General features: G+C 36.1%; 1 protein-coding gene and 1 non-coding gene across 3 annotated transcripts; one reads left to right on the top strand and one right to left on the bottom strand.

Moving 5' to 3' along the window:
* Positions 1 to 11122: 11122 nt before the first annotated feature.
* LOC141615625 (small nucleolar RNA R71) lies at positions 11123 to 11229 on the top strand. Its single transcript, XR_012530037.1, has one exon. It is a non-coding gene; the product is annotated as a small nucleolar RNA R71 (small nucleolar RNA).
* Positions 11230 to 19078: 7849 nt separating this feature from the next.
* On the bottom strand, positions 19079 to 58090 carry LOC141611922 (phospholipid-transporting ATPase 2). Of its 2 annotated transcripts, XM_074430577.1 has the most exons (26): positions 57566 to 57830; positions 57072 to 57203; positions 56756 to 56969; positions 56506 to 56622; positions 55974 to 56104; positions 55629 to 55721; positions 55357 to 55531; positions 54515 to 54681; positions 53669 to 53773; positions 52933 to 53030; positions 52710 to 52852; positions 51395 to 51491; positions 51168 to 51277; positions 50901 to 51065; positions 46346 to 46500; positions 46179 to 46259; positions 44592 to 44712; positions 43186 to 43292; positions 38807 to 38938; positions 38154 to 38307; positions 33126 to 33243; positions 32869 to 33042; positions 32419 to 32470; positions 20458 to 20585; positions 19858 to 20008; positions 19079 to 19647 (listed from the first exon to the last, which is right to left on the bottom strand). In XM_074430577.1, the coding sequence occupies exons 6-26, from the start codon at positions 55662 to 55664 to the stop codon at positions 19327 to 19329; spliced, it is 2790 nt and encodes a 929-aa protein (XP_074286678.1). In that variant the 5' UTR covers positions 55665 to 55721; positions 55974 to 56104; positions 56506 to 56622; positions 56756 to 56969; positions 57072 to 57203; positions 57566 to 57830; the 3' UTR covers positions 19079 to 19326. The 2 variants fall into 2 exon arrangements, with proteins under 2 accessions (XP_074286678.1, XP_074286677.1); XM_074430576.1 differs by lacking the exon at positions 55974 to 56104 and having other exon boundaries at positions 57566 to 58090.
* Positions 58091 to 72089: the final 13999 nt, after the last annotated feature.

The raw sequence follows: 72089 nt of genomic DNA, 5'->3' as shown, positions 1-72089 counted from the left end.
AAAAAGTAAAAATTACAGGGCATGCATTAGTCAAATCACAAACACTGGAAAATCACAAATAATTAAATTGATAATAAGATGATATTGTTTGATAATTTAGTTTAAAACGGGTTTTGTCCAACCGTTGTGTTTTTACTCATTAGAAAACGGTTTTGTGGATAACCGTTGTTAGATTATATGTTTAACACGGTACAGTGAATCGATTCTTATTTAACTTGTACCGTTTCCAGTTTCCAATTCTTACCTTGTTAAGTTTCCAATTCTTATCTTATTATTATTATTATTATTATTATTATTATTATTATTATTATTATTATTATTATTATTATTATTATTATTATTATTATTATTATTATTATTATTATTATTATTATTATTATTATTATACCGGTTCCAATTCTTATTTTCTTATTATACCGTTTCCAATATAACTCAAACTCATATATATAATATATATATATATATATAGATAGATAGATAGATAGAATTAGGTTCAAATGAGTCCACCTTCCTTAGGTGAGTCCATGAGTCCTAATCTTAGCCATTAGATTATAACAAAATCAATGGCTAAGATTAATTCTGAAAATAAAAGTCCATATAAAACCCCAACAAACCCTAATTTCATTCATTCTCATTTGCCTCCCTCACTCTCACTTCTCTCTCTAAATCTCTAAATCCCTCCTCCCTTCTTTCTCCACCCAACCCGCCGCCAACCCTACTGCCGCACCCAACCCGCCGCCTCCACCGCCTCTCCTCCCGCCACCCTCTGCATGTTCTCTTCTGCGTCGCCTCTCTCCCTTGCGTGGCTGTCCCTCCTCCTCTTCTCAACCGCCGCCGCCTCTCTCGTTTTTCAGATTACTCTTTTTTTTTTTTTTGAAATCAGGGTTTTTGGTGGCGGTTTGGCAGGGTTGTGGTGGCGTCGGGTGGTTCTGCCGCCTCTATCCTTTCTCTCTCTCTTTTTTTTTTTTTTATTCTTCAGATCTGGCCGCGGGGAGGGTCATTGTGGTGATGGTAGTGGTGGTTGTGGTGGGATATTTTTTCACATTACTCATTTTTTTTTTTTTTGAAATCAGGGATTTAGGTGGTGGTTTGGCAGGGTTGTGGTGGCAGCGGGTTCTACTGCCTCTCTCATTTCTCTCCTTTTTTTTTTAATATTCAGATCTGGCCGGTGATGGTGGTGGTTGTTGTGGTGCGTGGTGGCGGTGGCGGTTGTAGGGGGACGTCATGGTGGTTGGTGAAGGTAGTGGTGGTTGTGGATGGTTATTAATAAAAAATTTCAGTGGCATGGGTTAAAGTTACAATGCATATGGACTAAAGTTACAACTTCAACTATGTGGACTAAAGTTACGCTCTAATATGGAATAATTATACAAAAAATAAAGTTTCAGAAATAGTGACTAAAGTTACAATCGTAAAACATTAAACTTACATTCATAAAATTACAATATTTGCATAGAATTTATAAATTAGAAAAATTCAATAAATACAAATTTATATATTAGAAATTGTTTAAAAATAATAAAGTTTTAATTTTTAGCATTAAAATTTCACTCGTAAAAAATAAAAGTTTTATTTATAAATCAGTAAAAATAAATAAATTCAAAGTTTAATATTAAAAATTAGCTAAAAAAAATAAAGTTTCAATTTTTAGCATTAAAGTTTCATTCGTAAAACATTAAAGTTATATTTATAAATCTGTAAAAATAAATAAATTCAAAGTTGAATATTAAAAATTAGCTAAAAAAATTAAAGTTTCAATTTTTAGCATTAAAGTTTCATTCGTAAAACATTAAAGTTATATTTATAAATATGTAAAAATAAATAAATTCAAAGTTTAATATTAAAAATTAGCTAAAAAAATTAAAGTTTCAATTTTTAGCATTAAAGTTTCATTCGTAAAACATTAAAGTTATATTTATAAATCTGTAAAATTAAATAAATTCAAATTTTAATATTAGAAATTGGCCAAAAAAAATTAAAGTTTTAATTTTTAGCATTAAAATTTCATTCATAAAAGTTAAACTTATAATTGTAAAGAATTAAAGTTAAACTAATAAATTAAAGTTTCAATTATAAAACATTAAAGTTTTCATCTTAAAATTATAAAATCTCAACCATCAATTTTAGAGATCAATGGCTAGGATTAGGACTTAGTGGACTCACCATTTTAGATATATATATATATATATATATATATATATATATATATATATATATATATATATATATATATATATATATATATATATATATACATGTTTTCCATTCTTTTTTATTATTATAAGTAGAAAGTTAGTCATTATAATATTTTATTTGGTGGATAGCCTTTGAGTGTTGGGAGTACCGTACTCCCGGAGGACACACGAATTTTTATGGTGATATTGTCTCTGAATTCCAGAGGATGGGGTAACAAAAAACATAAATAATTTGACTTTAATTCAAAGAACCACCATAATCCAAATATAACTTATAATGCTAGGTAATAATTAAAGACTTAATTATTAGAATCTGATGAAGTATTAGGATACTCTTCATGAATTTTGGTATAGATCAAGTCGTAGATCGACACTTCATCATCAGCGGGCAGCGCAGGTGGAATGGCCTCTTTCTCCCATGACATAGACATGGTGGCAAGAATGTGATGCCTCCTGTAATGTCCCAATAGATGATGATCAAGATAGGTCGCAACCCATAGATAAGGGTCCTTTTGTCTAGCATCCGAATAGAATTCCTCTTTCCCCGCATCTTCCTCTTTAAATCTAGCCCCTAATTTTCTTACCAGATGAAAACTATCATGGCAGTTGGCTTCGCCAAACTCGATAAAAGTGAAGCCTACAAAACATTACTTGTTTGTAGACACAGGGTACAGTTTTTTAACCGGAGTCATGAAGCATTGTCATCAACCGCCCAAAATCAAGGTTTAAACCCTTTCCATTCTCATCATAATGAACCGGGAGATTATGGAGAATGCAAGTAAAAGGCTGGGCGTAACGAGAACGTGATTGTAGCTCCAATACACCAGCCATATTTTATTTAGAGAAAAATTTAGAAAGAAATTAAAGAGTAATTGTTTGATAATTTAGATTTTTACCTAAAACATTATGAAGACATATTTATAGAATTATTTTGAACAAATTGAATATTATTGGTCAAATTAAATATTTATTAAAGTTCTGATAAAGTTTTGCATGCAGTGGTCAAACTGAGAAATCTAATCAAATAGTGACAACGGTTGAATTGAAAAATCGTTCTTTCATAATAGAAAATGATAACGATTGCAAGAAACCTGTAGCTATAGCATAACAACGGGTACAACAAACCGTTGCTGGTGTTAATTTAGTAACGGTTTTCGAAATGTCGTTTTCTTAAACTGGTAACGGTTGTCTAACAACTGTTGATAACAGTGATTCTATAACGAGTTTTTGGAAACCGTTAAAATGTTTTTTATAACGGTTTGTTAAGCATCCGTTGTCACATTATGTTTATTCATGGGATATCTTTTCCCCGTTTTCTAGACTTGGGCTGTAATAACCTAAATTTGTCTATTGTTGTATTTGTTTCATTTCTTTAGTGGCACCCGCGTGCTATTCTTTAACCTATAATAAAAAGTTTTTAAAAAATTCACAAATTTACGCTTTAATTTAGTAGTTATATTTTCCGCTTTATCGCGGGGTGTCACAGTTGGTATCAGAGCATATGTTACTCCCGACGCACACACGTGTACCCCAAATTTAACCTGAACTTGACCTGGAATAATGAATGAGAGATGGGTAGACTTAAGGACCTAAGGTGGTAGTTTGTAGTGTGTTTGCTCCTTGTTAGGTTCTAACATGTTTGTTGACTGTCATTTAATAATTGTTGTGCCCGTGGATCAACAACCGTAAACTTACCAATGTGGTGATCAAGATTTGGTGCCTATTGCTGAGGATTGGAGATTTGTTCAACCTTTGAATAATGCTTCTACTTCCGCGAAGATATTTCTCATTCTTTGTGTACCTTGCCTTATTCTTTATCTCTTGGTGCTTATCCTCCCTTAACGCCTTTTTGTTAGTACTCTTTCTTTTAGGGAATGTTGACCTTGATTGGAAAATTTGACTTTTGTGGAGTTTGTCTGTGGTTAACCCATAACCCTGATTTTGAGAGGTTGTGATGTTGAAAAGTCTTAGGTAGTGTGATAAGACATACTTGATGGTTCTTATACCTAGTCCCTTGATAAGTGAGTATGGTTGTTTAGTGGAATTAATTGTGTTGTCAAGTGTGAGCTGCATTTGTTACTAAGGTTATAGAGCTTGGCCTTGTTGTTTATGTTTGGGATTTGAAAGCCTTGGGAAGTGTAGTGAGACGTGTCTTGGGATGCTAGTGCTTAGTTCTTGACTTAAAATGGATGAATTTGAATGGTGGATTTGAGGTATGGTATGAGTGTGAGACTAAGCTACATTATTGGAAGTCTTAGCGCTTGTTTTAGTAACTAGAAAGGATAATGGTATGATTGACGCAAAATGTTAAGTTAAAGGACATAGTTTCAATTTATGGTATTAGGATGAGAATATATGAGGTGGTAAAGTGTTGTTACAACTGAGATCTTGTTTCTTGGGGAACTCGATAGTGAGTAAAGCTCTAGGACATTAGATTGGAAAGAGTATACCTTGGGATGTTGATGACCGTAAGGGATTGGTGATTCGATTGGTATTAGTTGGCTCGTGAGAGTTCTTCAGTTGAGAGAGAATTAGTATTGAGAAGAATTTGTTAACCCTATAGTTTTATAAACCTTTAGGTTGTATTGAGTACTTGAGATGATGGGATGATGTTGTAGATGAGTGTAGTTCTACTTTTGGGAGTCCGTAATAAGTAAAAGGATAGATGGACTCGAGATCCTATTGATTTTTCAGACTTTGGGTTGGCATGTTACTACCTTGTTTTAAAATGAGAACTTTGTGGAATAATTGAGGAACCCTTTCTAGGAATTTAGAGTTTGGAATTAGGACCCTTGATTGAGGATTTTACCATTTTGGGAAGCCCATGGTTGACACTAGTTGGATATGAGTACAACCTTAATTGGAAACCTTGACCTTGATCTTGTGGAAGTTGTTTGTGGATATTTGAGGATTTAGAGTGATGAGATTACACTTATAGTGGAGTACCCTTTTTCATGGAATAGATTAGGATGAAGTAACATCAGTGTTTTGTGGAAATCTTTGGGAGTGTTGTGATTATAAGTTTTGTTGTTAGGAAGTTTTCGGAACCGCTTAAGATGATGTTGTTGTTTGAGGTTTGAGTACCTGGCGTTTCCCTTGTTGTCTAACTCCCCTTCTTCTTTGGCCATAAGCGTTATCGTTCATACCTCTCTTCCTCGCTTCATCTTGCTCCTCCCTTAAGTTTGATACTCGTAATCTATTAAGCTCTATCTCTGACATCCTTGTTGTTTTGACTTCAATCCTTACCCCTATGAAATTCATCATAGCTCTTTTGATAAGTTAAGTATGAATCCTCTTAGCATACTTGCATCTGTGATGCCTAAGCTACTTTTCTTTCGTTCAATTTCTAAACTTTCAAACTACCAGCTTTGAATCGTTGTTAAAAGTTGTAGTTACTTTTGCAAACTTTACCTATTTTAGAAAATTTGGAAATGAAAGTTTGATTTAATTCCCTACTTGTTCTTTGGATATAAACTTATTTATCATGATTTTAATTGCTAAACCCGAGATTTCTTTAAACTTTATCCATTTTCTATTAACTTTGATCTATTTACGATTTCTTTGTCAAAGTTTAATGATATATTTCAGGAATTTGACTCCCTTTTGAGTTTAAAAGTGAAACCTTTATTTCTATTTTGGTTTTTAAAAGAAAATTTGAGTAAATTACCTTTTTCTTTTGATTTTAACGTTGATCAGATGTTAGAACTCGTTATTAGAGACGTTTAATAACTTGCTCTACGCTTGTCGGCGGATGATTTTTGTTTTAAATCTGTCTTTGACTTAGAAAGTTAGCGTTCTTGTGTGCACGACAAGAGCAATTTCGTTCCATGAATGAGACTTATACTTCTGAAAACTCTCCGTTAAGGTTTTTGAGAGCATTTTGATTTTTGATTTATACCAATGATTTACCTTTCAATCTGGTTCTGTCGGAAAATTTTATTTGAAGCTTTTGAAAGAATTTTAATTCTTACGATAAGTAACCTTTTAAATGTTTTGGTTACCGATTCCAATTCCAGTTTTAGTTTATTTAGCCTTTCATTTCTACTTTCAAGTTTCGAGGACGAAACTTTTTAAAAGGTGTGGTGATTGTAACACACGCGAATTTCCCATTTTGACATTCAAATTTATTAAAACCGTTTGATTACATTATTTTATATTTTTGAATTATTCAATTTAATTAATTTTATCTCAAACGCGATTTTTATAAAAGTAATATATAAAAGCTCATTTATATAAAAATACGTATTATTAAATTATATTTTTGAGGTGTAAATTATATAAGAATATATGTATACATATTTTTGGTCGAATAATAATAGTGACAATAATAATGACCGTAATAATAATAATATTAGTTTCCGTCTTAAGTTAATATAAACTCGAGACATTTTTCCGTCTAGCTATAGACCGTCACATTTCACTTTGTACCTGCTTTAATCCGGACCAACCAGAAATCGACAACATGGTTACCTACCCTCTTACACCCTACCTTTAAATATATCTTTTATATATATTTATATATTATTATTATTATTATTATTATTATTATACATTATTGTATATATATTATCATTATTAATATAAATGTATTATGTATGGTTGTTGTTGTCCACTCACTACCCCACATACATACTCCCCTCCTCCCTCTTTTCTTTTTGAAAGAACAACAACAACAGCAAAAGAAAACAGAGGCCGTACAACTCCATTCCCGTCAACCTCCCAATCCCGATCCCGCCTCCGTTTCTCAACCAAATTCCATTATTTTTGTACCATTAGCTTCCCCTCCTCATTCTCCTTCTTTCTATATAAAAAAGAGCCAAGCTTTCGTCTGTGTCTTTTCGGTCGTCTTTCAAAGGATGCGGTTTCTAAACTAATCTCTTCCATTTTGAGTTTAGAATCACCCTTGGACGGTTCTTTGGACGTTTAAGAGATCAAAGACAGGTAACGGTGATAGGTTACTCGACAAAACGTCGAAATACTGCTTTATGTGTCGTTTTATATGTCTTTGGGTGATAAAGTGCAGTTCTTTATATCTGTCCTCATTCGTATGCTCGATTTCATCGTTCCATTACCGTCTTTATGCTTGGACCACTGATTGTTATGTGCGAACGGGTTGTGTCATATGCCCATCTCAAAATGAACCTTGAAATGGACCGTTTTACTTGGATAGTCGAGCTTGGTTAAGACGAATTTGTATAAGGGTGTTTTTCCTGTAGAATTGCATTTTATTTCCGTCTCAAATTGTTGTTAGTGATAGCTGTTTTGGGGTGGATAATTTGGGTTTTGTTTGAGCGAAATTTTGGTAACCTTCATGAATGGTTGTTCTAGTTTCGTCTGTCCATGTCTTAAATGGCTCGCTTTTGAAGCTGTTGGGGCTTCGATTTCAGCTTGAAACTGTGACAAGGGGAGGGAGTCCATGAGCCTGTTTCAGGACGGGTGTGTGGGTGACCATTTGCAGATAATTTTTGGACTGAGTTGGTCGTAATGGTGGCCTGTTTCGGGTCCATTTTTGGGTCTGATTTGGGACGAGATATAGAGTAGTAAAGGTTGAATAGTTAGTATGGGAAATGAGCATGTGAATGCGTGTGTGTATGTATCCGTCTTAAGCTTGACTCGTTTGATTGTTGCTACACGATTTTGTTGATGGCTATTTGTATAGGTTTTGGTAGTTGGTTGTGGGTTGAATGGTGGTTGTTTTGGGGCTGACCGAGGTGGCTGGCCGCGAGTGGCAGCAGGGTCACGGCCTGGCCGTGCTAGGGTGGTCACGGGTTGAGTAGTGAGTAGCCATCTTGTTTCCCCTTCTTTCCACTTAGTGATTTATATGGTTTTGGTAATTGGGCTTGTCATGCTCAATGTTTTGGACTTGTCATGTTTCATCAATGGGGCTTGTTACGTTTTATTAGTTGGGTTTGAAATGCTTATTTGATTGGGTTGTTTACATTTTATGTTTTTGGGCCACACTTGTTATGGGTGTTTTGGTGCCAATTCCGAGTCATTTGAAATGTTTAAATGTCGTCTCGTGTTTTATATAACTTAATTCGTTAAATATCGTTCATTCATTTATTTTTCTCACATTAATCATAAATGTGGAATTTATTATTTATTCAAGTCAAAATTTGATGAAATGTCTCATTTACCTACAATATGAATTTTTGATCCGTTCATTCTCATTTATTTATCGTATCTCAAATATGAGTGAATTATTCTACTTGTTTAATTAAATTGAGTCATTTATAATTTAATGCTTGTTTTGCTTATTATAAATGGTTCATTTCCGTTTGTTTATATTTTTATTCTAGTGACAAATATTGAAGAATTGGGTTACTCATTCATGTTCATGAATATAATTTGGCATGAAATGTCTCACTTGGATTATCATCGGTTCATTACATGCAGTAGTCTCTTTCCAAGTTGATTCGTATCGCTTGGTTGAGTCGTATTCTCTTGATAATGCCTCTATGCTATACCGTATTGCTTGACTTATCTTTACGCCTCTTTCGGACTGTCCTGCCGATTGTGGGTTTAGCTCATATCTTCCGCCTCTTTCGGACTGTCCTGCCGATTGTGGGTTCTTGATTTTCGATTTAGGGTTCGGGTCTTGGATGCAGACTGTCCTGCCGCATGTCGAATCGGAAACTGTGCTGTCCCGAGAGTCTGGCCAGATTTAGACTAGGACTGAGTCTTGGGAGTACCATTGTCGTCCTACCAGGGGAATTATATTTTGATATATGAGTAGTAATGGTCTTGCTTGGTTATAGATATTGGTATTTATCTTTCAAGGCAAGAGTTATGCCTTGTGTTGTTTGCCTTGGTCCTATCAGATACTAGAGGTGAGATGCAAACCTTCTAGTTGCGATATGATCGTCGGGGTTGATGCTCCCATCCGTTCTTATGGTGAGATGCAAGCCATAAGTATGAATGTGACATTAGTAGCCACGTCCCGTGCAATGTTTGTTAAGAGGTTTTAAAAGTAATGGCTACAGTTTTTACTTGATCTCTTACTTAACTGCTCCACATGATTCGGATTACAATCTCACATCTATGTTTTATTTCCTTGAAATACGTGCTTTGGTGTAGATTACCGTATTCTCGTGTTTCATATTATTTAATTGTCTCACATGAATAGTTTAATCGTTATCAGGCTAAGGTTGATCTATCTTGTTCCATCTCATTTAATTGTCGTGTTCAAATATAAACTTGATATTCTTATCTTTTGTAAGTATCCTATATGACTTACCTATTTTAGTTCTTTGTTATGTTCGTTTCGACATTTTATGGCTGGGAGAACCTTGAGTTACTCCCCACTGACTGTGGCGTTCATGTTTACATGAATGACAGGTGGTGAAGATGCTTACGTGGGGAAGACGTGTGGGCTAGCGAGAACTAAACCCTTGGACCTTAGTTGCTAGTTTAGAAACCCCTCATATGTTTATTCGTGGGATATCTTTTCCCCGTTTTCTAGACTTGGGCTGTAATAACCTAAATTTGTCTATTGTTGTATTTGTTTCATTTCTTTAGTGGCACCCGCGTGCTCTTCTTTAACCTATAATAAAAAGTTTTTAAAAATATCACAAATTTCCGCTTTAATTCAGTAGTTATATTTTCCGCTTTATCGCGGGGTGTCACACATGGAATAGAGAAGCTTCCCGGATCCTTTAGTTTTGGAGGCGAACTTCCTTGTAGGATGGCACTACTCACCTTAGTGAAAGCAATAGTCTCAAGTTTCCGGATGGATTTCTTCTTTGTAAGAATATATTTCATGTATTTCGCATAGGCCGGAACGTGATTGATTAATTCCGTAAACGGAATTGAGACTTTCAAGTTCTTGACAATCTCCATAAACTTCCCAAGTTGTTCATCAAACTTAGGCTTAGCTTGACGACTTGGAAATGGAAGCCGACCCACAATAGGCTCTTTCTCTTTAGTCTTCTCTTCATTCTCCTTTGAAACTTCTTGAATGGTGGGTTCTTCTTCTTTAGAGTTTTCAACAACTCTTTCCTTGTCACTAGCATTCACAACATCTTCATCAACGGGCCTCTTCGGCCCTTCATACCTTGTACCACTCCTCAAATGGATGGCACTCACTGATTCTTGTCTTGGGGGATTACCTTGAGGTGGTAATTGCCCCTTTTGTCTTTGTGAACTTGAAGATGCCAATTGAGACATTTGGGTTTTCAACATTTTTGTGTGAGCAAGTATGTTGTTAATGGTGATGTCTTTTGCTTGGCTATCCTTTTGCATTTGAGTGAAAAATTCTTGTTGGTTATTTTGCATTTGGAGGACCGCTTTTTGAACATCAAAACCTTGGTCATTTGTTTGATTGTATGGAGTCTGGTTTTGATAACCTTGGTTTTGATTGAAAAATGGTCTTTGTGCTTGGTTTCTCATTGGAGGTGGGGTGTATGTTGTTTGAGGGTTTTGAACATTTTGGCTTTTGTATGAGAGGTTGGGATAGAATTTGGTGTTTTCATTGTAATAGTTGGAATAAGGGGTACCGCTCTTGTATGCTTGGAAAGCATTCACTTGTTCCCCTACATTCACTTTGGTCATGTCCCAAAGTTCCAGAACTCTCACATACTCCACTTGGAATTGATGAAGATGCCACCATGGCATTAACATGTTGCTTAGGTGATTTGGAGGCTTCTTCAAGCTTAGCCATAGCCTTCTCAAACTTCAAATTAATGGTATCAATATGAGCACTAAGTTGAGCACCCAATTGAGTAATAGAGTCCACTTCATGCTTTCCTCCTCTAGTAGCCTTACGAGGTCTACTATATTGTGAGTTATGGACCGCCATTTCCTCAATCTTGTTCCATGTTTGATTATCATCAACTTCGGTAAACATACCATTTGCTCCCATATTGAGAATGTTTCGGGAGTCTTCATATAGACCATTCCAAAATTGTTGTACAAGGAACCACTCGCTAAGTCCATGATGTGGACAAGATCGGCAAGTATCCTTGAATCTCTCCCATGCTTCATACAAAGATTCTTCATCCCTTTGTTTGAACCCGGTGATTTGGGCTCTCAACATGTTAATCTTCTCCGGAGGATAGAATTTCTTGTAGAAAGCAAGTGTCAATTTCTTCCAAGAGTCAATACCAAGAGTAGCCTTATCAAGGCTCTTTAACCATTGTTTCGCGGAACCAATCAAATAAAAAGGAAATAAGACCCATCGAATTTGGTCGTGAGTCACTCCGGTTTGAGAAATCGCATCACAATAGTCACAAAAAGTCTCCATATGAGAATGAGGGTCTTCACTGGGCATCCCCCCAAATTGACTTCTCTCAACTAATTGTATAAATGCGGATTTTGCAATGAAATTACCGGTTAAGTGTTGTGGGGTAGGAGTACCATTTGGTAAGTTCTTCGCGGTTGGTACGGAATGTGATGAAAATTTAGGCATTTTGGGTTGATTTTGTGGTTGGTTATGTGTTGGGTTATCCTCTCATTCTCTTGTAAAAGGGTTGATGAACTCAATGTTATTTGGTTGAATGTCCACAATCTCACTAATACCTCTCAAAGTATTTCTAGCAAGTCTTCTATTGTTGGTCAAAGTTCTTTCAATTTCAAGATCAATGGGTAACAAGTTACCTTGTGATCTTTTAGACGTGCAAAATATCAAACAACTTGAAAAAAATTAGAACAAACCTTGAGGAGTTTGACTTCCCCAATGTAAATAAAGACACAACTAAAAACAATCAAAGAAAATCAAATCAAGTTAACACCGTCCCCGGCAATGGCGCCATTTTTGGTCGGTGTATGGATTTCGGTTACTTGTCGTTAAGAGTTACCTAGACCAAAACAATATTTATAACTTCACAAAATACTCTACTTTTAGTAAAGAGGTAAGTAAAGGTCGGATCCCAAGGGATGGGTATTGATGTAGGATTTTCGATTGCAAATGGTTGTGTCTAAGGGTGTCACAAGTTGGGTTGAGGTAGGAGATCAACTAAACTAAATAACAATGTAAACAAAATAATGAAAGCAAGCAAGATGATTAAAATGAGATGTAAACAATTGATTAAAAGCATTAGGGTGCCATGGGTTCATAGGGGATTCATGGGATTTGATCATGCAAACATATTTTCTACTAGATGCAAGCAATGATTGTTGTAATGGGATCGAGTTAGTGTATATCTTACAATCCCTAGGAAGGTTTGGGTCCCGGAGCCGAACCGATTAGATTGTACAACACCTACAAGTCGACTTAATCCTCCCTATCCAACTATATTCATGGTCTAATGAGACTCGAGTTGGTTTATGTCTTACAAGTCTCATTGAAAAGGTAAGTGATGGGTAAAAAATGCAAGGATTCATAGGCTCGCATTTCATCAAACATAAAATGTGCATAAGTTGAAATCACAACAAACAAGCAAATTAATTATGAAAACATATTAGATTAAGCATGAATCAATCCCCATGGTTTCCCCTAATTCCCCATTAACCCTAGTTAAGGAAACTACTCGCTCATTATCAAGTTTAACATGCTAACAAGGTTGTCAATCATACTAGCAAGGCAAAACATGATGAACAAATGAAGATGATTAACAATAATTAAAAAGGATTAAGAGAGAATTATACCTATAAAGATGATTCCAAATAATAAAGCAAAGAATAATAGAAGTACTTGATGATTGATGGAAGGTTGTCAATCCTCCAAATAAACCCAAATAATCTTCTAATTACCCAAAATAAATGATGAACAATAGAGAAATTAAGAAATGATTAAGAAATGAGATTTGTATTAATGCTAATTTAGGAATTGATTACAAGATTAAGAGAGTATTAAGACTTGATTAAGATAAGATTAAGATTTATTAAGATGACATGGTAATCTAGGTAGTACATTAGGGTATTTATACTAGAGATTAGCAGGTACAAAGATTAGGGTTACTAAGGGTTTAAATGACTATTAATACCCTTAAGAAAAGTTGAGGAAGTGCTCCTCTCCAAGGAGATGCTCATCTCCGTTTTGGTGGACTCCAAGGAATATGATCGTCCCGAGCGTCTAGGCAGCAGGGACGGTTGTTCTGCATGGGGAACCGAGCGGATTGTGAGAGGGACGCTTGGATCATTTGGCCTCAAGACGAGCGTCTTGGCATCGGGACGCTCGGATTGTAACAGGGAGACGCTCGTCCTGGGCAGGGAGACGCTCGGATTCCTTGTCAGTTACTTCTCTTCTTTTTTTTCCACAACAATCCTCGGGGATCTTGTTGGAGATGCAAGGACCATTTCATCATTGCCCAAGCTACTTTCTTTCCTACCTAGGCCTTCTAGAATTTTCTTCCCTTTGATGCTTTGTCATTGAATTTGATCAATTTAGCTCCATTTTGCCATGAAAATGCAAGGTTTGCACTCATTTACTACCAAGGGGACAAAACCTCAAAGAATATGCAAAACGGGAAACTAAAGGTAGTAAATGACCTAATTATGTACTAAAAAGCATAGAAACAAGCTTAATTCGGGGACTAAATATGCTCAAATATGAGTCACATCAACATGACGATTCAGGCTCACCAGATCTACCACTCTCTTCAACAACAGGACGGATACCAGACAAGTCATCGTTCTCAGGGGACTTAAGAATACATAGAAAACCATAATCGAACTCTGTTTCTTAAACCTGAGACCTTAAATCATCCGGATCTAGGGAGCCAGGCACTATGATGTTTGGATGAGGTGATTCAGGAGTAGATCCATCAACTAAATCATCCGGATCTTTGGAGTCAGCCTCTATCGTCTTTGGAGGAGGTGAGTCAGGCCAGATTCATCATGTTCATCTTCTTCTTCGTCTTCAGATGAACCAAGCCGGTACCAATTAAGAACACATTGAAGACACTCCTTGGAACAGTTTACATGTGAAGGTGCCATATGGATCTAAGAACGAAGATGAAAGCTTTGAGTGATGGAAGATGAAGAATAAGGACGATTATTGAATTAGGATGAAGAATAAAGACGATTATTGAAGCAGAATGAATAATAAGGATGAGATCTTGCAAGTGACAGAGGAAATAGAAAGGGAGAATACTGATGGAGGCGGCGTTAGAGAGAGGGAGAGAATGGAGGATTAGGGTTTCATAATAATCTAGAGAAGGATTAGAGGAGTAAATGGGAGGGGAGTAGTTGGTGGTTGGTATTTTGAGTACGGAATTTTCTAGAGAAAATTTGAACGGGTTTGGGGGAGTATATTAGGTTGGGTTAGGGAAATTTGGAGGGAAGGCTTAGTTTAGTGGGTTGGGTTAGGGGTTACTAATTGGCCCAGATTAGTGTTAGGGTGAGTTTTGAGTGTTTAATTTAGTGGGCCAAGTAGTGGCAATGGGTGTAAATAAGAGATTGTCATCATTATCATTATATATATTAATCTTCTAAGATCTACCGCCACATGGCATGCTAATATTTCAACCTTACCTACATGGCATTCTGTAATTATTATGAGTATTTTGCGTAATTTGAAAATGCACATATCACGGAAAAAAAAAAGTTTAATATAACACTTAAATAAATTAAAGAAGCAATGTAAAACATATCATTAATTACCAACATTAAATTATGATTATCAATCAATCCCTAAATTCACGAATATTTCATGTTCAGATAATCAATTGAAAAAATAGATTATAAACTAATTTACTATAGGTCTATAACTATATGATATTCTTTCAAACAAAATTAAGCAATATATTTATATAAGCAAAATTACAGAATATATGATTCTAACTAATTTATAACCGAAATTACGGAATATATTTTAAATTCCTATATTGATGGTACTCTTCCCAAAAACAAACGTACTCTTAACCATGTTAAATTTACAAACTACAGTGATGGTAAAAAAAATAAAAAAATACTCCATCAGCTATTGTGGTTGTCAGTAATTATTAAGTTAAGACGGTCTTATACTGTGAGACGGTTCTATAATGTGGAAAGACAAATTATTTTTTAGCATTAAATGAACGATTTTTTTATTTATAAAAATGGACCGTCTCATGGCGTGAGACCCTCTTATTTTATAATTTTTAACTCATTAAATAAAAAGACAATATTTTTATTAATTTAATAATAAAACTGAACGTTTTTTTTATTAAAAAAAATGGACAGTTTCATAGTTGAGATTGTCTTAACCTATAATTTAAGAATACATTTTACAAGCATTATTATTATTTTTTTCCGATGACTTTTTAATGTGTATACGAGGGTAGAAGGGCGGGCTTCATTTGAGATTATTTTCCCAATAAGCTTCTACACCATTTAAGTGGGGTTATATATCTTTTATGATGTCTATATATCTCAAATGGGTTGGGCGGATAGGATCATACAGGTTGGGTACGGTGGGTTCAAATACGGGTCGAGTCATATGGGTTATGGGTCGGGTTATTAGGAGCAAAGTGTGGGTCAACAATTAGTATCTATCGCCTTTTATAGATCGAAAATATTTTTAAAAAACTAATGTATATTTAATATTAATATTTTAATCATATTCGGTGTTTAGTTTTTTAATTAGTTCTTCAAATACATTATATAATAAATATTAATATTTTAATAAAAAATTATTTTAATTTATTTTTAACTCAACGGGTCGACGTGTTCGTGTAACACCCGCGAATTTCCCATTTTGACATTTAAAATTTATTAAACCCGTTTAATCACTTTATTATATATTTTTGAAGTACTCGATTTAATTAATTTTATGTCAAACACGATTTTTATAAACGTATTATGTAAAAGCTCATTTTTATAAAAATACGTACGATTAAATTATATCTTAAAGGCATGATTTATATAATAATATATGTATACATATTTTTGGTCGGATAATAATAGCGACAGTAATAATATTAGTTTCCGTCTCAAGTTAAAATAAACTCGAGACCTTATTCCGTCTAGCTATAGACCGTCACATTTCACTTTACACCCACTTTAATCTGGACCAATCAAAAACAAACAACACATTCACCCACCTTCAAAATATCTCCTATTAATATTATATATTACTATTATTATTATTATTATTCTTATTATATATTATTATATATATATTATCATTATTATTTGTTGTGGTCTTGAGGAAACCGTGACCCACCTCCCTCACTCTTACTCCCTCTCCCGTCTTCTTCTTCTTCTTTTTCAAAACACAACAGCAGCCACACAGCAACAGCCGCACACCCTCATTTCCGTCTCCTTTAACCTCCATTCCCTCCTTCATTTCTCAACCAAACTCCATTATTTTCACACCATTGGCTTCCCCTCCTCATTCTCCTTCTTTACATGTAAGAAAGACGCCATCTTGTCCTCTGTTTCTGTTCGGTCGTCCTACATTGGGCTCGAATTTCCTGCCTTTTTCCTTCGTTCCTGCGTTTGGAGGTTAGTTGGGACAACTCAGAGTAGCTGTGGACCGGGAGCATGCGGTTTTGAGAAGCAATGAGGTAACGGTGATAGGTTACTCGACAAAATGTCGAACTTTCGTCTTACTGGTCGTTTTATGTGCTTTTATTCGGTAAAGTTTGGTTCTTGCGTCTTTTCTCCTTCATTTGTAAAGTTCCGTCTCATATTGTTGTTGGTAAAGGCGGTTTTGGGATGGTGGTCCTCTGTTTTGGGACCGTCGTAATAGTGGTCAATTAGATGGAGTAATGGTGGCTGTTTTGGGCGGTTTCATGCTCTGTTTTGGGATGGTCGATATGGTGGTTGTAGGGTAGTCTTTCGGAATGTTTTGGGTTACATTATATTTGTGAACTTCCGTTTTAAAACCGTTTTAAATGCCGATTTAGTTAGCTCAACCTAGGACTGTTTTTAAGCGCGAGAATGGAGTCATAAGGGGACGATTGGTACTCGGTTTTGGGCAGGGACAAGAGCTGCCATCGTGGGTTTTCACGTTGCACTTGAGGACTGGGTTTGGGCTCGGATTTACACATCTTTTGGTTCTGTTTTGGACTGATTTTTGGGTCAGGTTATGAAGTGGTGTTTAGGGTCTGTTCTGGGCAGGATTTGGTGGTGGTGTCACACGGTGGTGGTGGCTGACTTGGCTATTTATAGGGGCTGATTTGGGTGGTCAATTAGGTGGAGTAGTGGCAGGTTGTTTGGTGATGAGCGTGGGGCTGTGCAACGGCCATTTGGGTCGTGGGTCGGGTTGGCCTTTGGCGCAACTTGGGTTTATTGAATTCATTTATTAATATAATACGAGTATGAGATATTATTTATAAGTACTTGTAAGAGTCAGATTCTTGATAATGCCTTGTATTGTTTTATTGTGAGAGTCTTGGTCCTATCGGATACTAGGGGTGAGCTATAAGCCCTCTAGTTGCGATATGATCGTCGGGATTGATGTTCCCATCCGTACTCATGGTGAGATGCAAGACATGAGTATGAATGTGACATTAAAGATCCCATGTCATATGATGTTTGCATGATCATTCTTACCCCTATTGTGACTCAAGTGTGACGTTTTACATTGTGTGACTACTTGACATTCCTTATTTACCCCTTTCGGACCTTTGGTTACGAGTGTGTGCCATGTTTCCGGATTGGGTTATCTTTCCTCTTTCGGACCTTTGGTTACGGGTGTGTGCCATGTTTCCGAATTAGGATATCCTTCCGCCTTTCTTCGGACCTTTGGTTACGGGTGTGTGCCATGTTTCCGATTAGAGGTTACTCGACCTTTGGTTACGAGTGTGTGCCATGTTTCGAGTCTTGGATACGATTGGTATATCGTTTGTCGAATCGGGTGACGTCCATCCCGAGAGTCTGGATCCAGGTTTAGAATAGGACCGTATTATGATCGTCGTCCTACCAAGAGGTTGGAGTCTAGATGGTTTGTCTTGAGTTCATACTAAGTATATGTCTTACACTTGTTGAGTCGTGTCAATCTGAGTTGGTTAACTTGGTTGTTCTACACCCTTGATTGCATATTCATTCTAACCTACCATGCCTATTCCATTAAGAAAGTACTATGCCTATCTCATCTTGATTATTCATTATATCTCCTTGTTCTTTATTGTTCATATATGATGCATGATTAATATGTTTAATTAAGTGTTTGTTACTTGCATTTCGACATATTGTGGCTGGGAGAACCTTGAGTTACTCCCCACGTTGTGGCGTTCATGTTTACATGAATGACAGGTGGTGAAGATGCTTACGTGGGGAAGACGTGTGGGCTAGCGAGAACTAACCCTTGGACCTTAGTTTCTAGTTTAGAAACCCTTTATATGTTTATTCGTGGGATATCTTTTCCCCGTTTTCTAGACTTTGGTTGTAATAACCTAAGTCTGCCCCTTGTTGTATTTGTTTCTTTTCGTTAGTGGCACTTGCGTGCTATTCTTTAACTAGTAATTTTTAAAAGTTTTTAAAATATCACAAATTTCCGTTTTAATTTATTAGTTATATTTTCCGCTTATTCGCGGGATGTCACAGTTCGTGTCGGGTTTCACGTAAATTAACGGATCATTTCGGGTTCCAGATCGAACGGATTACTGCTCGAGATTTTCGGGTTTTAACCCTGGAAAAAATGGATGAGTTCGGGTCGGGTCGAAATTTGACATGTCTATATCTTAGTCATGTCTTAAACTCATAACTTATCATTTAGTTAAAATAATATGGATACGAATTGCACAAATAACCAACTCTAATTTGTTGTATTTTACATTTATATAATATCAACTTTCGTATGACTTTAACAATATATAGAGTATTAGCTTAAAGGTAATCATCTAACCACAAAGTATAAAATAGCCTGTGAATTTCACGGTTTAAAACTAGTGAGGATAAAAGGGTTATTTTTCATGCTTTTTATGTAAAGTGGTAGAGTGAAGTTGGATGGATGAATATGGAATTATGGTAGAGTGGAGTTGAAAGGAGGAAATGCATCACAAAATGACCAAAACAAGTGAGGATAATGAATTTATTCTATCTATACTCGTATGAAAGTGAAAGAATAAGTTTAAATATTTGTTCTATTCTCTATAGCTTAGCATTCATCCAAAAAAAAAAAAAAATCCTATTACCCTTTCATTCTATACTCATTCTATACATATAATAAAACTTGCTTCTTTCTAAATCGACCTACAAAGCAATTTCTACACAAGAACTTTGGCCGAGACTACAAAAGCTATCCATAGCCATCAAGTCTACTGAATCAATTGTCCTTGCAATTTCTCGAATAGTTAGACGACAACCTCCCCTGCGACTGGAAAAAATCCCCGATCGACTTTCTGGTGGAATTCGGGGAGTCTGACAGCAGAGGCTCGTAAACTGGATTCCTGTTTTTTGTGTGACTTATCGACAAGGATGAAACTTCTTTCTCAATTACCCTTTGCTGTGGTTCTATATTACCCAGAGATAAGATGGGCCCACCTAATCGTTCTGCCTGCTGAAGTAAGTTGATTTTACTCGGTCTGTAAGTGAACCGGAAATACTTCAATGCAAGAACCGGACCGATCCCTGCTACTATAATAAGCTGAAAATAATTTACAAATTTGTTAGGAATATGGAAGTACATATCTGAGAATCAGAGGCTTGTGTGACATATCTAAGTGGGATCAACCCCAATACTTGAATTTCATTTTATTATATTGTTGAAAATGGGGTTGGACCCACCTAGAGACCGTCACATGTAAGAATTTGTGCCGTAAATGGTTTTATACGTAGAGGTAAGAGTGAGACTTACAAACATCGTTATCCAGTACGACGGCTGCTTACACAACCTAAACATGATTGTAAACATTCCCGAAGATGGAATGGCGCTGACAACCAGATTGATGACATAGAAGGCAACTAGATTACCCCAGATAGCTAAGTGCTGCAATACTGTAAAAGAACTGAAACCAGCAAACAATAGAAGTGAGAGGTATATCGAATTAGCCTTGTAAAAAATGCTGAACGTTATTATTTGAGGATGATTTCAACTATCCATGTGAGCAAAATAACAATAGAAGTGAGAGGTATATCGAACTAGTGTTTCTTTATAGTTCTATTGAAGGATTTGTGGCAAATGAAGCCATGTCCAGTGGCAAAAGGCAATTCTTGGTGCATTACTACCTATAATATTAGTAGAAACCTATAAACTACTACTATAAATTATGAAAATAATTTTCCTTCCTTTTTGTATGGATATAATTGAGTCAAAAACACGTGCCCATGAGTAATAATTGACCTTAATGGCTAAGCAAGCACAAATTGGTATCATTTTCCCTTCTTTATTTCTTTAGGTTACCATTCTAAATCACCAACATTCAAAATACTACGCAAGTCGCAAGTGATCACATACTTTGTTTCAAGAGCTACAACAAAAGCTTGTAGCCAAATGCATCCAGAGAGAGCTACCATGCCCACTTGCTCCATCTCGCTTTTTTCACCAGCATATGCATTTATGCTGATAACAAAGACAACAATAGCCTGCAGTTGGGGCAACCAGGATAATTAATTAAAGAGAAAACTAAGAAACACTACCTTTTATATACCTGAATTTCATACTTAATAATACCTTATACGAAGTAAAACTTTTTGTCAAATTACTACCTTTTAAGAACTTTTAGTATAAAAACTGATAACTTGCTTATTTTCCTGTGAAAAGAATGTAAACGGACAATATTACCCTTCACTTATGTACTCCTCCATACCATTTTGGTCATTATTACCATACTTCGATTAACCACTCTCAGATCATCCAAACTAAATGTGCCAAAATTCTGCAAAAAATTCACTTTTTTGCCCTACTCCTTAATTATGCCTAATTCAGTTGCTTTGTATGTTGTATTTTACTGTGTTTGCTAGTTTGCTTGCCACATGAGTAAATTTCTCTATTTGCTAGCTTACCCTAGTTTAATCAACATTAAACCTAAAATCGGGGTAAATATCGAAGTAGTTGTGAAATTACTAAACCTGTTACCACCATCTTTGAAAGGGAGGAAAGAGGGGAAAGAGGCTTAGATAGTGGCCCACTGAAGCGGGCAAAAAACCCCCAACAAATGCTACTACGCCACATTGTTACTAGTCTGCAAATATTTCCCCAATTCATAAAAGAAGAAAAAAACGAATGGAAGAAGTGTATATAAAAAGGCAGTTTTAGTAATTTTCCCTTGATTCGCATTCATGAAACTGACATGAGGTCTGAAGATGTGCACTTAAACAGTTATGCTCGTGGGTTACAAAAAAATGAATATACCAAATCTATAATGAATTTCACCGTTAAGTCGCTTTACTTCAGCTGTAACCTGTTTACACGCCACATTGGGTTATTTGATAGGCAAGACTGTTGAAGTATGAGACTTTTAGTGTATTCTAGAAGTTTCCGGAATGTTCTAGATTTATCCGGAATGTGCTAGAATAATGTAGAAACAACTAGAATAGTCTAGAAGGATCTAGAAGAGTCATGTATGTTCTAGATTTATGTAGAACAACCTAGAACCTTCTAGACATGTGTATAAGTGGTAAGAAACTCTAGAGAGTTCCGTGTCTAGGTCACTCTAGAATGTCATATTCTAGAGTGTTCTTGGGTTGTAATAGGAGGAGGAGGAGGAATACTATAAATAGAGGTCCTCCCTCCCATTTTGATGTATCCCAAAAATTTCACAAACAAATAATACACAAACTAATGAACCTTCAACTAATCAACTAAAGTAACTAATAACTAATCTCCACTCTACTTCCTATACTCCCCCATACACCAACAAAGACAGCAAGAATATGAAAATAACAAACAAATATGGTACCACCGGTCCACCGTACCACATGATTCTTCCGTTTTACTTTTTTTGCCTTAATCACTAGGATCTCTATATTTCTAAATTTCGCAAAAGCTGATAACGTGAAATGCCTATTTTACTGTACCAATTGAATAACCCATGTGACCATGTGGGCATGGCCTAACTAGGGGTGTTAATGAGACGAGACAGCTCGTGAGCAACTCGAGATCGGCTCAATCAAAGCTCGGCTCGCGATAGCTCGACTCGAGAGCTTAACGAGTCAAGCCGAGCAAACGCTAGCTCGGCTCGAAAAGCTCGTGAGCGGCTCGAGCTTGTGTGATTATATAAGATATTGCTCATATTTTATAAAATATTTTATCTTGATTATATCTTTGTATCACATATATCAAATGGCTCACCGATTTGCCAAATATTTTACATTTAACCTTGAAGCCTGGTTATTGAAAATATCGGAAGCAAAAAAAATAAAAAACTTAACCATTATATATAGGCTCGATTTGAGCTCGAGCTCGTCTTAAAGCTCGCAAGCTTGATAGCGAGCACACTTTTTACAAGCTCGGGTAAGCTCGAGATCGGCTCAAGATTGAGTTTTGATTCTTGAGCACAAGCCGAGCAAGGCCAAGCTCGGGCTCGGCTCGGCTCGTTAGCACCCCTAGGCCTAACTAATTAATTTAACATTGACCCTCATTTCCCACCTAAGGACTTCCACCCATTTCTGGATCATCTTTAACTCTTCATTTTCAATCTCTCACCTCATTTTTGTCTCTTGTGTATTGCCTCCATACTCCCCTCCAAAAAACCTAGATATACTCTCTTCCATCATCTCACCTCATCTCTTTAACACTTCACTTTATCAATAGGCAATCAGCTAAATGTTCTCTCTCTTACACATCTTTTAAGGCATGTCCATCTTGGTCAATTCTTTCAAACGCGCTCCCTTAATAATCAATTGTTTTAAGAACAAATGTAACGCAAAGCTTTCTAGTGATGCCTCGTTGCCTTGTCTAACATATCCATGTTGCCTTGTTTGACACTTCCACCAAACGAGGCACATGGACAACGAACCCAAACTTGACATTTTGTCTCCAAGAGTCAGACAAGCTTCCGGTCAGTATTAGCAACATAGTACATGTCAGACTTCACCTACCACTCCAACCTAAAGTATACTAGTTTGATAGCCCGTGCGTTGCAACGGGGTAATTAACTTAGTTATAATTATATTTAAAAAAAAGTTATAAGGGTTTAATGTTACATCATATGGGTAATAATTTGTTTAGATATGATTAAAATATTTGTCAAATGAAATGTAAAAGTTCTTATATAAAATTATAAATATCACTTGAACATAATATAGGAAATATATATTATATTATAGTAATAATAATAATTAAAAGATTATCCACTATATTTTTTATATCAAAAAAATTATTTAGAATACTTTCCTAAAAACATTTTTAATAATACACTCTTATAAGCTCTAAAAGACAATGCTTAAGAGACTCAAAAGATTTTGTCTTGATACTTAGGTTTCAAGGATGACTCATATTTATAATCATAGGATCACCCACTTAATGGTAATCTTCCGATGTGGGACAATTATACTATTTATACATAATATATTTACCACACCTACATAATTTTTCAATGTGGGACAAATAACATATTAAGAAATACACCATCTTTTTTAATTATTAAAATATGAGTGAATAATAATACATTCTTCATACCATTGAATTGTTTACATTTTCTATCTTAGTCCGTTCTGCTTGATTGTCTACGTTTTTATATATATATGAATATTTTTTATTCAATTAAATGACTCACATCCCCTTGTCTACTTTTATATCTTTTGGTGGGTGAGTGCCAAAATTTGAGGGGCTTACATTAGAGTAGTTGTGTAAGTATACATATGAAAAGTAGAGATACCCCACTTTCTTAGTATTTATGCAAAAAGCGAATGTAAACAATTCATTGGAAGAGAGGAAATAGTAAATAATACAAAATTTATACTCAAATGAAAGCATTTTCGTTACGAAACATAATATTTAACTTTCGAAATGTTTTGCATTATACTTTTTGGTTAAATTGATAGCCAAGCAATTCTTTTATGTAAAACCACCAAATTCAAAAGCATAATTTGTTTGAGCTTATAACTATTTATCGTTTTATAGAAAAAATTAAATTAAATTTATATCTCTCCATCTCATTTTATTAATTGTTTTAGGATGCTGCACATAAATTAAATTAATGTTAGTCTTATCAGGTATATGCAATCATTGATCTTTGAAAATATAAAATAAGTATTTTCACCAATCTAATTGTTTAAATTACATATCAATACTATATATTAAATCCAGAAACCAAGAGACTTTAATGTAATTAAAGAAAGTTATACAAATTAATTATACTATATAGTTTTAAATCAATAGCATCGTGTGATGGACCCGATTAAGGGATCTCAATGTAAATATTATATAGTTTGGGTTAAAATTAAATTATATAGAAGCTTGGTAATTTTCCTAAACATGGTCAATTTCCTTAAAATAAAATAATTAATTAAGATGGTCAATTTCCTTAAAATAAAATAATTAATTAAGATGCTCAATTTCAAGGAGACTAAAAGAAAGAAGATGCCTGGTAATTTTCCTAAATATTTATAGAAGACTAGAAGATGGTTAATTTCCTTAAAATAAAATAATTAATTAGTATAAACATACACACTTATGGTATTAATTATTATATCATCATAAAACTATATATTAAATTTAAAATCTATACAATTTTATTAAACTATAAAATTATATATTAAATTTAAAATCTATGCAATTTTATTAAACTTTATAGTATTGATTAGATGTATAGAGATGTTAATTAATTAACATACAAAAATATAATAAGTAGGTTATAAATAATTCAAGTTAAATTCCATAATAATATTGCATAATTCTTTCGATATAATTTAATGCATATATGTAATATATTTATATAAATATATAATCCTCTTAAAATTGCATGCCTAAGTAGTAAAAGTAATTAAAGAATTGTAGTAACATTGGTTATAGTTATATGATAGTAATCACTCATTTGAATAGTAAAAGTAACAATATTATCAGCGAGATTAGTGAGAATGGTAGAAACAACGGGAGTAGTGAAATAATCAATATTAATGCGGCAATAGTGAAAGTAACAATAATTACGGCGGGAGTAGTGAAATCATCAATATTAATGCGACAGTAGTAACAGTAACAATGATTACGGGCAAGTAGTGAAATGTTATTACTAATGTTTCATTAATAAAAGGTAAAATATTAATAGCGGTAGTAGTGAATTTGTCTCAAAATTTATTTCATCCTAATTTTAGGATATGTTATAAAAAATATATTAATGATAAATTTATGGGTTACGCAACTTTAAGTAATTTTATTTAATGAAAAAAAAAATTAATAGTAAGTAGAGGTAGCCCGGGCGAAGCCGGGCACCAATACTAGTTTTTATTTTATTTTCCTAACACGACTTTTAATATGAAATGGAGGTACCAATAAAATGCATAAATAAATGTAACATGTTTTTTTTTTCCGGGTGCGATTTCGATTAATGGTTAAAATTATGATTTTGTATATTATTTTTTTATATAACACCTAATTTTATTATAATTTATAAATTTTCTATTTTACTATAAAGATTCTAATTATCTATGTCAGATTAATAAGCAATTTAGGTAGCACCATTTTATTTTAAATTGTTATTTTGTTTAATAAAGTTATCATACTATCGATTATCCTGAATAAAACATATTATAATATCACTAATATGTAATCGCATTTATAAATATTTACGTAATTAATATTTGTATGTTAGTTTATTGTAACTGAGGTGTGCCGTTAATACAAACTCTTATTATAAGAGTTCTTTAGACTCTCAAAAGATTTTGAATTGATACCTAAGTTTCAAGAATGTCTCTTATTTATAATCATAGCATCACCCTACCTTATGGTAATTTTCTGATGCGGGACAATTCTACTATTTATACTCAGTATATTCACCACACGTATATTATTTTTCAATGTGGGATAAATAACATACTAAGACATACAACATCTAAATAAGAACACAAACACCATATACCGTATTTATTGGCAATATTGCATTTGTATATACACCCACGTTATCATTTGTAAATAAACACCCACGTTAATTATTTGTTTTTGTTCTTTATTAATGTTGCCATTGTACTTGTTAACCTAACTATCTAATTTCTAATTAACTCTCTTTGTTTAAATCTCATCCTAATTTTTCCTTACTATCGATTTTTTATGGTTGGAGTTTCGTCCTATATACTATATATGTACCTTATCAGGCATCATGATTCATGTATATAATAGTCCGGTGTGTGCATAATAGATTACTTATAAAAAACATACGACATTCATAATTTTTGGTGCTACGTATAGTCTTAAAAGCTGCAAAAATTCTATTAAAAATTCTATTCCTATAACTCGCCGTTAAAGTTTGCTTGATGAGTGGATTATGGCATATTATTATTATTATTATTATAGTGAGGAATATAGTAATTATTTGATATTAGTACGTTTTTATTTTGTATCATAATTAAAATATGTGCAAATGATATGAAATCTATAATTTAATGATAACATTTATTTTACCACGAATCTAGTTATATAATTTCATAATTTTTGTATGATACTTTTTTGTCAAATAAAATGTAAAATATTTTATATAAAAATTATAAACATAACTTAAATATAATATAGGAAATATATATTATAATAATAACTAAAAAAAATTCCATTTTATTTTTTATATCATGCTGAGGAGATAATGATATAAGCTCTTAAGAGTTCTCTAGGACAATACTCAAGAGACTCAAAAGATTTTGGGTTGATACCTAAGTTCCAACGATGCCTCTTATTTATAATCACGGGATCACCCATCTTATGTTAATCTTTCGATGTGGGACAATTCTATTATTTATGCATGGTATATTCAACACACCTACATTATTTTTCAATATGAGACATATAACATACTAAGAAATACATCATCTTTAATATGTGCAAATTATATGAAATTTATACTCTAATGATAGTATTTTTTAGCACGAATCTAATTATATTATTTTCATAATTTTTGTAATGACATTTTTTGTCAAATGAAATGTAAAAGTTCTTGTATAAAAATTAGAAACATCACTTGAATATAAAATAGGAAATATTTATTATAGTAATAATTAAAAGATTCTCCACTTTATTTTTATATGTAAAATATTATCTATGAAACTTTCCTAAACTAATTTTTGATGATGTGGACGGTCTAGAATCGCTTGAAAAAACTCTCTTTTATATATATATATATATAGAGGCGGGATCTCGTGAGTTTGGTTCTTATGGTGAGTTTGTGCTTTAAAATCTCGGCCATTGAATTAAGGTAAATCGACGGATGAGATGAATCTCAACATAATAAAAAAAAAAAGAATATAGTCCTCAAAAACACTTTCGCTGTATCAACAGCTATCACACGACCCTATTCAAGTTTCTATCTCCTTATTCATGGATAGGTGTCAATGGAGTAAAAATTTAGTCAGCTTCCCACCGTTGCCACCGTCGATCTTTACTCCGTCATTTTCTTCTGGACTTTTTCAATTAATTACATCAATCAATTGCACTTATTAATTTGAATTAATTGAATTGAAGTTGAATTTCTAGTTGCAATTTATTCGCTTTGAATCGAAGGTAGCTCGGAAGATAATCAGCTCGTAAAGAGCTCGCCAATCTCATCAATTTATTCGCTTTAAAGGAGCTGTACCGAACTCGGATTCGATGTGAAGCTTGTATTAATGATAGTTGGAGCGTGACAAGGTTCGAATTGGGTTGATGGTGATGTATGACGAAATGAAGGTGGGTGATGGAGTTTGTAGATGGTTGGTTGAGTGAGGTGTTGGGTTTCGCTGGTGGCTGCACCTGAAGGAGCACGGTGGTTCATTTCTGGGGAGCGTCGAGGGTGTACTGGCTCGTTGTTGTCGGCGATGAAGATAGAACGGTAGGTCAGAGGAGCTTGTGGTGGTTTGCTCGGGTTTGTCGCCGATTGATGTCGGGTTCATATGGTGATGAGTATTGGTGAATGGAATCGGGGTTTCGATTCCAAGCAGAGGGTTGCACGAAATTGCAGCGATTGGCGATTACAGTGTTTTGCGGTGTAGCAGTGGCGGTCGGTTCATTTTTGCATTTTTTCGTAGTCAAATTGCGAAATGTGCTCGAATTGTGGTCTGAGATAGGACCCAAGTGTGTGTCGGGATTCATTTTGGCTATCCAAGATCTGCAAAGATAACGTTCCTGGGTTGAGTAGTTTGATCAAGAAAGACAGGCGAAAGTCCTTGGCTTTTTTATCAGTTCACTTATTGTTCATTTCCTAAGATAATGCAGGATATTGATGATATTGATGGCGTGTTGAATACCGCGGTTGGAGGTGGCGAGAAAGGGTATGTAGGTGTTCTACATGAGGGAGCATTCGAAACGAAGGTTAATGCGACAGTTGAGGGGACGAATCCTGCGGATTTGCTGGATTCGACGGATAAGGATATGTTGGATGCGAAATATTAGGAGATGAGTATGTATGATGTATGTCTGTATGTCTGTATAGTGTAATGTGCTTCTGGTCGGTTGTTTACTTGTTTGTAGCCGGTTAAATTAATTCAACTCATTTTCAGAGCTTTGTACGGTCCTATAGTCTTTTAAAACTCGTATTAGTCAAAGGTCAAACCAAGTATTGTCCCAAATATACCAAGTACTTGGGTCAAAAGATGACATGTCCGTAATTAAGGGTGACATGTCCGTAATTAAGGGTAACACTGGAGTAACAGTCCAATAGCACTTAAATAACATCAGAATAACACCGAAATAATACTCCAATAACACACGGATAACACTACAATAACACCACAATAACACTACAATAACAGCACAATAACACGGGAAAAAAAGAAGAGTAAAAAATCAAAGTAGTAAAAAAAATCAAAGTAACACCGGAATAACATCACAATAACAGCAGAATAGCAGCAGAATAACAGCACAATAACAAGTGGTAAAAAAAAAAAGAAAAAAAATTAAAGTGGCACCGGAATAACATCACAATGACACCAGAATAACAGTACAATAACATGCGGTAAAAAAAAGCAAAAAAAATCAAAGTAGTAAAAAAATCAAAGTGACACCGGAATAACATCACAATAACAGAACAATAACACGTGGTAAAAAAAAAGAAAAAAAAAAAATCAAAGTTGTAAAAAAAATCAAAGTGACAGCAGAATAACATCACAATAACAGCGGAATAACAATAACAGCACAATAACACGTGGTAAAAAAAAAAAAAATCAAAGTAAAAAAAAAAAAGCACAATAACAGCATAATAACACGAGGTAAAAAAAAGTAAGAGTAAAATAAAATTAAAGTAAAAAAAAACGTTGGTACAAAAAGAGAGAAAAAAAGTTAACATAATGAGAAAATTAGAGAAAAACATAGGAGGGAAAAAGAATCAAAGTCGTAAAAAAAAGCACAATAACAATAACAGCATAATAACACGAGGTAAAAAAAAACGAGAGAAAAAAAATTAAAGTAAAAAAAAAAAAGAGTAACACTAGAAAAAAGAGAAAATAAGTAAATGACAGTGGTTTTATATGACAGGTAAGATTAGATCTTTGCCATTCATCTCTAATATAATCTAGTGACTGAGATTTCCAAGCACAAACTCACCATAAGAAACAAATCTCTCTCTCTCTCTCTCTCTCTCTCTCTCTATATATATATATATATATATATATATATATAGAGAGAGAGAGAGAGAGGCGGGATCTCGTGAGTTTGGTTCTTATGGTGAGTTGTGAGTTTGGAAATCTAGACCATTAGATCTTACTCAATCTACGGATTAGATTGCTTGACCCCACTCTGAGTCTCTGACTTTTATTTTTTAGTCGCTCCTATTCTATTCTCTTTCATTTTAATTTCTTCATCCTTTTTCTTACCATTTTCCAAATCAATTTTTTTCTTATCATCGATTCATGGCCACACTCAATCCAAATCAATTATTTTTTACCTAAATTTTCCCCCAAATCTGAACCCTAATTTCGCTAATAATCTTAATTTTATCCCCGTAAATTTGATTATTAAATCAGCTCGAATGGATTGATCGTGCATTAGTATTTAGGCTTGATTTTGGTGCGGAGGTGAGATGTAGGCGGCTGATTTCTGGCCAGTTTTGGGTCAATTGAAGTTGAGCGAGTTAGTGATGTATCCTCGGAGGTAACGGAGACAGTGGGAGGTGTCGGTGGGCTTGGTGGTGTTGGGGCTGATGCTGGTGGATGGTGGTGGTGCTTGTGTTGCTTGGTGGTGTTGGGGCTGACTGTTCAATGGTGCGCGAAACCGACATCAGCCGCGGTTGGAATGAGGAATCGAGGAGATGAGTTAGGTGGTCGTATTGGTTGTTGGTGCTGGTGGTCATGATGATGGAAGGGAGCGGTGCCGTCAATGTTGGGAGATGCGACAGTGGCGTTAAAACCCGACTGTTCTCAATTGGCCGATCAAATAGCAGCCAAACTACAATATTCCAGAGTTCGATCAAAAAGCTTATTTGTTGCCTCAAGCAGTTCACATTGAAATGCTTTGCTGGTTTCTTACAAAACTTTTTTCTTATTTTGTAGAAACTTCAGGTATACTTCTTCCAATTGAATGTGGTTGATATATTTTGATCGCTATCCATATTAAAGAATGAAATAAGATTCTTTTCTCTCTCTGTTTTTTTTTTACTAGCTGCTATATTTTGCTTATTCTAGTGATAAATAACTTGGACGAGAATGCTATCTAGTGCTTAGTTTTCTTGAAAAGACAATAGTTTACTCTATTAAAGCCATAAAGTACACTATTTTACTCTTATCATGGAAAGGAAATGGTTTTCGGAAAAGTGGTAAAGCATGCAACTTGCTAGCTAGCTACATTTAACTCCTTATAAATTCAGATTTCTTTCAAATCTGTAATGAAATCAAGCCGGCCATTTCTCAATAATGGGTTGATCTTATTTTATTCTTGTTTTTCTTGTTTCTACACTTTTGTTCCTTTCTATTGTGTCAGGTACGCTCTTAGATATAAACTTGAATATTACGTATAGTTCGAGTGTACATCACAATAACAGCAGAATAACAGTAGAATAACAGTACAATAACATGTGGTAAAAAAAAGGAAAAAAAATCAAGGTCGTAAAAAAAATTAAAGTGGCACCGGAATAACATCACAATAACACCAGAATAACAGCACAATAACATGTGGTAAAAAACAGAGTAAAAAATCATAGTAAAAAAAATCAAAGTAGTAAAAAATATCAAAATGACACCGGAATAACATCACAATAATGAGAATAACGGTAGAGAATAACAAAGACAATAACACGTGGTAAAAAAAAGGAAAAAAATCAAAGTCGTAAAAAAATCAAAGTAACAATGAGAATAACATCATAATAACAGCGGAATAACAATAACAGCACAATAACATGTGGTAAAAAAAAAAAAAAAAAAAAAAGAGAAAAATAAAAGTCGTAAAAAAAATCAAAGTAACAGCAGAATAACATCACAATAACAGCGGAATAACAATAACATGTGGTAAAAAAAAGAGAAAAAATCAAAGTCGTAAAAAAATCAAAGTAAAAAAAAAGCACAATAACAGCATAATAACAGTATAACACGAGGTAAAAAAAATAAGAGTAAAAAAATTTCAAGTAAAAAAAAATCCGGTACAAAAAGAAAAAGAAAAAAATGTAACATAATGAGTAAATTAAAGAAAAACACAAGAGAAAAAAAAATCAAAGTGGTAAAAAAAGCATAATAACACGAGGTAAAAAAAAAGGAGAAAAAAAAAATTAAAGTAAAAAAAAGTAACATTAGAAAAAAGAGAAAATAAGTGTTTTTATATGACATGTAAGATTAGATCTTGACCATTCATCTCTAATATAATCTAGTGGTTGACATTTCAAAGCGCAAAACTCACAACTCACCATAAGAAACCAAACTCACAAGATCCTATCTCTCTCTATATATATATATATAACTACCAAAATTCATCTTCCAAGGAAGGAGTTGAGCAACGTTGGCGCTAATGATCCGATCACTTCACCTCACCTGAACCATCAAACTATGCTAACTGCTCACAGAGTAAAGAATCAAACACCACCTTGATTTGTACTTCGTATTCTACTTAGTTCCTAGGAACTTTCTATTGCTATCAAAACTCCATCATCTTACACCAAGAGAGCATAAAAGTGGCAAGAGGTTGAATTTCATAGAAAGAGAAATCGTATGACAAACAGACAGCTCAAGTAAAGTTTAAGAGACAACTAACAAAAAAAAGCTTCAAAAGACGCCAAAAAATATGGATGATGGCTAATCATGATTAAAAAACAGTTGAAAGTGAGAAATTATCCATACAAAGTAGCAACATCAAAAAGTTAGAAAATAGGCCACATACATGAAAGAGAGATCGTCCGAACCACCCAGCGAATGTGCTTGGATTCAAAACCCTGTACACAAGATGAACATCATTTGGACCAATCATGTGGACAAAAATATGTATATGTCCGCCTTTCTTGTCACAGAATAATAACTATTTTACTTTATCTAATCTAGTTTATGTTCTGTGAGATGAGAATATTCGGTAAACAAGGAAACAAGGATGTTTAGCCAAGTGGTTAAGGTTGAGGTCATGGGAAAACTCCCAACTATAAATCCCTCTCCACTTTGATTATACTGGCCGTTGCGCCTCACATTACACCAAAAAAAAGGGAATATTAAATAGGTAAAAGAGAAGACCAGTAGTTAATGTCTTTAACATAGCAAGACTTTTATGATGAAATGGTGGCGAGCCATGTAGCTACATGTGATTAATCATATATTTTAACACTGATAAGCGAAAACATACCTTCCAGCTTGACAGTAAAATAAGATTTGAGGATGCTGCATCACAGTTCTTTCACTTAGATCTTTGTCAAGAACACTAGCTAGAACGGGAACACTTGTGTAGAAAACATTATAAGCCATCAAACTAACAGAATTGAAAAGGCTAGTACCGGAGATGCCTGAAACAAAAGAGAAGCTGAATATTCTCGAGTTAGCTTGAAGAATGATTACACAAAACCATATCAAATACAAATAAACTCATTGAATGTAATGACATACAATATCTGTATGAAGCAGATAATAAGGGATTTGTAGAAGGAATACTGGGAGAGAAATGCTGTCCGGTTATATGAATAACGCCCATGAACAAGAATCAGTCTCTTCAAGAATCTGAATTCTGCAATTGATGGGTCAATAAAAGAATTTTCAATGTTAATATCCAGCCAGGATTAGCACAGTAAGTATTTATATACAATTTTATGTTTAACGAGATTTCTAAAACATGAAAACACAACACATTTATACAGTTCCGCTGGTAAGGTAACTGACATGAGATCATGGAGGTATGGCCAAACAGCACTAGTCGCTAGATAAATTTAGTGTAGCAAAATAAAAAGCTAATAGGTCGCAGTTGTCGCTTTTTGTAAAATATCGAAAGTTAAACTGAGGCAAAGATTCAAAAATAGAAGAAGAATATAATACTATGACTATGTCAGGATGACAACAGACTTATATTAGTTAGATGTAAGATGAATTATTTAGATATAAAAGAGCTTTCTGTATCTTTATTAAAATAGTTAAGATTATGTTCTGCAGATAGACTTGATCACCAATCATATTACACCAAACAGATCCATTAAACTACACTTAGGTCATGACCTGTTGACAGTCAGCACAACTTCTCAAAGTATGCACAGTCATTCCTATTAAATTAAGGAATATTACATATTTTACGAGGGAGTGCAAAATACAAATACAAGATTGTTCTTCTATGTAAGAAACGTACAGAGCGGATAAGGACAAAGTAGTGACCCAACAAATTCTATATTTTTTTTTTTGGTGTGGAGGAGCAAGGTGAAAACCTTGAGAAACAAAAGACCACGAAAACAGAGCAAAGCAAAATAAAGAAAAAAGAAACGCAAAGCAAACTACACTACCCTACTACAAAAACACAGCTAAGAAACTAGGACGAGTAGAACGGAACCACTCGTGGCCACGACACGCCTCCAACAAATTCTATATGCGAGTCAAAAACAAATGAGGAGATGGCATCTAAAGCAACAAACAAATGCAAGACTAAAAATTATACAAGACAGATTTATAAAGTCGTTCTGTTTGGGAAGGTTGACTCGTGCTATTTAAGCCGCAAAACCCTATAAGATCCCAAGGATGAATACTTTGTAACTATCCCCCACCTTTTAACCACATGAAAGTATGAAACTCATATATGACCTCAAACGCTCCAGGTATAGTAAGTAGTAACTTGTGCCAGCATCTTCTGTCATTTACAGAAGACCCACGGCAAAATAGACTCACGGTAGAAACAAATGTCTCCATGAATCAACATTACTATAGAAGACATGCATGCTAGGGTATCCTCCGTACTTATTATATAGATCGACTTTCTTATTAAGTAGATAAAAGGTACCTAGACCAAAATTGGTGTTCTGCAGTGCCGTTCGAGTTCCATCTAGGATGAATACTTTGTAACTATCCCCCACCTTTTTCCGATAAGAACAATAGCAGTTACAGGACACCAAGAGGATGACACTGATATCCTAAAAGAGACCATGGGGGGATGACGCTCATGTACAAAAAGACATCACTGAGGTGACGACAATATACAAAATGAGAGCAAAATAATAATGCTATCAAACTATCGTGATTGATGTTATCTAAAGAAAGGAAAAAAGACAGGTTTCCATTTGGGTAAAGCGCGTGGCTCCACCTATGTTCCTTGCAATCCAAGTGCACCATCAAATACAAAGAAACCATCTTCCAAATCCAACCAAACCTTTTTGATCATTCAATTTCAAGTAGAGAGCGTATCTTTATACTTGTGAGCATAGTATTAAATCTCGGTTTCGGTCACGGTCATGGTATCAGTTGTCGTGGTCTAATCTCGCCAATATCACCTCAAAATGCTGTAAAATGCGATCACGGTAACTTCCAAAATCTTTAGTATTGGGTCGCTTATCAGTGTTGCAACAGATGTTTAAAACCATGCTTGTGAGGATGAACCAAACTTACACCCAAGAGATACGATCATAACGTCACAAATATCCAAATGCAGGAGAGCACAACTTGATCAATGGACTCTTCATTCTCACGAATCTCACCACAAAAAGATCACCGTCTAGCCATGCCAAAACTTCTCCTATTGAGCATCTTTTGCAGGGATTCTCTATTTGACTACTATCAAAGCTAAAAAAAAACGATTCAACTCTTTAAGAGGAGTTTTATTCTTTCAACTCTTAATGGCTGGAAAGTCAATGACGATGCTAAAAAAAATACTCGCTGCATTCCACTCAATTCTATACATTTTCTTGTTTTGGATATTTCATTCAATTCTATACGTTTCCTTTATATAAGTAAGTTTTAAGTCTCAAAGTTACCATTATACCCCTCCTAAATCTCTCATCCTACGCACCCTACCATCACTCAGCATGGTAAACCCCACTTTCCTGTCCTCACCACTACCACCCTATCTACACCACTCATTATCACCATTTTCTGTCCTCGCCACTACCACCAGTCCAACAACACCTTCTCTTAACCACCGCACACCATCTCTTAGCTACACCACCGCACACCATCATAAAGGTTTGACTGCCTTCGCCACTCCACCAGTGAATCACACTCGCCCAACAAACCAACATCAAACACCACCCTATCACAGCGCGCTCACAACCACCTTACGCCAACCCACACGACCACCACTCGAGCCAATTTAGCCGAGGCCTGTGTTACTCAGACACGCCGACACGTGTCGGTGTCGGACACGTGTCGGCGTGTCCGACACGAAATTTCTGAAATTTTTCGACACGCCGACACGGTCAACGGTGTGTCTTGACCAATATAATGTACACGACACGACACGGCATTGAAAACCTCAAGCCAGTTAAACTTTTTTTTTAAAAAAGAAAAATAAATAAAAGTTGGATAAAATGCTTCTGTAGGAAGTTCAATGGGAAAGAGTTCACATCATAATTTCAAATTTATGTACTGTATACAGCTGGCAAGCAATTTTAAAATAAGAAAAAGTAAAACTTTAGTATAATAATAATAATTAAATAATGCATGGGAGAGGAAAAGTCTACACTCTACACTTTTGAAATAAAACCCTACCTACCACTATTCACTGCTTTCAGCCGCATAAACATACTCCGTATTATACTATCTTGAACTTCTTTCTCTCTCTTTATTTTCTTTCCTAAGCAATCACTAATTCACTATTCATCTCGACATTCCTTTGAATTTCTGGGTAAACTTCAGATCTTCATCTTCACCTAGCACTGACGACATTCTTAAGTGTAGTCAGATCTCGGTGAAGACCAAGATCTGAAATCGTTCAAGAACTTCATGAAGAGCAACAACTCAGGTAAGGTAAGGTAAGTTCTATCTGAGTTTGTGCCGCACGTGTCGGAGTCGTGTCTATCCCCGGCGTGTCTGACACGTGTCACGTGTCGTGTCGGCACACGTGTCGTGTCTGACACGCGACACGACAGAGGTGGGACGTGTCGGAGTAACACAGGCCGAGACAAATAGACCCAAGAGCAGATCTGGGTAGGAGATGGGTCATCGGCTCCTCACGATTCATGTGCTGGTGGTGGTAGGTATAAGATGGTGCAAAAATGGACGGAGAATGTGGAGGTGTGACCAGTACAGTGGTTTAAGGTCGTCGGATGGAGGTGGCTGGGCTCCAATAACCCACATTGTCAACATCAATATGGTTGGGGTGGCTGGTGGTTCTGAGTAGTGGTGGAGGTGGTGGCAGATTGTTTGAATGTGAGAAAGAGGTTGATGGTGATTGGTGAGGGTTGGGTCATGTGTGTCAGTGTGTGTGTGTGTGTGACGGAGAAAGCTTGTGAGGGATTAAGGGTATTTTAGGGTAAAAGAGAAGCATTGAATATTATAATAGTTTTCCTTAAAAAGTGTGTAAAAAGCAAATGTGTAGGAATGGTTGGAAACTTGGAATGGAGGAAGTATTTGACAAAGAAAGAACTGGATTTAGCATGAAGCCAAATAACTAGTCAGCCCCTTCTAGCACAACATTGACAGGAGAAGATGGCTGCAAAAGCCTATAAAATTGAGGGCTCCTCCCAATTATTAGAGAGCCGGACAAAAAATCCCAATGGTAACGGTGGTTGTCTCATAAAGTAACTCTCTCGACAATGCCTTCATTGAGAGAAGCAATCTAAATAAGGTTGGGAAATTGAGCATTAAAAAGGACGTTCCCTGAGGTTATAGACTTACAATGGCCAAATCTAGGAGAACTATTAGAGCTTGTACAATGGTAAAATATGGAAAGCAGCTATTTTTCTCTTCATATATACTCTCTCATTGGAGTGCCAAAGTCAACTTCTAACCTACAATAACAAAACTATTCCACATGTCCTCCATCTTAAACATGGGTCCTACCTTTTTAACGTTTCCATACATAAGAATTGCCTATGTTGGGACTAAGGCTTTGGTGTTGTCGTACATAGATAAGAACTGAAAAAAATAAATTTCCCTCACATTTGCTCTTCCCCAAGAGCACATAGAAAGCTCCACTCCATTTTTTTTGGATGGAGAGCACATAGAGAGCAAATGAGAGCACTCCAAAAAGTAACAGGGGAACATTATAATCCCACCATCCAATCCAAACTAGCCATTGGAAATTTGAAGGTCTACGAGATGATACTTTGATCATGTTTCTCCATTTTATAAATTAATCTTCTGTGTTGAAATAATAATTTTCTAAGACCTTTTTATAACAAATGTAAATATGTTTAGTGTTATTTTTTTTATTTGAATACACATAATCTAGGTCAATATACAAAAGTTTGACTGCAAAAGAGTGAATGGGAAGTTTGGAATGGATGGGAAGCAGTAACATTCAGCAGATCAAAATTTGATGGCAATTAAGCGCCACATAGTTTTCCCTAATACGTAGAAGATAAGATTATTACCCAAACAAACCCATAGCAAAAGTGGCAAAGTGCACAAAAATAATAAATCAACAAATAGAAACTTCGGAAGCCAAATCACATGAACGCATAAACATATAAAAAAAATTAACAAGCAAAAGTTTGATATCCATACTTCCAATACTATAATCAGCTGCTCTGGCTGCCTGTAATCCTTCTCTCCCACTAATTCCAACACCGATATCAGCTTGTTGAATCATTCTAACATCATTCCCCCCATCACCGATAGCCAGTGTTCGATAGTCACATGACTTTATCAGCTGCACTAGCTGTATATTCAAGGAAAACAAATCAAGTCATAACATCTAACAACATAAAATAAAATAAAATAAAATAAAAAAATTATACAAGAAACTGCAAATTCTCAACATGCGATTTGTAGCAACTATGTTGTTTCATCATGGTACAAAAATATGGTGTCGATCGCAACGGTAACAGTCATGATTCATGAAGGATGACAGGATGTAGAGGATGAACTTTAATGAGACATTGGGTATTTTTAATTTTTAAACATTTCCAAGTGTGATAGTTCTTCCCTTTCCCTGAAGACTTAAATTTGAGCTAATTTTCTGTGTTAATAGCCTATGACCAAGGAACTATGTACACTGCATCACAACATTATCCAGGTGACCCACATAGAATCAACCAAAAAATGTCTCAGCCCCAAAATGCTTTGGTTGGCTAACATGAACATTAAAATAGTTGTTAGCATATCATGTGACAGAACTCAAGAAGACAATATTATAAATTGAATCACAAAGAACTAACCTGTGCCTTTTGTGATGGAGTAACACGACAGCATAGTGCCGTCCTAGAAAGTATTGCTAATTCAGAAAATGCTTTCTTGTAAAACTTAAGAGCGATTTCAAGGGCCCAACCATCAATAACAAAAGCCACATCCTGTAGTGAACAAACACAGTGAATGAAGGTAAAATGAAATAATGAATATTATTCAATAGTCAATAAACTATGTCAAAGCATCAATCACATTTAGGTACTGTGTACTGACTATGTTATTTCGACTCTTTAGGCCATACTCGTGTCCAACACACACTCAAGCATATGGGCATGAGATTCTTACCCAACAATTACCAATCCAACACTTCTTCTTTGAGACGACATTACTTGACCAAAGTAGTGGAAGGAACGAGAAATTTGAATTTCTATAGAACTTTAGAGGAAACGCTGTATTTATATGCTAGGGTGTAGTAGAAAGTATGCAGGGATTGCTTGGTCATCGTCTAAGAAGCAACACGCCAGTGGTGTCAAATGGGCAAAGGTGGGCTATACTTCATAACACCGAGTGTAGTAGAAAATATGCAACTACAATGCCCTCGGCAGCGGAATCACCGGGGTATCCGAATTATTACTAAACTTTTCAATTAACAAAGATTCAAATTAATTGCAAGATAACAAAGACATTAGCAATATTTATTATTCAATAGTCAATAAATATTATTCACAGTGAAAGTGATGGAGGTTCTGAAAAAGCGAGGGTCAATACTTCTTGGGTTTATAAGCTTTGATACTTAGGAAATAAGAGAGGTCGAAATGGAGTAGGTATCTTCACTAATAAAGAATTTATTGACGATGTAGTGAAAGTGTCAAGAAAGAGTGAACATTATGATTATTACGCTTGTGATAGGGCCCATAGGGGATGAGGTTCTAACTATCATAGTTTGAGCTTGGTAACATATAGAAGTGGAGGTAATGCAAGAACGATCGACTTATTTTTAGTAAGGAACGTTTGGAGGAAAAGTTATAGAAGTTGGAGGGTGCATAATCTACTGGTTCTTAATTTCAAGGTAAGAGACATTTGAGAAGGAGAAGACCACAAATTGTTCCTCAAACCAAGTGGTGGAGGCTAACTTAGGAGAGTCGGAAAACTTCTGCCATTGATTGTCACTAGAAGTAATTAGTCCAAGTGCATAGAGATGGATGGAAATTCAACTTACAATATAATAACATAAAGGACACAGCGAAAGAAGTTCTAGGAGTATCTAAAGGAAACAGGCCATCAACTAAGAACAAATCATGGCGGAAAGATACGGTGAAGCAAGCTATAAAGACCAAATGTGAATGTTATATATTGAGGAATAATCAAGAACTATGAGAGTACAATGGGGCTGGAGAAGCTGGAAAGAGACTCTGAGATAACAAAGCAAAACTGTACGCAAGACCAGATAAAAGAAAGAGAAAAAAAATATTGATAGAGTAAAATGTGTTAATATTGACCAAAAGGTTTTGGTCTAAGTTCCTTAGACTTGGTTGGAAGGGTCTAACACGGGGTCGTACGCAACTGTCTGACTCGGCCATTTTATGAGAATGTTTTGGAGTGTGTCATACAATGTCCAAGTGCCAAGCGTCAGACAGGGGTATGCGAGAAGTAACACAGGTTTTGGTTCAAGATCAAGATAAAAGATAGATAGAGGTTGTATTTTGATAACCTATATAAGGTCAGAGGGAACACGATATTTGGTATTTAAACATTCTTTTGACTATGATATATCAAGAAATTATGAAGAGAACTTAAAGGGGTAAAGTCAAAACGGCATTAAAGAACATGGGGTCAAAGAAAACAGAAGGATCGCCCAAAAAGGAATCAAATGGGTAACCATGCTTTTCAAGAACATTTAGAGAAGCGACATGACTCCATCAACATGAAGAAGTACTCTCGTACCATTGCATAAGAACAAAGGTGATGTTCAAGATTGTTCTGGTAATCATGAATTAAGGAAGGCTATTGAACAAAGACTTAGGAAATTGTGATGATCTAAAAAATCCAATATGGATTTATACCTGAGTTATCGACTATGGGACCAATCTATCTTATCCATCTTATCTATCTGAGGAGAGACACAACAGAACACTATTCGGAAAAGAAGAAAGACACACATGGATTTTTTATTGAGTTAGAGAAGGCATATGATATAGTATCAACTAAAATACGATAGTGAACCTTAGAAAAGAATGGTGTATCGTTAAAACATACTCCTCCATTTCACTATGATCTTCTTGTTACTTTCAGGCACAATATTTTAGGGAAGAGGAATATGTGGTACTTATTTAAAGAGGGTGGTAATATTAGCCATACATTGTGTCAAAAAAGAAAGAGGAAAATCATAGAGAAAAGACGCGAAATGGAAAGGAGGAACATCTGAGTGAAATGGAGGGAGTATAACATTATAAAGACATGATTGAGGGAGCTAGTAAAATCTACTAACTCGTGTTATAAGAAAAGTTGAGTTCCCAATTATGATACGAGTGCAAGAAAGCACTCTTTTAGCCTTTTTCTGTGTCATAATTATAGGCGGACTAAAAGTTCACTACTAAAATACGTCAAAAAGACGACATTCCTTGGTGTATGATGTTCTGTATTAAATGATAAGACGAAGAAAGAAGTTGGAAGAAGGAAGTTGAACTTTGAAAGCATATTTTGGAAGGTCGAGGGCTCTAGAGACGTAAGTATGAATAATTAGGGTGTAAGTTAAGCGAAATCAGAGATGATCACATGGTGTCCTGGTTACTTCATTTGCTATGGATACACCCTTACCAATTAATTATATATATTTTCAATAAGTGACAGAATAGAATTCGCTCCTAAGTCCTAACAATTCGTGATTCGTAGGGTACTTTGAGCAATTCTAGTAACCCTACTTTGGTGTATGATGTTCTAAATTGAATGATAAGACGAAGGAAGGAGTTAGAAGAAGGGAGCTAGAACTTAGAAAGCATATAGGATTTAGGCTCTAGAGATGTTAGTAATTTAGTATGAATATTTGGGGTGCAAGTAAGCCAAAACTGAAATCAATATTGTTGAGAAGGTTGTTTAAGGATCAAACTTTTTTTTTGTTATCTGGGATCTATTATCCAAAAGAGTGCCTCAAGGTTGTATGTATATGATCTGGACATGCCTCATAAACTAAAGGGTAAATCCGAGGGTTAGGCTGTCATTTTCAAAAGATGCATGTGACGAAGATAGATATGCGACGGTGGATATGCGTCAAGAGAAAATAAATGAGGTGATGGGGGATAAAGGGAAGTATTGCTTCGATAGAAAATAACATGGTGACAAATCAATTAAGATGGAGACCAATTGACACCCTAATTAGGAGCCTAGGAGGCCTAGAACGAATAAGAGTGTGAAAGGTAGACGAAGACCCAGCAAAACCCAGATAGAAATGATTGAAAATAATATTTGATTCCTTTCATCAAAGAAAATAAAGTGATGGAGAGGGGTTAATCTTGAAGAAAGAATAGAGGTGAATGGAGTTTTATTCTTATTCATTTTTTAATGTTATTAATTATTATTATTTTTATTATTTATTTAGGATATTATTTCAGAATTCAGGCTATTCAAACTTTTCCCTTTATCTTCTATTATCATTCTCAGTATTTAAATAACTTCCTTTCAAGGTTATTTGATTTATCTTTACACTTTGTATTTGCATTTATTTCGTATATTTAGTTTCTAAAAATTTTTCAGTTCCTTGTTGCTATTAGTTGTCTTTTTTTGTCATCTTAAAACATTTTAGGACTTTCATAGCTTCATTTTTAGAACTATTTACTATCATTTTTCCATTTTCTTTCCTTCTGTTTCATCCATTTTTTTAATTGATGTATCATGTCGTTAGACATTTCAAATGATGATTAACGTTGGTCATTCCCAAATCATTTTTGGAAAACACCTTTGATGTTGTTATATTTCCTCTTTTCTTAATCTTTTCCATATCAGTCTATCTCACCGGCTCAAAAATTCGCATATTAAACCATTTAAAGCAGGGGACGATCTCCAATCTAGTACTTACAAATTAGTCCATGGAACGAACCTCGAACCATGCAACGATGAATAGCACAAAGGAACTTTACGTAGTTTGCCAATTATGCAAATAGCTCGTTAATATAATTGTTTCTCAATGGAACAACTTTGGTTTGATTGTTCCCATGCATCGAACAATTTAGCGTCAAATGTGCCACTGTACTAATATGCCTTGTCTATATTTTGTTACCATGTGAAATTTTAGAAACTATTTGAAAAAACTGGCAATAGTGAACAGCACTTGAAAGTAATGTCAATTTGTTTAATTAAATTTCAAAAGGGAAGTTACCATGATCAAATACGAATTGAAAGATATACATGGCATTACCTTTGGCTCTGCAGTTGTTATTCTCATAGTAAGCAAGACCCTCTCTAAGTTTCTGCGAACTTCATCTGCCGTTTTACCATCAATCAACAGTAGCTGACCTTTAGGTTCTGCACGGAAATGAGAAACAGATAATGTACTATATGGATGCTGATTTTTATCTCCCTGTTTATGCAATAAATAAAGAAGGCAGAGGATGAGGCAAGTATAATACAAAACTACAAAAGCAATATGAACAAAAAGAAAAGGGTCAGATAGATAGAACCTTGCAAATAAATTGAAAATAAGCAAGACCAAATAAAACAGATTGTTATTCAGAGAGTTAAGCGCTCTCAGTGCTTATGGAAATATTTTTTTTTTTATCATGCTTAAGGAGCAGGTGCAAGTTGCAGGTTGCAGGTTGCAGACTCAGCCTTTCAGTACTTAGTAAACAAACTAGTCTTTCTCAAATTTGAAACATTAAAATATTAGCCTTACACGAAATAAATAGATAAAAACTCAGAGATGATAAAAAATTAACTGTAATAAACGACCCACGTGCTTCCACACATGGGAAATGTGGCCACATGCATTTTTTGCTAATGACGATAAAAGTTTCCTTAAATAAGTACTTTACTGATGCCTATTTATCTGATGATAAATTGATAACTGAACTTAGCAACAAGACCAAACAAGGTACATAAACGATGTTTTGTTTGATAGACAAAAAGATGCGAAAGGAAAGTGAAACATATGGAGAAGTTTTGCTTGTAAACTAACTCAATTAATAATCAAATTATATAGGCCTAATATAGGCATACATGGAACACTAATAATCCCACTAAACCACGATGCATAACACCCTCACCACATATCACGTTGTGCACTAGTGATTTACAAGTAAGTTACTCCACCTAACTTAATAATAGGAAACAAACATAACTAAATTTTGGAGCATAATAATCCATCATTGTTTGCTTACTCGACAACCTTCTTATTACCACTTAGGTCCTGTTCTTTTGGACTTAATTTCAGGACCAATCAGGTCCTATAAGTTCCGGTCAAGTCTTCTTAATTAAGCTACTTTCAGTTCAGTTTTTTTGTTCTTCACTTTAGGTCAGTTCATGTAAGGTCCGATAAGGTCAGGTCAGGTCAGGTCAGGTCCGGTCCTATAAGTTTAAGTTAAGTTCAGATAGTTTCAGACCAAAAAGAACGGGGCCTTAGTAGATTTTAGTTCTTTTTCTTACACATCAGTTTATTATTTACACACTTAGTACTTAATAGGTTGTACACATCTGGCTGAATATGATACTCTTCTAGACTTCTTCATACTCTCAGGTCTCAAGATAGATAAATAGGCAAACAATTCAAAAACATAGGTAAGTATAGAAGCCACTCAAGGCAGCCAGCAAATAAATGGATTCATGTACCAGGGCTAATGAAATTGCAAGAAAGGGCAATTTGAATAGCAGTATCCTGCTTATCTCCAGTTAGCATCCAAAAATTTATGCCAGCTTTTCTGAGTGCCTCGATGGTTTCTGGCACCCCTTCCTGCAAAACGGCTGCACATCATTCACTAACCCAGAATACACAGATGATACTATGACTTAACTAACTGACCACTGCCAAAAGTAATCAAAGTTATTTACAACTAGGTTCCCTTTATATAACAATTACCAGATCCCCTATTCCCGCTCTAGCTACCCTTCTCTTTCTGCCCTTCATTCCATTTTGTCTCAATGAGAGGGATTCCCATTATTTTGAAATGGTGATTACACTCTACCAAACATATCTTACAGCCTATGGGAGCTAAAAACTCATTATTCTTTGGTTCTGGATTATGATGGAATAAATCAAAATGGCTAAAGTGAGTGCACTTCTTTACAGTGTGAAGTACCCGTCCTTCGATGCAGTTCTCGACGCAATTTTCATCTTGGGTCATTCGGAAATACCATCTTTATGTTGCTATCCCAAGGGCAAGGCTGAGTACATTCCCCCCCCCCCCCCCCCCCCCACCCCCCCCCAAACCCGGTTATGTTGTTTAGTTGTTGGATCATATGAGTAAGTTTATAATGAGGAAAAATTGCATAGAACAGGCCATTATAATCAATTATTTGCAAACAACTAACTAAAATAAAATAACTACCAAATAACTCATGTTTGTATCCATCTTTGTACCACCTAAATAACTAACTTTATTTGACAATTTCTGCCACAAAGGCGGTTTCCCCCAAGTTTTAGAAGTGAATAATTTTGTTTCCCTATTTAGAAAGTGAAGTCGGCCCATAAAGTGGTCAAAAGTCTAAAACAATTTGGCCAATCTAAGTTAGTTGGTACCAAAATTAAATATAGCTTGAGGTAGTTGAAAGAAAAAGTTTATTAGGTAATTATTTGCAAAAACTTGACTATAATAGAAAGTATTTTGCTATTATAACTAATAGTTATTAGATACCAAATCTGTCTCAGTAAAGTAAAAAGGAAAAGGATTACAGTTTAGAAACCAACCCCCTCTTTGGGACACTTTGAAGTTTGAACTAACTTAAAATGGCTTGCAAGAACCAATGTGCTTTTTTCATGAAATAGTCAATGGTCGTACCATTTTTGTCAACGAGTCACTTGGAAACAACCTTATGTGTCATTGCAAGGGAACGGTAGCACAAGTTTGAACATCCTTGCCTCAATTTGAGTGGGAACCTCTTTTTAGGCATATATTTATGGTAAGTAAAATAGTATATCAAAATAAGAACCCCAAAAGGGTGTTACCTACACACAAAAAGATACCAGAAGGGGTGCACCCCACAAAAGGAGAGTAAGATGCTTGAGCTCTTCAGCTCTCATGAGTGATTTTATCTACAAAGAGGCATTGGGAGTCTGGGACAACGATAGTGAATGCTAGTGATAACTTACTGATGAGAAACCATATGTAATGCTACATTAGACAAACCACAATCACAATACAGCAGGCAATATGAGTTTGCAAACAAACTTTTTACAGAAATTTAAACTGGAATGTAAACCTGCAAATGGTCTTCTATTGCGGACACCCCAAGAATTTCAAAGTCGTGTTCTATCTTCTGACACACTTCAGCTATGCGCCACTGCAATTTAGTAAAACATAATATAAGAATACACGACAACAACCTAACAAGTAAACAACACAAGTTAGGTGAGATGTTGAGTTCACCTCCCTATCAACCAAAGTGCTATTAGCCTCCTTAAACATGGAAGACCATTCAAGATACTCATCCTGCTTCAGCTCACGCCATGCCAAGCATAATGTCCGCAGTCCCAACTGAGCATAATGTTCAACAGCTTCAGTAAATGTCCTCATACGCTGACCTGGTTACATAAAATATAAAAAGCCAAAGATTTTAGAGAATTGGAGTTAATTTCTGCAATCAAAGATGGAGATGACTTGGTGCATGAAAACTGATAAAAGGCGAAATTTTATGTCTTAAAATTTATGCAGTCTTCTGAAAAAGCCATGCTTCTCATGACTTCCCAGTTACTTCGAATTTGGAAATATAAGGCTTCACCAACAACTTTTCTTTTGTCTTGGGCTGTACCCAAGGAAAACAGAAACCCAACAGAGATGTTTGACTAGCTGGTGTTGTGCGACTGTGCAGTGTGCATTCATGACAAAGAATTACAATTATCATCTTTTGGTCGAGTTTCCTTGAGTTTAGTGACTTTAGTCATTGCAAAACTTATCCTTGCCTTTTTTCCAGAATGAATTGGATTAACTCTGGCAAGACTAAAGATGAAATTGATGAAAAACGAATGGGATAGCGAAGTTTGGAAGATAGATCCTTCGGTTATTTAGTGGTGAATTGGACAAAAATGAAACATTGTTTTTTGATGACATTACTTCAACACATCAATCCCAATTTGAATAACGCTTTTAAGGTTTAGAGTTACTGCTCTGTTTTCACTTGCTGTAACTAAGCGTTTCTTTCCGGATAAAATTACTCATGATAGCTTAATCTTCTTACTCTCCTTTTGCATATGTGACGACCCCTTTAATGACTTTTTGCACATGGGAGTATTCATTTGAGAGAGGAACTTTGGGTTAGTAACCGATTTGGGTGCTATGCGTTGAAGGATTTAAGGTGTAACTATCATCGTTGTGGGTATTTGTTTTTTGAAAATTTATTTTTGGCCAATTCAGTGATTTGACTTAAGATAAACCTCTTAGTTTGAGACTAAGAGGTTAGTAGCAGAAAACACCAGCTAATTTCTAGTTGGGTCTTGATGAATCATTGTCTAAAAGGAAGTTGGTCACCCCTTTTATCCCCTGTACATTTGCCGACCCTCCTATTTGCTTGCATTTCCTGATATTCCATCTCGATGCACGATCTTCCGATCTAGCCTAGTCCCCTCTTATCATATTTCTCCAATCCTATCTTGTTTCTTTTGTTAAATTAGTTCTTTAATAGCTTATTTTTATTTTTATTTTGTTTTAGCTAGTTTAAACGCAACGAACAAATTAGCTTTCTTATTCATCTAAACTGAGTATTTAGATCGATTTGTAGTCCAATTCCCTCATCCTTGTGTTCGACCCCGCTGCTACAACACCTCGTGGGCCTGCGGTTACTGGGTAAATTTATAACTCATCACCCCTAAATACTAGGTAGTATCCGACAAAAGATCCAAATAAGTAAGATATAATTAGTTGGCAAAGCTTCCTTGTTATATCTACATTCAAAACAGACGTTTACTTTTTTTCACAATGTAGGATGTAGAATTAATTCATCTTTATCTACTTTACTCCATGTGGGGTGGAAAGAAACGCCTCTACTCCGCTATTAAATTTATTCAGTATATGGCCCGAGGTTTCGTTTTTCTATTAACGGGAGTTTTAGGTGTTAGCAGGGGCGGATCCAGGAATCAAATATATGGTGGGCTAAAAAAAAATATACTTACTAATAAAAAAAATGTGAGAGTATAAAAACCGGAGAAATTGTACGGAATAAGAAAAGAGGGAAAAAAGTTAGAAATTTTGCGAAAACAGCACGTTTATAGTAAGTATTGAACCATGGCTATAAAATCATGAGCCATTCTATTAGAATCTAGCAAACCAACTCCGTCAAATATTTGAATACTCATACGAAGGGCGTACAAAATACGGAGTACTTATATAGTGGCAATCGTAAACAATCAAGGAGTACATAAATAGTGGTAGTTGTAAACAGCAATAAAAATATTTGGGGAAAAATCTGTTTAAGTGGAGATTTGATCTCGCGACATTCTGATTCTAACAAATTTCTAACATCAAATTCATCCACTCGTGCTACTAGGGCATAATGTTTAGACCTATAACTAAAACTTATTTATCAAATTTCACATTGGGCTTGAGCCCACACAGCCCTAGGTGTAGATCCGCCCCTGGGTGTTAGTTTATATGGTTCTATTGAACCTACCTTAAATTGGGAAAATTAGTTAATCAATCGTAACCCTTGGCATTAGAAATAATACTACAAATTAATTTTGAAGGCAGTTCCAAAAAAAAAGCACCTCTATTTCCAAAAAGCATATTCGTAAAAAAATTTGGAAAAAGAAGGGGTATTGGGTGTCGTTAGAAGCTTCTTCGTTAGCAAAATCTATATACCAAGAATTCACAAAGTTTTTTGTACCAAAAAAAGTACTCAAAACTTGGAATAAGGTAGAATCAAACAAAAAAATCCAAATAAGTAAACATATAATTAGATGACAAAGCTTCCTAGTCATATCTACATTCAAAATAGATGCAAGTAGCTTTCATTATCTTCACTAAACAAGATAAATGAGTAAACTAAAAGCAGAATAGGGTACATTGTCTCGACAAAATTTAACTAAATTGAAATAAAATAAAGAGAAAATTGTTGATTACAGCCTTTTATAAACCACTTTTTGAAAATTACAGCCTTATATAATTTTTTTTGATATTACATCCAAAATTTTACTTCTGACGAGAAATTACAGCCAAAACTTTAACTCCGGTGAACAATTGACTCCAACTTGAATTTTTGTCACTTAAGTTCATCTTTTATAACCAAAATGCCCTTACCTTCCTCCATTATATTCCCTTAATCTTCATCTCCTTCATCAGATTTTGACAACTTCTTCATCTCTCTAATTCCTCATCAGAGTTCAACAATATTCCTAATCATTCTAATTCAATTCAACCCTATTTCCATTTGCTCTCTTTTATACGAAATTGAATTCTACCCTATTTCCATTTTATACGAAATTTAATTCTACCTTATTTACATTCTTCATCTTTTTTTATACCTTCTAAATCAATTTTCCCCAAATTGAAATTAATTAGGGTTCATCAAAGTAGGAAGCCCCTACAAATTCATACTAGTAAATAGAGTAATTAAGTGATCAGATATGACCAAATAATCAACACCCTTAATATCTAACACATTCACATGCAGTAAAAAAAAGGAATTTAAGATCAAAACCTGATTTGGGGAATTTGACCAAACCCTAAAATTTGATTCAATCAATTGAAAAACAACAAATTGGGGAAAAAACAGAAATTTGCAGTGACACTAACAACAACAAATTGAAGATAAAATTAAAGTAAAAAAAGGTGTATGAATCCTTACTCTGAAGCCTTATTTTGACAATGGAGAATGAATCACAGTAGAGGAATGAATTACAGTACAAATTAGGGAGTAATTTGGGGATAATTTTAGAGATAAATGTTGAGGAAGATGGGAGGGTTTAGATGAGGTTTAGGTTAAATGAGAGGTAATAAGTGAAAGAAATGAGTGGTAAATTGATATCATCTGGGTAAGTAGGCAAACAATTAAACAAGGGCATTTCGGTCACATTTTAACAAATTTCACCGGAAACATGATTGTGGTGCAATTTTAGAAAAAAAGTAAAATTTTGGATGTAATTTTCAAAAAAATTATACAAGGCTGTAATTTTAAAAAAGTGGTTTATAAAAGGCTGTAATCAACAATTTTCTCTAAAATAAATAATTGTGGAAAAACATCAAGGCCAACCCTCCTATTTGTTTGCATTTCCTGATATTCCATCTCGATGCACGATCCTGATATCTAGCCTAGTCCCCACTCCCCTCGTATCGTATTTCTTCAATCCTAACTTGTTTCCTTTGTTAAATTAAGTTCTTTAATAGTTAATTTTTTTTGGGTTTTAGCTAGTTTAAACTCGAAGAATAAATCAGCTTTCTTAGTCAACTAAACTAAGGATTTAGATCGATTTGTGGACCATTCCATAATCCTTGTGTTCGACCTCGCTACTACATTGCCTCGTGGACATGCGGTTAGTGGGCAAATATATAACTCATCACCCTAAATATAAGGTGGTAACACAAAAGCTAAATAAGTTGACAGCTTCCTAGTTATATCTACATTCAAAATAGATGCAAATAGCTTTCATCATCTTTTAGGTAAACAAATAAATGAGAAAACTAAAAGCAGAATAGGGTACAATTATCTCAACAGAACTGAACTAAATTGGAATAAAATAAAAGAACTGTTGAAAAGAACAGGGCATTAGTTTCGACATTGTAGTGCATCTATTCTGTTCGGTCTCTGAGATAATTCACCAGTATATAAATTTTAAATACTGCACAAAAGGATCTTAACCGAATGGTCTGGATTCTCACATGAAAAAGACCAAAATCCTAAACGGGTAGGAACAGCACAACAGATGATTAAAGCACATGGAGAGTCAAAATTTCTAGCAGAAGTAAAGACATTAAAATTAGGAAGATGCTTTACCAGCACTAGCACAAGGCAAAATAGCTTCATCTGCTCCTTTTGACAGCAGAATAATCTTTCCATCTTGCAAATCTCTCACAACTACTGACATTCTCTTCCGATCAGAAGTGAACTCCAGTATATCTAGAAGTTCATATTGTCTCACTGAACTATTTAAATTGGTTTCTACACACACACAAAAAACACATTATTACACCCAAAACAGTACAGAATTTGCCGGAATGCATAACATGTGCTCAAACACTTAGGTCAGACACAATTCCGTACCAAGAACATTCCCAGTCTTCTTGACAAGAACCATATGCAGGGAAGCAGCTGCTTGAACTAAGGCCTCCTCATCCTGAGATTGAGCCTTGTACACAATGTCTCCACTTTTACTGGAGAATGAACAATAGGATACTATATCAACTAAAATTGAACTCCAATTTCAACTGTCAACTAATTTAAACAAAAGAAAATTGTTGAAGCTGGGAACAGTACGGCAAAGAGATTACCTTTGTGTTGGTATAACAGTATTACAAATAGCCATAACAGTGACAAATCTAATAATATCTGGAGAGCCACTGGTAATAGCATCAAGGAGAGCAGTATCTGACAATGAATGTACATGTAAGAAATGTTAGAAACCTCAAACAAAGAAAAAGCGTGTTCAAAATCATATGAAAATTTTGCAAATCGGCAAAAGCGGGAGGCTTCTCTGTTTTTCTCATTTTCTCTTCTCATCTTATCTCCTTTTACTTCCTGTCTCTGTTTTTCTTCTTATCTCTTCTGTTTTGACTTCTCCTCTCATTTTCCTATAATTTAAGTTGTTTGCTGTATGATTCTTTAAAGTTCCAGACTTATGGACTTACGGTTTCAACTTTTTGTTGTGTTATTGGTCCTAATTGATATTAAAAATACATGGTAGTGATTATAATGACATTTACACTACAGTACGATGCCCAATCAAACTTGGGAAATCCTGCAATAAAAAGGGTGTCACGCATGCATGAGGCGCATGCACCTCGTCAGAGTCGTCGCCTTTGGGTATATCATGCATCTTTACACTAAGCACCTACCTTCACCAGCCTTTAGTCTCTCCTCCTCTAACCAGCTGACCACCACCACACCACACTGCCTCCCAAACCTACACACCAGCCTTCTTCTCCGACTACCGAATGGATTTCCTCCCCGATAACCGCTACATCCACTTTCTCTAATCCCGACTCTTATCTTTTCCCTCTTTTAACCTCCATTTACAACCCCCTCACCTCCTCCTCAACACATCTCTTTCGATCTTTTGTCAGTGAAGCTAAAGGCTCACAAGCAGTATATTCTAAAATGCTTGCTTAAACTACGAAACAAAATAATGTAAATTTTAATTCATATTTCTCAGATCTACAACCAACCGAAAACATTTTGAAAAAACATCATTAACGTACTTTTCGACAAATTTCTAGTATAAAGGTGTCAGTAACTTTGCCTGTGGGTTGAGTCTGGTGGTGGTGATGGTCCAATCATGCTGTGTGGAGTGATGAGGCTATTATTCTAAGCAAACTTTGTTTCTTCCTAATACCAAGTCCCCTGGCTCTTTTTTTGCTTTTAATATAGAACTAAACCTATCTTACTTTGAGTCGGCTTGCAATATCAGTCGCAACATGGTGTTGAGTGTTGGACGCGGCTATTTTATGAAAAAGTTTCATGTTTGTGGAGTAAACTGAAGTGTCAAATGTCATGCTATAGCGAAAGATCGAATACATGACATGCAGCCAATAGAAGTGTCAAAAGTATGACTGAAACAACATGACAATTTTCATAGCCAAATCTCACCTTTCAACGCATCCCCACTCTCGTTGCCATAGAAAATTCCACCAATGCAGCACCTTTTAAAGATCATTTTGTTCTCAGTTAAGGTACCAGTTTTGTCAGTCAAAATATATTCAACTTGTCCTAGGTCCTCACTTATTGCTGTGCTGCAGAGAGATATCAGAATAAGATTCTTCCATATTCCTAACACCTAGGAAAAGCAGATATGCAATTAATCATGTCTTACTTTGTTGCATGAGATGGAACGCCTGTTTCCGGGTCAAACATTTCAAGATCCCAGTCAATAAACTTGGCATACAAACTCTTCACAAGATCAAGAGATACCTGTCATAATTGAGATACACAAAAGCAAAAGCAAAGGTAAGAATTTGTAAGTACATGGCATAACATTTGATGCATCAAGGTGTGGTCTAGAATATGAAATATTGATATTTTTGATGACTTTAGTTAGCTATGTTTCTGAGTTAATGCTCACAGCCATATTTTGTAGTAAGACCATGTACATTAGCGCCCGTCCAGTAAAGCAAGCGCTAGACCCAACTATTCTAGAAAAACAAAGCAATGGCACAGCTTTACTTGGTAAGTTCAAATAAATCCCACTCCAGAAAGTCGTGGATCAGTAAAAATATAAGACGGCGTCATTATTTTTTACAAGCATCATTTAATGAAATACAGTGGCATACAGGTCAGCCTATAAAAATGAGGATTAAGAGATACCGCATATTATTAATTCATCACACGAAAAGAACATAAGCATGTATCATAGAATTGAATGTATAACCAAGCTTGTGATTGATAGATAATGTCAATAATCACGTAGACCACTAGGCACTATCTTCAGTGAATTCCTTCTAACTAGAAATGACAATGGCTGGCCACAGCTAATGAGCTACGACCAGTCAGTACCCAAGAAAGATATACTGATATTTCTAGATTTGACAAGGATAGATGCAACCGTTCACCTTTATTGAAATTGGTATCATAATCGAACATAATAGCTCAAACCGAAGAGGAATGATCAGCAGTTCATACCATGGGCCCTCCTCAGGATATAAAACATACCATTGCTGACAGCAAAAAGACAAACATTAGACCAAGTGAAGGAAGCAGGCCAACTGGCAACGCACCAACTATCACATTTGTACTTAATCCACAACGGTGCAAAATAACTATCCACGGTTAACTAAATCACAGCTTTGATTAGAACATCCATACTATAGGCAACAGAGTGTCTAAAACTTCATACGAAACTAAAGCTATGAGCAGAATCCCGCTACTTATAACAATAAGGTAGCAAAACTCATTTTTTTCAAGGGAAAGAATTCACATTTATGAAAGAATATGGTCCCTCTTTGTCTTTACTATCTGATCCTTATACCATTTTCTTGTGAGTTTTTCAAGCCTTTTTTTCTTTTTACTTACACCTCTTCTTTATTACACTTCTATAAAAAATATTCCATTTTTCCATTATTTCTTTTTCTTTTCACTTATTTGTCGCATTATAATATCTCACCGGCTCTCTTTCAGGAAGTTCTCCATAACTCTCTTATTTATACATCCTAATTTTATACTAGTTTTTATCCTCCACATTTTATATCAATTCCGTTACTGGCATTCACTAATATATTTATTTTGTCTTTCTTTTTCGTTCTATTAATTGATTCTAGCAGTCCAGTGCACAATATTTCTAAAATAATTACACCTTGGAAAGGGTGAAAGAATTAAGATTGCAGATCAGGAATACCCTGTTTGCATATGAAATGAAACCATTCCACTAGAACATTCTTGACCTAAAATCAGAGACAAACCTTTCTTGCTTCAGTATCCTTCCACACATTTCCAGCCACACCGAGAACAGTAACAACCACAATCTGAAAAACAAATATTGCTCCAGTCAACTTGTCAATCATTGCATCAACAGCAGTTAACTTGGGCTCCGGGATTCCCCGGCTCATTCCAAGCTTGGTTTCATTGCCTATGACAAGGAAAATTAATACAAGAGTTTGGAGGGGTCAGAAGAAGGAAGGACAACAAACAGGACAAAATTTTCACTCAGTTTTCTTTCAATGCTTTGAAAAAAGCAGAACTAAAGTAGTTGACACCAAATGTGAGACATGCTCAAATTTTCCTGGGTATAAAGGCTTTCCCAGCAGACTGATTTAACCCATATCAAATCATTCTAGCAACCAAAGGATCTCAGCAAGTCAAAGGCTTCTTACGCACAAACCTAGGGAGACTAGATAATTTCAATCACCTTAGTCAAAGTCTCTTTAAAAATGTAGGGATTTGGTCACATATACAATATGTTTCTGGGGGTGACGGGATGCCACAGGCATATAGATTTTGATTTGCCTTCACATTTGAAAGAGTTAGACATGAATTCGTCAGCAGGAATGGTGCATTTCAAAGTTCCTTAAATGAGCTGTGTACCATAAGGGCGATAAGGCTATAATGGATTGAAATTATCGCAGCCACAACAAATACAGTGTTCTCAAAGCATATTTGAGACTGATTCTTCCAGACCATTATCAATTCCAAGCGGCTTTTGGGACCCTCAAAACTTCATTTGAATAGACAACTATACTATGCTTTAAAAAAACACAGAAGCTACATAATTGAAGCAGATTGGAAAACATGAAACAAGACTAACCTGTATAGACTGCAACTCCACAAGCCCATTCTGTGTTCCTTAGGTAGCATGATTGGAGAAGTGTGTTCTTAATGGTTAGGGGGCACACATCATTGTCAATAAATGGAGGAAATAACCTCAGATTTGCATCGAATCTCATAATGTCCTTATCCGGATTCGGGCACTCAATGACTCCCTGCAAATAGTATTTTATTAAAACCATGTATTAAGAGATGACTATTTTACATATATTAATAAAAAAAGGGTTGCAGAGACAAAATAAAAGATCTTACCTTTATTTTATGTAGTAAGTCAAAATCTATACCCATACATGCAGAAGGAATCACTCTTGTCTTCAGATCAGTTTCACCATCCAGTGCAGCAGTCTAATATTACTCAGAAATCAGTAAATTTGCAAATAAATTGATGGCATCAAAGTTTCCAAGTCTTTTAAAGCTTGTTGTCACATTGGACAAAAGGGTACACAATGTTTTGTGGGGTAAGTTCAGGAGCTAACAAGTAACATTTTAAATTCTTTCCTCTGGCCCCACGAGCCCCATACACCATCTAGATAGTATTTTCAAGGGTATTTGTGGACTTTTGGTTCAAATTGCAAGTTCTGATGCATGGGAAATTACATTAATCGAACACAGTATGGGTGGTGGCGACGAGTATGGATCCAAGTGTCAAACACGCCATGACTCAATTCTGTGATTCCCAACTCCTTCCAAAGCTGTCTTTGAAGATTGTTTTAAACATGTCCATTGTCCTTGAACCAAGCGGGCGGAACACTTGGTTAGAGAGAGAGAAAAAAGTGTCCATAACAGGGGAGATCAGAAGTCTAAGATAGCATATCAAGTTATTAATCAATAGGTAGTACTCTATATCCAGCTTTCTTAAAACCATGTTCCCTCGCCTAAGAATTTACCAAGTGTTACAATAACATTAAGCTTAAACTTAATGGATGTATACTTTAAGAAAGAAAGCGACATGACTGTACTTCAGATGTATTAGTGTGTAATTTCCAATAGGCCATGTGGAAGAATAAAAATCATAACTACACATTGTTTCATTCGACCACTTTCTTATTTTCCCTAGTTATCTACATTGGCTGGCGCAGCCGGTTAATCTAACCAAAATTCAAATGGGCTCATAATGATGATGAATCACCTCTACATAACAAACCCCTTGTGAATCAGAAGTACCAAGTAAAACAAGGTCGCAGGGAACTTCATCGTTCTCACGGAGCCACACAATGTTTCCAACACAAATATCTTGTGCTTCAATCTGAAATAAATAAAAAATCAACACCACATGTGAGTTATAACTGCGTGACATTAAAAAAGAATTAATACGAGTAATTAAGATACACTTTCTTAGTGTTAGATAGGGTCTCGAAGAGCAATGAAGAAAAGCGTACGTGTTTTCTAGTGCCATGCTTGACAACCCAAACTTGTTTTTCATTTGCATTCTTATCAGAAAGATAACGATTGTAATCATCCCATGCTTCTTTGGTGGCAGAAACGGCAAAAATGAATATTAATGGGCCCCAAGTGCTGGCAGGATTTACAGGGGTGATGAGTGGCCATAGCTGAAGACAAGCAATCAATAGAAAGTACTGGTTCATAAAGCGGCTGAAAAAAGCGGATATGAGACATATCAGCAACTATTCACAACCAACACTAATAAATGTTTAAATTTCACTTCAAAGTTCCAAATTGTAAAGTTTAGAGCACCTGAACTGTTCCCATAAGTTCTTAGGAAGGAAGTTGAGTAGAGTATATTTGCGGTTGGATATACGATTGTGACAATAAAGATCTCGAGAAGAATCATCGTCATTGAAGTACACAAAGCGTTTCATTATTGGCCTGAATTCATAAACAAGACAAGATTCAGCACAAAGGATTGTAGCTGTCAGAATACAATTAAAACAACACAAATTCTCTCTCATTTGTAACGGGCATATCCGTGGCAAGCTTACTTGCTGTTAAAACAATAGACAGACAAAAGACGAGGATGGCAGATCAATATTCTGTTTCAGGCCGATCTAAATATGGGTTTGGATGTGAATGAATACCCGATTCAGATTAGATCATACACCAAATATAAATCAATCACAAACTTAAAAATGTTTCCAAATTCAAACAACGCCATTAATTAAATATACGAGTACAAGATTAATGCAGCAGCAACATTAATTAATAATGGGAATAAGAGAGAAGAATATTACCGGAGAAAAATCAAAGGGTAGCGCCTCAAAATGTCATTACAACAAATTTGTTTAATGGGTTTGTGTTGTTGGTTGGAGTATTAAGTGTGAAACCAGGAAAAATAAAATAAAATAGGGAGTAGATTAATAGTAGAATGAGAATACGTTGTTGAATTGAAAGCGAACAATTTTCTTTACAATTACAACGGAGGGTTGTTGATCATAGACACAAAAAGAGGTGGAGTACAGTCAGTCTACCGGATCTTCATTTGGGTGTGTCAAATCTGCCTTTCACCCAAGGTGTCTACAAAATTTCTTTCCATTTATTAAAAAAAAAACGCAATTTATTTTCGCAGTACGATTTTTACTCGTTATAGTACTTTTTGCACTAAATTTTTCTCTCTTGTTAAAACTTTAATCTCATCTTCATTCGAATGATCGTTTATAATTGAAAATTTTTAAGGAGGTCGACGAACATACTAGGCCGGCGAAGTTAAAGGACAATGGATGTGTAATAATATTGAAGGAAAATGGATGTGTAAAATTAGAGAGTAATTAGAGAGAGAAAATGAAGAAGGAAATGTGAGGGGTATAATTGTCAATAGTGTACTGAGATGTGTAAAATGCGTACTGCGAAAATCAGCACCCAAAAAAATAGGGACGTGCTAAATCCCGCACGCTATTTTACTAAATCCCGCACATTTCCTCCACTTATTCCGAGTGTAGCCCTCTCATTTCTACCTCTACCAAAAGAAAAAAAATTACGAAAAATCTCCAAAAATAAACATCATGTCACTTAATGACTATCAAATCTGGAAAAATGCTCCTTCGATTGATCCATTAGCAATAAAATCAATTAAATGAGTTTGATATTTGCAGCCTTGCAATTCGCATCATGTTCAGTAGTAAAAAAATCTGTCGTTTCAATTGAATCCACCTAAATCCTAATGATTATAAAATAAATTCCATCTATTCAAACCCTAATTGTTAAAGAAACCTTTTTTAAAAAAAAAAAACATTAATTAAATCACCTTAAAGACAATATTAATAAAATTGTTGATAAAACGGAAAAATTACATGTTTGATGTGCAAATGATAAAACGGAAAAATTACATGTTTGATGTGCAAATTACAATCATAATTGTCAAGTTGTTAATGAATTGTTTAGGTTTGTGAGGGAGAGAAGGGAGATAATTTTTTTAGGTCTTTTTATGACGAAGGGTAATTATGGAATATTAGGGCGAATTGTGTGGGATTTAGTAAAAGGATGTGCGGGATTTAGCAATTGCGAAAAAATATAGGAAGAGAACATAGGTGTATGGACTATAGAGAGTATGTTTTTTTAGTTCGTAGTCGAAAATTATGATCAGTTAAAATCTTCACGGCCCAAATGACACGTCGTCTCCTCTTCCTTCCACGTGCCCAAATGGCACTGCGAGGACCCAACTCGGTAACTGTCACGACCTCCTCCCTCCCCAGAGTCAGGGGCGGCTAAGGCCCAGTTCAGCCCTGAGCGCTCGAACAGGGCCTCCAAAATTTGGGCCCAAACTCGGTATCATTCCCTCTATAGAAAAAAAATTGTGTATAAACTACAAACTGCAACTGAATAATACGGTTTATGATATCACGCTCATTATTGACGCCTTAATATTCTCATTCCCAAATGGCGTTTCAGATTTCCAAACCCAAAAACCTAAGTAATTAATCAAACGTTCAAAAAATTCTAGCTATATATCTTTCAATCTCAAGCCAAACTCACAAGCACCTTAATCTCTCAATTTTCCTTTGAAATCAGATTAACCAATTACCAAGAATTTAGCTATTACTTTATTTTGAGAAGAAATCAACCAAACTCATCAATTTGAACCTAAAAGGAGAATTCTGATAAGGTAATTTTTCTTTTCAATTTGCTTTGTATCAATTATTAAAATTCATACTCGTATTGAATTGTTGATGTTGACGATTATGACGAATACATCTGAGATGGGTCAGATTCTTAATTGATGATTCTGACCAAATTTTAGTATGATTGGTGAATTTGATTAATTTATTTATGTTGTATTTTAATGAAGGTTTGGTGATTAAATTTGCAACTTTGATGGAATTACATTCAAACCGTGAAGACTTGCATTAATTTCAAGGTTGCTATATCAGGTTGTTTCTCTCCCTTTTACCAATTGTTAACATGCCATTGAGAATAAGAAAGTTTGATTGTGGGTCTGAAAAGCGTAAAAAAAAGGAAGCGTATAGAAGTGTTAACCCAATCCCAAACCGGAGCCCTTGATAAGTTTATTGTAACACCCCCTTCTTACCCGGCCAAGCTAATTAAGAGATGTTACCTTCTCGGTTTTCCGAGGCGGTGAATCGGAGTTACAATAAAGAAACATTTATTATAAATAACAAGTTTAGTGATTACAAACCATTAACTAATGAATAAAATACAACTCATGGCTACTATACCGATCTAACTAACTATACTCATCTTGTGACTCATCAAGCTCGTCCCGTCTCCCGCGTAGTATCTGTAACACCCCCTCATACCAAGGTACCTTACCAAGGACTACCCTAGCATGAGAGACTATTACCATCTCGGTTGCCCGAGGTTAGTATATCAAAGTTAACAATCCAAAACAAATTTATTAAAGTGTAACTGAGTTTAACGATTACATGTTCCCAAAATCAAAACCTAAGTACAACTATGAAAGCCAAACAACTAGAAATGAAAGTTAAGTCTCTTGACGGCGGAAGCTAGACTCGAGTGATGACTCCCCATGACTGCCTCATAGCTAAAGAACTGCATCACGTGTCACAATCTGCTCACCATCCCCGAATGGATAACCACGGATTTTATAAAACAACAATGGGGTCAGTTACTGAATAATCAAAGCAAGACAAGTACGAAAGATAAACACTGATCATCAGCCATCTCCAACTCCCAATCACAACAATCAACAGTGGGGGACCGCAGCCACACCCACCATGGTCCCGCTCATCAACGAGCAATAATCCTTGTCCCTTAATGTGCACATCCCCTCCCGTAGCGGGTTCCACGGAAGGCGAACTAGGGTGTGAAGTCACTCCCGCAAGTGACTCCACCACAATCATCACAACACCAACACCAACACCACACCAATATCAACACCAACACCAACACCAACACCAACACCAACACCAGCAGATGATCACAATATCAATCGTACATCAATCTCAATTCAATTAAACAGTAAAACTGAGTAGGAAACCCTACCTTAGCACAACTGCAAGAGACACAAGCAAGGCAATCTAGAATCGTTCTTCTACGAAATCCTCACCTAACAACAATTACATGACAACAATCACTATATGGAAAAACCCCTTTTTTCCCCAATTCACAATTCAAGCCAAACCCTAAAAGATTAATCAAAGAACTAAGGAAATCAAGGACTTACCGACGATAGAACGAAAGATGAAGAGACTTGCTAACAATCACACACACAAGGGAGAGATTTGGAGAGAATTAGAGCGTCGTTGAGTGTTTAGGTTTTGTAAAATGTAATTAGAAACTGATTAACGCGTTTTATATAACTCTAATCATCTCTAAATCAAACCGCGGAAATAACACCCGTCAGACCGGATACTCGGTCGAGTATAGAGTATACTTGGCCGAGTACCCTCTACTCGGTCGAGTATGCCACATACTCGGCCGAGTATTCCTGGGCAGTAAACTTTCCAGAAAACACGACACCCCTTACTCGACCGAAAGTACCAACTTAGAAAAACCGTAGTATTACAGTCTTCCCTCCTTAAAAAGAACTTCGTCCCCGAAGTTCACACTCTACACACAAAACAAGACTAACCAACACAACCCACCAAACGACCTGGCCTAGCTAAACTAACACTAAACGCGACAAAACATTACTAAACCGACTTAGGCTAACTCAAAAACAAACATGCGACCATCTCCTACCCCCCTAAAAAGACAACGGTTACGTCCCCGTAACCAAACATACCTGATCAAAAAGGTTGGGAAAACGTTCTCGCATAGCCTCCTCGGGTTCCCATGTGGCCTCTTCCACATTATGATTAGACCAAAGCACCTTGAGTAAGACGGTCTCACCATTCCTTGTCTTGCGTACCTTGCGGTCTAAGATCTGTTTAGGAACCTCGGCATAAGATAAGTACTCATCAAGTTCGATGTTCTCAACCTCAAGCACATGTGACGGGTCACTCACATCTTCCAGAGCTGTGAAACATGAAAGACATTGTGAACTCGATCCAAAGCAGGTGGTAAAGCTAACCTGTAGGCCACCTCACCTACACGATCCAAAATCTCATATGGACCGATAAACTTCTGGCTCAACGTACCCTTCTTTCCAAACCTCATCACTCCTCGCATTGGTGACACTTTCAAAAGGACTTTGTCATCTACTGCGAACTCGATGTCCCTACGGTGAAAATTGGCATAACTCCTTTGACGATCCTGAGCTGCTTTCATCTTTTGACGAATTAGCCGAACTTGTTCTACCATATCCTGCACCATCTGTGGCCCTAAAACCACCGCCTCTGAACTATCATCCCAACAAACTGGACTACGGCACTTCCTGCCATACAAAGCCTCGAAAGGTGTCATCCCGATGCTAGTATGGTAACTGTTGTTATACGAAAACTCGATCAAATCCAGCCTGCCCTCCCAACTTCCCCCGAACTCCATGGCACACGCTCTCAACATGTCCTCCAAGGTCTTGATAGTCCTCTCAGTCTACCATCTGTTGCAGGATGAAAAGTTGTACTCATCTTTAAGGTCGTACCAATCAATTCCTGCAACTCCTGCCAAAACTTCGATATAAACCTCGCATCTCGATCTGACACTATACCCTTAGGTATACCATGCAACCGGACCACATGTTTTCTGTAACTCAAAGCTAGCTGCATCTTAGTCCAGGTATCCTTCATTGGAACGAAGTGAGCTTACTTTGTTAACCGATCGACGATCACCCAAATCATATTGTTACCTTGCTGTGTCCTTAGTAACCCCACGATGAAGTCCATAGAGATCGACTCCCACTTCCACTCAGGTACCTCAAAAGATTGGATCTTACCCTGTGGTCTCCACTGCTCACCCTTGACCCTCTGGCAGGTCAAGCATCTAGCCACGAACTCAGCTACATCCCTCTTCATATTAGGCCACCAAACAGTCTTCTTGAGGTCTTTATAAAGTTTATCACCTCCTGGGTGAACCGAATAAGGAGTGCAATGAGCCTCTGTCAATAACCTGGAAATAGATCTGTCATGATAACTCTCCTCAAGTCTGCATCATCCGGAACACACCATCTCCCATCAAAACGAACACTCTTATCTGTGTGGATAGAAAACCTGGAAATAGTGCCACTCTCCGCCTTATACTTCCATTCTTGGATCTTAGGATCAAGATCTTGTTTTCTCTTGATATTCTCATACAAATCTGGCTCAATCGTCAAATCCCCGACGGTATCCTCTTTTCGAATCATATGGATCCCCATCTTGGACATCTCATCCCTCGGCAAGAAAGAAAGACATAGGCGTATTTTACACGAGAGAATGAACACTCTTCCTACTCAAAGCATCTGCAACGACGTTAGCCTTACCCTCGTGATAGATGATCTCCATGTCATAGTCCTTGATCAGCTCCATCCATCTGTAGATACCTCATTTCCGCACCTCCCGCAAACCACCCGGTGATGATTGCGCCGCATGTTTGGTACGCGGAACGATTTGTGATAGTTCGTAAGTTTATTGTCAAGTGATTGCTCAAAAATTTATGTCTACCTCTTAATTGTCATCTACGCGCCGATACGATCGTTTTGACAGTAATTAGAGTACATTTGGAGTCCGGGCCTAAAACCGTCTTCATTTTCTGATAACCGCTAAAATCCGAGTCGAATGTTGGAATGTTAGGATATTTCTATTCCATATTTCACAATCTTTTAATCTTTGGTAAAGAATTTCCCGTAATATTGATACAAAATATTAAGGAAAATAAGATTAATCCGTTATTCCATAAATTAAACACGGAAATCTTTCTTCCGCAGGAGGAAACCACTTGGGAACAGACGCAGCAGGTGTTGCGCCTCTTCCAAGGGACGCAGTGCATGCTGCGCCTCTTCCCAAGTCCTTTTCCGCGTATTTTTCGTATCTTTTCATATCTTTTCGAGATTCACTTCCAAAGTTTCTCCGAAAACCCTAATTCCTTCACGTGATTAGTATAAATAGGAGCCTTCGCTCCTCATATTTCTCACCCGAGTGTCCGCCCTTTCTCTTCTCCCTTTGCATTCTAGACCACGTTCTTACTTTTTGGCGCCTACGTGCTTGAACTTTCGACCACGTAAGCTCGGATCTTTCTGAGTACCAGCCTCGTTTTGCATGACCGGCCAATTTGACCAACTCCACCATAATCAACTTAATCAATCTTAATCGTTTTCCTCTTACGAGAGCACTTTCATTACATTCGAGTCGAGCATCACTAAAACATAAACTTAGTTCATCTCGTTTCGTCAAACATGTAAGTCTGAGGGTGTAAATCTCTCTTTTATTTATTGTTATTTACTTTTTGTAATCATCATGTAAGGTTTATGTCGAAAGTACTTCTAAAACCGATTTCTAAAACCCTTTGTTTAAATCCTTTTTTACGGATTAACAGAAGACAGACGCCGAGAAGGGACACAGCAACTGTTGCGCCTCTTGGAAAGGACGCAGCACTTGATGCGCCTCTTCCTGAGGTTGCTGCCGTTCCTGCTTCTCTTCTTCTTCCTTCGTCCTCTGTTAGTTTCGTTTCTTTGTTTTCCTTCGTCATTGTTTGCTCTTGTTTCATTCACATGATAGTTTTGCATATTATTAATCACTGTTAGTATATAATTCATCATTAAATCCCGACTTAGATCCCTTATAACCAATATATGCGGGTTTTCGTCATTAAAATCAATCTGGGTTGTAGAAATTCGATTCTTTCATATCGAGTTTCTGGAATTCGATTTTTGGTATATTCCCACCTGTTTATCCGTCATTAGTTCGTTATTAATTCATCATATTTAACCTAATTAGTTCACTCATGTCACTAATCAATATTTCATTCATATAATTAATTCGTTTACATTCGTTTCATCCATGTTTTATTGTTTTATCACATTCATCACATGTAAATAATGTATTAAATCACTTTCATCCGAGTCAAATATCATAATCAATCATTAAATTCACCCACGAATACTAACGATTTGCAGTTCCGGCTTCACAACCAGAACTTAGCCTTGGAACAGACGCAGCAACTATTGCGCCTCTTCCAGGTTGATTTCTGTCTCTGAACTTCCGTTCTGCCTTGACCTAGTTTAATTAGTTTACATATTCAATTAATTGTCATTCATATTATCGTTAATAATCTGTCCGTTTATTTATTCTTTCTCAAATTATCCGTTTTAAAGGTATTTTCGACATAAATTAATTTAATTCGATTGTGATTATTGTAATTTTCACTATTGTATTATTGTATTTCTTTTATCGCATTGCTTGTATGTCTTCACATGTAATTAAATCTAAATCCCTACTTCGACTCAATTGTATGTTAAATTAATTGTTCACCGACTTAGTCTAATTCTCACATGTTAGGATTAAAACTTGGATGTTGCATTGCATGCATATAATCGACAACATATCGAGTATAGACAATTTCCCTAATCATTAGTAGAGGCCGCTATCGAGGTGGGCAGGATTAGGTGTTCGATCAAAAGAGCTTCCTAATACGTACCCTCACCCCTTACTCCAGATCTCTGTGAACATCCGTGTTCATTGGCATCCACGAGAGTCATTCTAGACATAGAATGCTAAGGGTAACGAGTTCTTAGTGTTCATGTCACTACTTTGTGTCCTGACATGGCACGAGGTATTCGAACGGTTTCCAATTTTCCACAATAAATTGGTGGCGACTCCACAAATGCAAATGCTTGTTTTCCAAGAGCCCCCGTGGCCCGCGTCCACAGTTTGGCGACTCCGCTGGGGATAATACACTTACATGTAGCCAAAAGGGTGAAAATTGAACAAGGTTAGGGAATAGTTTGTACAAGACAATTGTCGTTTTTCATAACTCGGTCTTCCTAGATCGTTTCATTCGGCCTTCCTAGGCCCAACCCAACCCATTCGACCAATCGTCCCGTCTAAACGGTCCTAATTCTTATTTGGGCCCAAGGATGGATAGCGATTGACGTCATCCATACCATGGTACTTACTTTTGTTTGTATCAAGGACTTTCACTACTTGAGGAAATGGACTAGGAATCGGCCTTACTCTTGTTTGGTACGAGCCTCTCCACAGACTTCGGGTTTGATTGTTCGGTATGGCAACCCACCCTTTAAACCAAAACCCTTTTAAATGCACTCAGCATCCCGTTATAATGCTTTTATAAATGTTAGTACCTTACGTGATCACCATTTCTAAACGAAACCATGACGATTTTTGTTAAATCAAAATCCCTTTAAAATGTAAATTTCGAAAAAAGCCAATGATTAGCGCAAAACCGAGTCAAAACTCTGTCCATTTGTCGAGTCAAAATTCCGGGTCCAAGCCCATTTCAAAACCTCACTTCGAGTCCACCCCTACAACTACACTATAGTTGACTAGGACACACATTTTCAAACTTTGTCATATTTTCAAAACTCACTTGACACAAGTGGCACACACCCACTTCCCAAGTCAAAACATTTCTCTCTTAGTAAGTGTGCTAGAATGGTCGATCTGTGGGAATTAATCTGTATACTTCCCTTATTATGCAAGGATTATAACGATTTTAACAGTGATGATCAATAGTCATAAAATAAAAATACATAAACAAAATAAAGGATTCAGAATTAACCTTTGGTCCTAGCAAAAATGGCCTAAGAACAATATCAAAATAGATATTCGCCTATTGGTTGCACCCAAGACGATATGAGATATGCCCTATGATAATGCTAGAATCGATCCAAATTTTCTGTAAAATTTTGCTTGTTTTGTGTTTTTTTTGTTGAGATGAGAGGTAAGGAATTCGGTTAGAATAAAAATTAGGGTTCACAAATGCTCTCCCTTTTCTTCTTATAAAAACCGAAAATGGGTGTGAATAAGGGAGATATTTCTATTCCCTAATTCGGCCCATATCACCGAAAATAAGGAGTGTAATCTCCTTATTTTTGGTCTTTCCAAAAATGTACAAAATGTGTTAAATTGTCATCTAGTGAGGATCGAACCCATTACCTCTTGGTTTGTGTACCCTCACTATTATCACTATGACACATTCATCTTGTTGATATTAAATATAACTGATTACATTTAATTACGAATTAACAGATTAATTCGTCCAAGCTAACATTACATACATTTAATTAAATATAAATTATTATATTCAATTTACGAATTGACAGTTAATTCGTCTCAACTAATATTATTTAATCTTCATTAAATAATTGTCTCATCAACACATTGACTAACTGTTTAGTCATATTAAGCATCAATGTGATCATATTTCTATAACCACATCTCTCAAACACATCCTATAGGTGTGACCTTTAGGGACCAGTTGATCACCGCCATCTGTATGATAATAACGTCAAACTTTCTAGCAAGCCAACCGTTATTAGGTAAACGTTAATCAACTGATTAAATATACGAAGTATACCCTTGTGAACCTGTAAGAGATTTACAAATGTTATCACACTAATTTGTGGAGGACACAAACTCCAACAAACTCCCACTTGTCCTCACAAGTGTATGTGCGATAACCGATTCTCATATCCTAAAATTTCTACCACTCAATGTAAAACAATTTGCAAATCCGTATTCACAAAGGTCATATTTTACAAGCGATCAATATCAAGAGTGGTTTCCCCGACTAGAGAGTAACTTAACTGATAAACGAATCAACATTCGAGCATGGCCATGCATTTCGATTCAACTCCTCGAGTGGCCCTGAGAAATAACTATACCTGATAAGGGTTGGATATTTTCCTCAACTCGAATCCTGCAGATGTAAGCACAATATGAAATGACCCAGAAAAAATCTACTTAGCCTCCAGTTACGGCAGACCGTGAGAAAGAAACCAAAGTTACCCAAAAACTGCCTTAATCTCAAGAGACAGTCGATAGTCAAAAGAATCGATTCTAGGAACACAATGGATGTCCTATCCACGACCTGGCACCGAATGTTTTTAAACATTTAGGACTCCATTACGTTGTCACAAAAAGTTGTCCTACGAGGTATCGTCATAATCTCGCATCTGTGATCGATCAGTCAACTATTTGACTTATGGCTCGTTGAACCCACCATCAATCGACTGCACAATATAATAGCCGGAGTTATCAGCTCACATTGGCGATTACGGACCAAAACAAATATAATGTAAATCAGTTCACTTTGTTGCGTTCAATGTTGTCAGTACAATCCACATGAAAAACAAAATATTATATATAAAACGATGAAGTTATAAATAGTATATGAAAAAGATAATGTATCAAATCCATAATCAAGTACTACAACTCAGGAACACGTTTAATTCCCATGGAATTAACATGCCCTACATGCTTATCATAATTCAACGGTTTAGTGAGAGGATCTGCGATATTATCATCTGTCGCAATCTTGTCAATCACTATCTCTTCTTGCTCCACGTAATCACGGATCAGGTGAGCTTTCCGATGAACATGTCTAGACTTGTTGCTAGACTTTGGCTCCTTAGCCTGGAAGATGGCACCTCTATTATCACAATAGATGGTGACCGGGTCATTGGAACTAGGAACTATCGAAAGCCCTTGTAAGAATTGACGCATCCATATCGCTTCCTTTGCTGCCTCCGAAGCGGCATAGTACTCGGATTCAGTAGTAGAATCTGCTACAACACTCTGTTTGGAACTCTTCAAGCTGACCGCAGCACCATTAAGAGTGAAGACGAACCCGGACTGAGATTTTGAATCATCTCGATCCGTTTGGAAGCTAGCATCTGCAGAATCAGGTTGCGCATAGCTTAGTATCGCCTCCATAAGTCAATACCCAATCCTTAGTCCTCCGTAGGTACTTGAGGATGTTTTTAATAGCTATCCAGTGTGTTTCACCTGGAGTATTTTGGTACCGACTCGTCATACTCAATGCATATGCCACGTCTGGACGTGTACATATCATGGCATACATGATCGATCCTATTGCAGATGCATAAGGAACACGACTCATGCGCTCAATCCCTTCAGGCGTCGTGGGTGATCGAGACTTGCTCAATCGCATCCCGTCGTCATAGGAAGGTTTCCCTTCTTGGAATTGGTCAAGCTGAACCTCTCAAGAACCTTATCCAAATAAGACTCCTGACTAAGTGATAACGTCCGTCGTGATCTATCTCGGTAGATACGGATTCCCAAAATGCGTTGTGCCTCACCCAGATCTTTCATCTGGAAATGGTTCTTCAACCATTCTTTAACTGAAGATAGAAGAGGAATGTCATTCCCAATCAAGAGTATGTCATCGACATACAATATCAAGAATACAATCTTTCTCCCACTCGACTTTACATATAAGCATGGTTCTTCGACCGATCGAGTGAAACCATGCTCCTTTATCACTTGGTCGAAACGATGATTCCAACTCCGAGAAGCTTGCTTAAGTCCATAAATCGAACGCTTAAGCTTGCATACTTTCTTAGGATGCTCAGGATCTATGAAACCTTCGGGTTGCACCATGTACAACTCTTCCTCCAAATAACCGTTTAAGAAGGTGGTTTTCACATCCATTTGCCAAATTTTAAAGTCATGAAATGCAGCAATCGCTAAGATTATCCGAATGGAACGTAGCATGACTACAGGTGCAAAAATATCATCATAATGCAATCCGTGCACTTGAGTGAAACCTTTTGCCACAAGTCGTGCCTTATAGGTATCTGGTTGCGCGTCTACAGAACGCTTTATTTTGTAAAGCCATTTGCACTGTAGAGGTTTTACCTTATTAGGTAAATCAACTAGATCCCATACGTTATTCTCATACATGGAGTCCATCTCGGATTGCATGGCTTCGAGCCATAGCTTTGAGTCGGAACAGGTCATAACACCTTTATAGGTGACGGGTTCATTACTCTCTAGGAGTAAAACGTCATTCTCCTCGACCATACCAATGTATCTGTCCGGAGGATGAGAGACTCTACCCGACCTCCTAGGTTCCTCAGGAATATTAACCGTATCATCAGTTGGAGGAACAACTTCCTCCATCCATTCCTCGGTTGTTGGTTGGAATCTCCGAACGGCTCGAAGGTTCTATTACTCGTCTTGTTCTCAAGAAATTCTTTCTCTAAAAACGTCGCACTAGCCGCAACAAAAACTCGATGTTCGGTAGGCGAATAGAAGTAATGACCAAATGTTCCTTTTGGATAACCTATAAAGTATGTCTTGACCGATCGCGGGCCGAGCTTATCCTCGTGTCTCCACTTGACATAAGCCTCGCAGCCCCAAACCCGAATAAAGGACAAGTAAGGGACCGTTCCCTTCCACATTTCATATGGAGTCTTGTTGACAGCTTTAGACGGACTTCGGTTAAGTATTAGAGCGGCTGACAAAAGAGCATAACCCCATAATGAGTCAGGCACTACCGTGTGACTCATCATGGATCGAACCATATCAAGTAAGGTTCGATTTCTGCGTTTGGACACACCATTTAATTGAGGTGTTCCAGGTGGAGTTAACTGTAGAACGATTCCACAGTCTTTAAGGTGTTGATCAAACTCATTTGAAAGATATTCGCCACCCCGATCTGAACGGAGTGCTTTAACCTTTCTACCCAGTTGGTTCTGTACCCTGTTCTGCTATTCCTTGAATTTCTCAAAGGACTTACTTTTATGCTTCATTAAGCAGACATATTCGTATCTACTCAAATCGTCCGTGAAAGTGATAAAATATCTATAGCCATCTCTAGCGGTAATTGACATAGGTCCACATACGTCCGTATGTATGAGTCCTAATAGGTCACTAGCGCGCATTCCAACACCTTTGAAGGAAATTCGAGTCATCTTGCCAATGAGACATGATTCACACGTGCCATATGTAGAAAAATCGAATGCGGGAATTGTCCCATTATCGACGAGTTTCTTCACGCGTTTCTCATTTATGTGTCCCATTCGACAATGCCATAGATAGGTTTGATCTTTGTCACTAACCTTTAATTTCTTGTTATACATGTGTAATACATCCGTGGTTTGGTCTAAGATATAAATTCCGTTCATGGAAACTGCTTTGCCATAAATCATTTCATTAAAAGAGAAAATACAGCTATTATCCTTTATTGAAAATGCAAAACCGTCTTTAGCAAGTACGGAAACATAAATAATATTCTTAGATAAACTGGGTACATAGTAACAGTTATTTAAAGATAACTCAAAACCACTAGGGAGTTGGATTACATATGTCCCCTTCGAGGCAGTAGCAACTCTTGCTCCATTCCCGACTCGCAGGTCCACATCACCTTTTTCAAGAGGTATGATGTTCTTTAGGCCCTGCAAATGATTACACATATGAGAACCACAACCAGTATCTAGTACCCAAGTTCCGAAACTTGCATGGTTAATCTCAATCATATGAATATAAGATGACATACCAACAGGAACGACGCGGCCTGCCTTGATGTCCTCACGGTAGACGGGACAGTTCCTCTTCCAATGTCCAGTCTTGTGACAATGGTGGCACTCTATGTCACCGCCCTTGCTCTTTGCTTTGCCTTGTGAGCGACTAGTCTCACCAGGCCCACTCTTACTGTTTCCTGGCTTCTTAAACTTTGGCTTACCTACAGCTAGGTTGCCATGAGCCTTGCCCTTACCCTTACCTTTGTTGTAAATCGTGAGAACATCCTGCTTCACGCTCCCACTCAATTTCATATCCTTCTCGGTCTGTACGAGAAGGGAGTGTAGCTCATGAGGACTCTTTTTCAAGTTATTCATATAGTAGTTCGCCCTGAAAAGGGCAATACCATCGTGAAGAGAATGAAGCATTCGGTCAATGACAATGCTCTCACTGATTTTACAATTCAGTGCCTCCAGCTTCTCGACATTCTCAATCATGTGAAGAATGTGTGGGCTAACCGGTTGGCCCTTCTGGAGTTTCGCATCAAAGAAGCGGCAGGTATGCTCATATGTAACGATTCTCGGTGCCTTTGAGAACTCGTTAGTGAGCGTGGTGAAAATCTTGTTTGCACCTTGGGCAATGAAGCGTCTCTGCAAATTGGTTTCCATTGCAAAGATGAGTACGTTCTTTATCGCACCCGCTTCCATAACGAAATCACTATAAGCGAGTGACTCGTTGGCTCCTGCATTTGGGCCTGGGTTGACCGGTATTGGCTCAGTTAAATACCTGAGCTTACCGTCAACAATGGCAGCATTCCGTAGTGCCGCCTCCCAGTCCGTAAAGTTGGACCCATCATTCTTCAGTCGCGTGGACTATTTCATTTGGTCCATGAATATTTTCAGCCAGGACGAACGATCTAGTGTGGCACTAGGCATTGAGATTGCGTTATTTCCAGCCATTTGCTGTAACAGTATTATCGAAA

This window comes from Silene latifolia, chromosome 11 (assembly GCF_048544455.1).
Source record: "Silene latifolia isolate original U9 population chromosome 11, ASM4854445v1, whole genome shotgun sequence".
NCBI lineage: Eukaryota > Viridiplantae > Streptophyta > Magnoliopsida > Caryophyllales > Caryophyllaceae > Silene > Silene latifolia.
Note: the sequence above shows the minus strand (reverse complement) of the source record. Positions and strands in the feature narration are given on the sequence as shown.

Bases quoted from the DNA above. Each gene is read 5' to 3' on its own strand.
- LOC141611922 (XM_074430576.1), bottom strand. From the start codon at position 57,196: ATGAAACGCTTTGTGTACTTCAATGACGATGATTCTTCTCGAGATCTT. The intron at 55,532-55,628 runs GTAAGATCTTTT...TACTATTTGCAG, and splicing joins ACTTACTACATAAAATAAAG to GGAGTCATTGAGTGCCCGAA. The intron at 19,648-19,857 runs GTAAGTCTCACT...AATTATTTTCAG, and splicing joins CGTACTGGATAACGATGTTT to CTTATTATAGTAGCAGGGAT.